The sequence below is a fragment of the Arachis hypogaea genome, chromosome 10, assembly GCF_003086295.3.
Source record: "Arachis hypogaea cultivar Tifrunner chromosome 10, arahy.Tifrunner.gnm2.J5K5, whole genome shotgun sequence".
NCBI lineage: Eukaryota > Viridiplantae > Streptophyta > Magnoliopsida > Fabales > Fabaceae > Arachis > Arachis hypogaea.
In genome coordinates, this window is record NC_092045.1 from 81,818,348 (window position 1) to 81,890,436 (window position 72,089).

Below are 72,089 nucleotides of genomic sequence, written 5' to 3' on the forward strand. Positions count from 1 at the left end.
AATGTGGGGGCTCTGTTTGACTCTGTATTGGGAGAAACTCTTCATGCTTACTCTCCATGTTTACAGATGGAGAACTTTGAGTCTTTACTACAAGGCATTCTTCATTCACATGAAGGATCAACTCTCCTCTGTCAACATCAATTACAGCTCTTGTTGTGGCTAGGAAAGGTCTTCCAAGGATGATGGATTCATCCTCATCCCTTCTAGTGTCTAGGATTATGAAATCAGCAGGGAAATAAAGGCCTTCCACCTTCACTAGCACGTCCTCTACTAGTCCATAAGCCTTTTTCATAGATTTATCTGCCATCTCTAATGAGAATTGGCAGCCTGTACCTCATAGATTCCCAGTCTCTCCATTACAGAGAGGGGCATCATGTTTATCCCTGACCCCAAGTCACACAGAGCTTTTTCAAAGGTCATGGTGCCTATGGTACATGGTATTAAGAATTTACCAGGATCCTATTCCTTTGAGGTAAATTTTGCTGAACCAATGTATTCAGTTCATTGGTGAGCAAGAGAGGCTCTTCCTCACAAGTCACATTACCAAATAGCTTGGCATTCAGCTTCATGATTGCTCCTAAATATTGGGCAACTTGCCCTTCAATAGTATCTTTATCCTCTTCAGAAGATGAATAGTCATCAGAGCTCATGAATGGTAAAAAAAGATCCAAGGGAATCTCTATGGTCTCTGTATGAGCTTCAGATTCCTTTGGTTCCTCATTAGGGGATTCCGTACTGACCATTGGATGTCCCCTGAGGTTTTCCTCATTGGGATTTACGTCCCCCTCCTCCTCTAAGGTTTCGGCCATGATGATTATATCAATGGCCTTGCACTCTCATTTGGGATTCTCTTATGTATTGCTTGGGAGAGTGCTAGGAGGAGTTTCAGTAACCATTTTACTCAGCTGGCCCACTTGTGCTTCCAAGTTTTTAATGGAGGATCTTGTTTCAGTCATGAAACTCAGAGTGGCCTTAGATAGATCAGAGACTATGTTTGCTAAGCTAGAAGGATTCTGCTCAGAATGGTCTATCTGTTGCTGAGATGATGATGGGAAAGGTTTGCTATTGCTAAACCTGTTTCTTCCACCATTGTTATTATTGAAGCCTTGCTTCTGTTGATCCTTCCATGAAAAATTTGGATGATTTTTTCATGAAGGGTTATAGGTTACCAAAGGCTTCACCCATGTAATTCACCTCTGCAATTGCAGGGTTCTCAGGATCATAAGCTTCTTCTTCAGAAGATGCTTCTTTAGTACTGTTGGATGCATTTTGCAATCCATTCAGACTTTGAGAGATCATATTGACTTATTGGGTCAATATTTTATTCTGAGCCAGTATGGCATTCAGAGCATCAATTTCAAGAACTCCTCTATTTTGAGGCGTCCCATTACTCACAGGATTCCTCTCAGAGGTATACATGAACTAGTTATTTACAACCATTTCAATAAGTTCCTGTGCTTCTGCAGGCGTTTTCTTTAGGTGAATAGATCCACCTGCAGAGTGGTCCAGTGACATCTTGGAAAATTCAGATAGACCATCATAGAATATATCTAATGTGGTCCATTCTAAAAGCATGTCAGAAGGACACTTTTTGGTCAATTGCTTGTATCTTTTCCAAGCTTCATAGAGGGACTCACCATCTTTTTGTCTAAAGGTCTGAACATCCACTCTAAGCTTACTCAGATTTTGAGGAGGAAAAAACTTGGCTAAGAAAGCCGTGACCAGCTTATCCCAAGAGTCCAGGCTATCTCTAGGTTGTGAGTCCAACCATGTTCTAGCTCTGTCCCTTACAGCAAAAGGGAAAAGCATAAGCTTGTAGACTTCAGGATCAACTCCATTGGTCTTAACAGTGTCACGGATTTGCAAGAACTCAGTTAAAAACTAATAAGGGTCATCTGATGGAAGCCCATAAAACTTGCAGTTCTGTTGCAATAGAGAAACTAATTGAGGCTTTAGCTCAAAATTTTTTGCTCCTATGGCAGGGATTGAGATGCTTCTTCCATAGAAGTTGGAAGTTAGTGTAGTAAAATCACTAAGCATCTTCCTTGCATTGTTGTTTGGTTCGGCCATAATTGTTTCTTTTGCTGCTTTCTTTTCGAAAATTTCAGTGAGGTCCTCTTCAGAGTTTTGTGCTTTAGCTGCTCTTAGCTTCCTCTTTAGAGTCTGATGAGCGGATATTTTATACGCTTTTTGGGGGTAATTTCATGTAGATTTTAGCATGTTTTAATTGTTTTTAGTAGAATAATATTAGTTTTTAGGCAAAAATCATATTTCTGGACTTTACTATGAGTTTGTGTGTTTTTCTGTGATTTCAGGTATTTTCTGGCTGAAATTGAGGGAGCTGAGCAAAAATCTGAGTTAGGCTGAAAAAGGACTGCTGATGCTGTTGGATCCTGACCTCCCTGCACTCGAAATGGATTTTCTGGAGCTACAGGAGTCCAATTGGCGCGCTTTCAACGGCGTTGGAAAGTAGACATCCAGGGCTTTCCAGCAATATATAATAGTCCATACTTTGCGCGAAGAAAGACGACGTAACTTGGCGTTGAACGCCAAGTACATGCTGCTGTCTGGAGTTAAACGCCAGAAACACGTCATGGTCCGGAGTTGAACGCCCAAAACACGTTATAACTTGGAGTTCAACTCCAAGAAAGGCCTTAATTCGTGGATAGCTCTAGTCCCAGCCCCAGCACACACCAAGTGGGCCCCAGAAGTGGATTTCTGCACCAATTATCTTAGTTTACTCATATTCTGTAAACCTAGGTTACTAGTTTACTATTTAAACAACTTTTAGAGATTTATCTTGTACCTCATGACATTTTCATATCTGAATTACATACTTTTTGACGGCATGAGTCTCTAAACTCCATTGTTGGGGGTGAGGAGCTCTGCAGCGTCTTGATGAATTAATACAATTCCTTTGTTTTCCATTCAAACACGCTTGTTCTTATCTAAGATGTTCATTCGCGCTTAATTATGGAGAAGGTGATGATCCGTGACAATCATCACCTTCCTCAATCCATGAACGTGTGCCTGACAACCACCTCCGTTCTACATCAGATTGAATGAGTATCTCTTAGATTCCTTAATCAGAATCTTCGTGGTATAAGCCGGATTGATGGCGGCATTCATGAGAATCCAGAAAGTCTAAACATTGTCTGTGGTATTCCGAGTAGGATTCTGGGATTGAATGACTGTGACGAGCTTCAAACTCCTGAAGGCTGGGCGTTAGTGACAGACGCAAAAGAATCAATGGATTCTATTCCAACCTGATTGAGAACCGACAGATGATTAGCCGTGCTGTGACAGAGCATAGGAACGTTTTCACTGAGAGGATGGGAAGTAGCCATTGACAACAGTGACACCCTACATAGAGCTTGCCATGGAAGGGACCTTGCGTGTGGAAAAAGGATTTCATGGAAAAGTTGAGATTCAGAGGACAAAGCATCTCCAAAACTCCAACATATTCTCCATTATTAAAGTAATAACTATTTATTTTATGCCCTTTTCTTTATTAAAATACGAGGCTAAAGAACCCTATTGGTATCCTGACTAAGATTAATAAAATAAACATAGCTTGCTTCAATCCAACAATCTCCGTGGGATTCGACCCTTACTCACGTAAGGTATTACTTGGACGACCCAGTGCACTTACTGGTTAGTTGTGCGAAGCTGTGTTAAATAGTCCATTAATATTGGCCACACAATTTCGTGCACCAGAGTCCTTTCAGGTTCAGGATAAGCTTCAACAAGTATGCCTTTATCTTTGTTCTTGCTCATATGAAAGAGAAGAAAATAAAGAAAATATGGAATTCTCTATGTCACAGTATAGAGATTCTCTGAGGTGTCAGAGGAAAACAAGAATGGAAGGATGAGGTAGGTAAGAAAGAATTCGAACACTCAAAGAGAGATGGAGTTCAAATTGACAATGGAAGAAGAATCTTTAGTGTTTAAAAAGATGAGGAGGGGAAGAATTTTCAAAAAATTTCATTAAAATTCAAAACAATTAGTTAAAAAAAAGAATTTTGAAAAAAATTAATGTTTTTTCGAAAATTAAAAGTGAAAAAGGTAGTTAAGTGGTTTTGAAAAAGATAAGAAATAAATTTGAAAAAGATAAGAAGTTAGAAAAAGATTTTTGAAAATTAGAATTTTAAAAAGATATGATTTGAAAAAGATATGATTGTGAAGATATGATTGGAAAGATAAAAATTAAAAAGATTTGATTTTTGAAAAAGATATGATTGAAAAGATATGATTTTGAAAAAGATATGATTGAAAATATTTGATTTGAAAAAGATTTGATTTTGAAAAAAATATGAAGATTTGAAAAAGATTTGATTTGAAAACAAAATTCCTCTCCTTGTGTCATCCTGGCGTTAACGCCCAATTGCTGCATGGTTTGGGCGTTTAAACGCCCAGCTAGGTACCCTGGTTGGCGTTTAAATGCCAGTTTTCCTTCTTCACTGGGCGTTTTGAACGCCCAGCTTTTTCTCTGTAATTCCTCTGCTTTATGTTCTTGGATCTTCATTTTGCTAAATCCTTTATTCAAGAAGATATATTTTCAATTTTGAAAAACAACAAAATGAGTCAAAACATATAATTCTTGGATCAAAACACAAGATATATGCAAGAACATTATTAACGTCAAGATGAACACCAATAACAATCTTGAAGATCAAGATGAACATCAAGAACTCAGTTTTCTTAATGAAAAAAAACATGGAGGATACCAAACTTAGAACTTTCTCATGTTTGGGCCATATGAATGCAAGAATGCATATGTAGAACATCATGCAGTGCAAATCAAGAAATCATGAAGATCAAACAAGGAAATTCATCAAGAACAACTTGAAGATCATCAAGAACATTAGGCATGTTTTTCGAAAATTGCAAGACAATTAAAATCATGCAATTAACACCAAACTTAAAATTTGGCACTGGATTCAAACAAGAATCATCAAATATTTTTGGGTTTTTATGATTTTATGATTTTTTTGTATTTTTTTTCGAAAATTAATTGTGGAAAAACAAAAAAGAAGAAAACTTTTTTTGAAATATTTTTTAAAACTTTTTGAAAGCAAAATAAAAATTACCTAATCTGAACAACAAGATGAACCGTCAGTTGTCCAAACTCGAACAATCCCCGACAACGGCGCCAAAAACTTGGTGCACGAAATTGTGATACACAATGGCACCAACAACTTGGTATGCACAATTGTAATCTCAACTCTTTTTCACAACTTCGCACAACTAATCTGCAAGTGCACTGGGTCGTCCAAGTAATAAACCTTACGTGAGTAAGGGTCGATCCCACGGAGATTGTCGGCTTGAAGCAAGCTATGGTCACCTTGTAAATCTCAGTCAGGCGGATTCAAATGGGTTATAGAGTTTTGATAATTAAAAGATAAATAAACAGAAAATAAAGATAGAGATACTTATGTAAATCATTGGTGGGAATTTCAGATAAACGTATGGAGATGCTTCATCCCTCTTGAATCTCTGCTTTTCCACTGCCTTTATCCAATCCTTCATACTCCTTTCCATGGCAATTTGTATGTTCGGGTTTCACTGGCGTCAATGGCTACCTCCCGTCCTCTCAGTGAAAATGGTCCAAAATGCGCTGTCACTGCACGGCTAATCATCTGTCGGTTCTCGATCATGTTGGAATAGAATCCAGTGATCCTTTTGCGTCTGTCACTACGCCCAACACTCGCGAGTTTGAAGCTCGTCATAGTCATCCCTTCCCAGATCCTACTCGAAATACCACAGACAAGGTTTAGACTTTCCAGATCTCAGGAATGGCCACCAATAATTCTAGCTTATACCACAAAGACTCCGATCTTTCAGAATGGAGGCTAAGAGATACACACTTAATCTTAAGTAGAACGGAAGTGGTTGTCAGTCACGCGTTCATAGGTGAGAATGATGATGAGTGTCACGGATCTTCACATTCATCAGGTTGAAGTGCGAGTAAATATCTTGGAACAAGAATAAGCATGAATTGAATAGAAGAACAATAGTACTTTGCATTAATACTCGAGGAACAACAGAGCTCCACACCTTAATCTATGGTGTGTAGAAACTCCACCGTTGAAAATACATAAGTGATGAAGGTAGGCATGGCCATGAGGCCAGCCCCCAATGTCGAAGGAAAATGTTCCAAAGATGTCAAATTCCCAAGATGAAAATACAATAGTAAAAGGTCCTATTTATAATGAAACTAGCTACTAGGGTTTACAGAAATAGGTGAATGATGCAGAAATCCACTTCTGGGCCCACTTGGTGTGTGCTTGGGCTGAGCATTGAGCTTTACCCATGTAGAGACCTCTCTTGGAGTTAAACACCAGCTTTGGTGCCAGTTTGGGTGTTTAACTCCAGCTTTTATGCCAGTTCTGGCATTTTGACTTTAGAATAGGGCAGAGAAGGGGTGTTTGAACTTCAGTTTGCATCATCAAAACTCGAGCAAAGTATGAACTATTATATATTGATGGAAAGCCATGGATGTCTACTTTCCAACGCAATTGAGTGCGTGCCATTTGGAGTTTGGTAGCTCCAGAAAATCTACTTTGAGTGCAGGGAGGTCAGAATCCAACCGCATCAGCAGTCATTTGTCAGCCTCTGAATCAGATTTTTGCTCAGGTCCCTCAATTTCAGCCAGAAAATACCTGAAATCACAAAAAAAAACACACAAACTCATAGTAAAGTCCAGAAACATGAATTTTGCATAAAAACTAATAAAAACATCCCAAAAAGTAGATAGATCCTACTAAAAACTACCTAAAAACAATGCCAAAAAGTGTATAAATTATCCGCTCATCACCCTCCCATTTATGATTTGAGTGACGGAGAAGAGCTAGATGAAATTGATGAACAAAGGATTGAATTTGAAAAATCTTATGAAGTGGTGGAAGTCCTTAGAAAAAGAAGGACGGGAGTTAAGTACGCTTTGTCAAGATCTTTGGAACCTTCTTTGCCTAGGTTGTCATATATTCCTTCACTTGAGTGGGTAAAACTCATTTCTATTAGCTTTATTGTCCCACTTGAGTATGGTTTGCTTGAAACGATGGTCAACTTAGGATGATTTGTGGGATAAAGTGTAAGAGAAGAATGTTTAGTGGTTGGTGTTGCAAATCAAGGATCATTTTAGTTGATACTTCAAGGCTTAGATGCAAGGGTTGGGATAGTGCTCAATTGAATGGGTCTAAAAAGAGAGTTTGGTATTACATTGAGAATTCCTCATGCTTGCCACTCGGATGGATTAATGGTGATCAACTTGAAGACGGGTGTAGAAATAAGATTTGGGATCCCAGCATAAATGAGGTTCAACTTTGGGAACCCATGGTTTGTGAAGAACTCCCTTAAAGCTTGGAGATATTTATTTTGAAGAATGGAGCTTATTGGAAGTCTAAGCAGTGGTGGATGTTCAAGGATGGATTCAAACATAAGCCACCTTGAGAGGAGCTCTCCATAAGTCCAACTTAAGGACAATAAACAAAAGTGCTAGGTGGGAGACACTCCACCATGGTAAAATCTTTTCATTTTCTCTTTTGTAAATATTGGTAGAAATTAATTTAATTTCATGTTTTGTTTAGTTTGTTGAGTTTAATTGGTATTTTAGCGTGGTAAATAACATTTTACGGAGTTTTGGTAGCTGTTTGGAGGTTTGGGATGCTTGGATTGGTGCAAAAACATAGAAAATTTTGAAAAAATAGGGCACCAACCCACGCGTATGCATACGCGTGACCTAAGCTTTTCGGCCAATCCACGTGCACGCGTCCGCTATGTGCACGCGTGGATGAAGAAGTTTCACTCCTCCATACACAAACCCGAGAGTTGCGTCTCCACTACGCGAACACTGTGCCTGAGGTACAACCTAACCCACGCATATGCGTGAAGGACGTATACGCGTCGACTCTCGGATTTGCCATTCACACATACACGTGACCCACGTGTACGCGTCGCTCCTATTTCACCTCATCTACGCTTACGTGTGCGCGTGGGTCGCCTTATTCCACCCACCTTCTTTTCTTCTCTCCTTTCCATTTCATCTCTTTTCCTTTCTTTTTCCTTTTTCCTACCCCTCATCCAACACTGCCAAACACCGTCTATAACCATTTTTTTAGTTAGTTAGTTAGTTGTTTAGTTAGTTTAATTCTCATTTCATTTTTCTCTTTTTCTTTGATAAGTGTTGGATTATTAATCTTGTTTACTATTTATTGCTGTTTAGTACTAAATAGGATGTGACTTTAACATCAATTTTGTTAATAAATCTTTCTTAATGTCACACAATTCACTCCCTCATTCTAGTGACTTACCTCATTCCAACAAGTTACGCTTCCTTGCTTTCGTATTATTCTTATCTTACGGTGTTATTTTCTATTTTTCATGTTTCATGATTGATGCACCACAAGCAATAATGGAAGCAGGAGAAAAAAGAACATGTAGCAACCAGTTGATCTATCAGCTGAAGGTAGCAACTCGGAGAGTTGCCGTACCCATTCGGTGTTTTTGGGTGACAAATTTCTAATCCCAACACTTTTGCATCTCATTTAAGGATTTTTAGTGCATTTTCATGTTTTGCATATATATATAATAAGCTTAGTTAAAATAATGATATTCTCCAAGAAAAACATTCTTAGGGCATTGACATATTCAATTGATTTGAGTGAAAACTTTTCATAGAACTTGCTTGAATTATATATATTGGGGATCATGTTTTTGAGATAAGAACACACAACCTTGTGAGATTTGAGCCTAATAGTGTGGTTACATCTTATAACCACTTATTTTTTTTCTTGTGTGCATTATTCTCTTTCTATGATTGTAATCTTTGATTTGTTTGATTCTTTATATCCATTATTTTGTGTATTCATGCATTTATATGATTGAGGCCATCATTTCATTAGCTCTACTTACCCAAATAGCCTACCTATTATCAACCTTTGTTAGCCGACTTTGAGCCTATGATTAACCCACTTTGTTCTTAATTTTAGCACATTACAAGCCTTAAAGCGAAAAACAATAAATGTCCTTATTTGGATCTTTCATTGGCTTAGGCTAGTGAGTGTGTGTCATTCAAGTGTGGGGAAACTTGGGACATTGGTTGAGGAAAAAGGTGTGTTTTGTATTTTTGGTGAAAATATTGGGAATTGGGTATATACTCATGTATTAAGTAAATGTAAAACCATGTGCATTGATACCTTTGTATACAAGCACATCAAAAAGAAAAAAAAAATAAAAAGGGGACAAAATGTCCCAAAGTGAAGTTCAATAAGAATCAATGCATATGTGTAGTAATCAAAAGAGAATGCATGAGTATGTGAAAAAGTGAAGAATGGGTAGTTAAGTTAGCTTAGAAATTGTATAGGTTGTCATAGGTTAGGTAGGGAGCTTAAGTTAATCAAAGATTCAAATTCAAGTCCACTTAACCATATGCATCCTACCTTGACCCTAGCCCCATTACAACCTATGAGAAAGACCTCATGATAATTGTATGCATGCATGAGATAAATGTTGATTGTTAGATGAAGAACAAATCTTGGAAATCATGATTAAGGGAGAATTGAGTGAATCGACCCTAAACACTTGAGCGACTAGAGTGCAAACGCATCCGGTGAGGGTTCAATTGCTCAATTACATGTTTTCACCTAGAATCATCACTTTTCTTGCAAGTTTGTAAAAATATCTAATAACTCAATTCAATTGTGGATTTGATTTGATGGCTATTACCTTAGCCCTTATGCTTATATTGGTTTTCTTGGGAATTAATTTATTTTGACCATGTAGTTGCATTCATTTAGGTAGTTGCATATAGATAGGTTGCACCTAATTAGTTTACATTGAATAAATGTCGATACCCTTTGTTTCCTTCTTGATTTTAGCATGAGGACATGCTATGGTTTAAGTGTGGGAAGGTTGATAAACCCCATTTTGAGGGTTTATCTTGTATTGATTTTAGGGGATTTTAATAACTTTTTACCCACATTTATTCAATGAATTGTCATGGTCCCATGATTGTCTCCTAATTTGTGCTTAAGTGTGAAAACATGCTTTTTGAGCCCTTAATTAGCTAAATCTAATTCACCTTTGATTCCACTAGATGCCTTGATATGTTTGTTAGTGAATTCAGGATGGAAAGGCTAGGAATGGATCAAAGGGATGGAGAGGAAAGTATGCAAAGTGGAGAAATCATGAAGAAACAAGGATTTGGGATGCTGAGATCGACGTGCATGTGCAGCAGACGTGCACGCGTGGATTTTGGAGTCGCATGGCGACGCGTACGCATACATGACGTGTACGCGTCGATGCTCGCACGTGACTCACTTAAAGGCAAAACGCTAGGGGCAAATTCTGGGCTTCCCAGGCCCAAATCAAACTCACCTCTGATGCTATTTAACCCAAGGATTGAAGGGGAATCAGATCTTTAGTCATCATTAGTTTTAGTTTAGTTTAGTTTTGGAGGGAAAGTTAGTTTCTAGAGAGAGAAGCTTTCTCTTCTCTCTAGAATTAGGTTAGAGGTATATAAGGAATTCTTAGATCTAGATTAATTTCATGCTTTGATTTACTTTTCCTTTCGCAATTCTTGCTCCTCTACTTCTCCTCTCTCTAGTTTAGCATTTAATTCTTGTAAATCTCTACTTTTATGTTGATGCACTTTTGTTTCTTCTATTTCTCTTTAATGCAATTCATGTTTTGATTTCTCTTATTGCTTTCTTTGATTGTTGTTGTTAATTTCCTTGCAAGTGAGTAGTGTAGCTTTACTTTTATTGCAATCTTATTATACTTTCCTTTTATGCCATCCAAGTGTTTGATAAAATGCTTGGAAGGATGTTAGAGTAAAATTTTATGTTCATGGCTTGGGAAGGTAACTTAGGAATTCTTGAGTCACTAATGTCCAAGTAATTGATGATTGGGAGCCATTAACTCTAGTTCTCACTAACTGAATTAGTGGAGAGCTAGGACTTATGGACTTGGATTGATATAGCTTATTTGACTTTCCTTTACTAAGTTAGAGGATGATTTAATGGGATTGATCCTTGCCAATTCTCATGTTGTGGTTAGTGATAAGGATAGAGATCTTTGACCACCAAACCTTGCCAAGACCGCTTTACCTTTTGAATTTCGTTGTCATTTACTTTTCTTGTTTCTTGTCCAAAACCCCAAAATATACAACCTGTAACCAATAACAATAATACTTTGTTGCAATTCCTAGGGAGAATGACCCGAGGTTTAAATACTTCGGTTATTAGATTTACTAGGGGTTTGTACTTGTGACAAACAAATTTTTGTATGAAAGGATTATCGTTGGTTTAGAAACTATACTTGCAACAAGATTTCATTTCTGAAATTCTATACCACACAAAAATCCGTTCATCAACTATGGAGGGCGGGGCACGCCAGGCTCATCAAGCAGCAAGGAAGTCTTGCCAAACACTAAAGGCGTGGCACACCTAGCAGTGGCGTGGCACGCTAAGAATCAAGCGTGGCACGCCAGGCTTAGCACACACAAAAGGCAAGATAATCAAGTACTATGGGCGTGGGCCACCAGTGTATACATGGCATGCCAATTCATCTCTCCAGAGACTGAAAGAGAAGTGTCATCAAAGGCGTGGAACGCGAGTCTTGGGCGTGGCACGCCAAGGAAGCTGAATAGGAAGCATTGATGGGGGCATGGCATGCCACTTGCCACGCCAGCAATCAAGAAAGGGGTTCAAATGGGTTCGTTAGGATATTTTATAAATTTTTATTTTTCTTTTGTAATTCTTTGAATTCCAAAGAAAGGAGTGCTATAAGTACCCTGATGAGTGGATATTTTATACACTTTTTGGGGGTAATTTCATGTAGATTTTAGTGTGTTTTAGTTAGTTTTTAATTTATTTTTATTAGTTTTTGAGCAAAATTTATATTTCTGGAGTTTACTATGAGTTTTTGTAATCTTCTATGATTTCAGGTATTTTCTAGCTGAAATTGAAGGAGCTGAGTTAAAATCTGATTCAGGCTGAAAAAGGACTGCTGATGTTGTTGGATTCTGACCTCTCTGCACTCGGAATGAATTTTTTGGAGCTACAGAAATCCAATTGACGCGCTCTCAATTGCGTTGGAAAGTAGACATCCAGGGCTTTCCAGCAATATAGAATAGTCTATACTTTGCACGAAGATAGATGACGCAAACTGGCGTTCAACGCCAGTTCCATGTTGCAGTCTGGCGTTCAGCGCCAGAAACAGGTTGCAAGTGGGAGTTCAACGCCAGAAACAGGTTACAACCTGGCGCTTGGTGCGCGAAATTGTGAACATTACTTTTCACAACTCTCATAATCCCCAGTAATGGCTCCAAACACGTGGTGGCTCAATACCATGGCATTACACAACTTCGCACAACTAACCAGCAAGTGCACTGGGTCGTCCAAGTAATAAACCTTACGCGAGTAAGGGTCGATCCCACGGAGATTGTTAGTATTGAAGCAAGCTATGATCATCTTGTAAATCTTAGTCAGGCAAACTCAAATGGATATAGTGATGAACGAAAATAACACAAAGGTAAAGATAGAGATACTTATGTAATTCATTGGTAGGAACTTCAGATAAGCGTATGAAGACGCCTTCCCTTCCGTCTCTCTGCTTTCCTACTGCCTTCATCCAATCCTTCTTACTCCTTTCCATGGCAAGCTCGTGTAGGGTTTCACTGTTGTCAGCAGCTACCTCCCATCCTCGCAGTGAAAACTAATGCTCATACACTCTGTCACAGTGCGGCTAATCACCGGTTTGGTTCCCTCCCCTACCGGAATAGAATCACTCTTTTGCGTCTGTCACTAACGCCCAGTAGGTTACAGGTTTGAAGCACGTCACAGTCATTCAATCATTGAATCCTACTCAGAATACCACAGACAAGGTTTAGACCTTCCGGATTCTCTTGAATGCCGCCATCAGGTCCTGCCTATACCACGAAGACTCTGATCTCAAAGAATGGTTGGCTCGTTTGTCAGGCGAGCACTCGGTTGTCAGGCGATCAACCATGCATCGTGCAATCAGGAATCCAAGAGATATTCACCAAGCCTCAAATGCTTGTAGAACAAGAGTGGTTGTCAGTCACTTTGTTCATGAGTGAGAATGGTGATGGGCGTCAATCATCACCTTCATCAAGTTGAAGAACAAGTGATATCTTGGAACAAGAACAAGCGGAATTGAATGGAAGAACAATAGTAATTGCATTAATACTCGAGGTACAGCAGAGCTCCACACCTTAATCTATGGTGTGTAGAAGCTCCACCGTTGAAAATACATAAGCATAAGGTCTAGGCATGGCCGAATGGCCAGCCTCCCAATGATCTAAGATAGCATAAAAATGAAGATAGCTACCAAAGTCTCTATCATGATCTAAGAACTAGATGTCCCAAGATGAAAATACAATAGTAAAAGGTCCTACTTATAAGAACTAGTAGCCTAAGGTGTACAGAAATGAGTAAATGACATAAAAATCCTCTTCCGGGCCCACTTGGTGTGTGCTTGGGCTGAGCAATGAAGCAAATTTCGTGCAGAGACTCTTCTTGGAGTTAAACGCCAGCTTTGGTGCCAGTTTGGGCGTTTAACTCCCATTTGGGTGCCAGTTCCAGCGTTTAACGCTGGGATTTCTTGAGGTGACTTTGAACGCCGGTTTGGGCCATCAAATCTTGGGCAAAGTATGGACTATCATATATTGCTGGAAAGCCCAGGATGTCTACTTTCCAACGCCGTTGAGAGCGCGCCAATTGGGCTTCTGTAGCTCCAGAAAATCCACTTCGAGTGCAGGGAGGTCAGAATCCAACAGCATCTGCAGTCCTTTTTGGTCTCTGAATCAGATTTTTGCTCAGGTCCCTCAATTTCAGCCAGAAAACACCTGAAATCACAGAAAAATACACAAACTCATAGTAAAGTCCAGAAAAGAGAATTTTAACTAAAAACTAATAAAAATATACTAAAACTAACTATATCATACCAAAAACATACTAAAAACAATGCCAAAAAGTATACAAATTATCCGCTCATCACAACACCAAACTTAAATTGTTGCTTGTCCCCAAGCAACTGAAAATCAAATAAGATAAAAAGAAGAGAATATGCAATGAATCCCAAAAACATCTATGAAGATCAGTATTAATTAGATGAGCGGGGCTTTTAACTTTTTGCTTCTGAATAGTTTTGGCATCTCACTCTATCCTTTGAAATTCAGAATGATTGGCTTCTTTAGGAACTCAGAGTCCAGATAGTGCTAATGATTCTCTTAGTGAAGTATGATGATTCTTGAACATAGCTATTTATTGAGTCTTGGCTGTGGCCCAAAGCACTCTGTCTTCCAGTATTACCACCGGATACATACATGCCACAGACACATAATTGGGTGAACCTTTTCAGATTGTGACTCAGCTTTGCTAAAGTCCCCAATTAGAGGTGTCCAGGGTTCTTAAGCACACTCCTATTTGCCTTGCATCACAACTCTTTATTCTCTATTTTTTTTTTCGTTTTTCTTTTTCTTTTTCTTTTTTTTTTCGATTTTTTTTTGAATAGCTTTTTCTTGCTTCAAGAATCATTTTTAATGATTTTTCAGATCCTCAGTAACATGTCTCTTTTTTCATCATTCTTTCAAGAGCCAACATTCATGAACCACAAATTCAAGATACATATGCACTGTTTAAGCATACATTCAGAGAACAAAAATATTACCACCACATCAAAATAATTAAACTATTATAAAATTCAAAATTCATGCAATTCTTCCTTTTTCAATTAAGCACATTTTTATTCAAGAAAGGTGATGGATTCATAGGACATTCATAACTTTAAGGCATAGACACTAAGACACTAATGATCACAAGACACAAACATGGATAAACATAAGCATAAATTTTCGAAAAACAGAAGAACAAATAACAAGGAAATCAAAGAACGGGTCCACCTTAGTGATGGCGGCTCTTTCTTGCTCTTGAAGATCCTATGGAGTGCTTGAGCTCCTCAATGTCTCTTCCTTGTCTTTGTTGCTCCTCCCTCATGATTCTTTGATCTTCTCTAATCTCATGAAGGATGATGGAGTGTTCTTGATGCTCCACCCTTAGTTGTCCCATGTTGGAACTCAACTCTCCTAGGGAGGTGTGTAGTTGCTCCCAATAGTTTTGTGGAGGAAAATTCATCCCTTGAGGAATTTCAGGGATTTCATGATGAGTGGGATCTCTTGTGTACTCCATCCTTTTCTTGGTGATGGGCTTGTCCTCATCAATGGGGATGTCTCCCTTTATGTCAACTCCAACTGAATAACAGAGGTGACAAATGAGATGAGGAAAGGCTAACCTTGCCAAGGTGGAGGTCTTGTCCGCCACTTTATAGAGTTCTTAGGCTATAACCCCATGAACTTCTATTTCTTCTCCAATCATGATGCTATGGATCATGATGGCCCGGTCTATGGTAACTTCGGACCGGTTGCTAGTGGGGATGATTGAGCGTTGTATGAACTCTAACCACCCTCTAGCCACGGGCTTGAGGTCATGCCTTCTCAATTGAACCGGCTTTCCTCTTGAATCTTGCTTCCATTGTGCGCCCTCTTCACATATGACTGTGAGGACTTGGTCCAACCTTTGATCAAAGTTGACCCTTCTAGTGTAAGGATGCTCATCTCCTTGCATCATAGGCAAGTTGAACGCCACCCTCACACTCTCCGGACTAAAATCCAAGTATTTCCCCCGAACCATAGTAAGATAATTCTTTGGATTCGGGTTCACACTTTGGTCATGGTTCTTGGTGATCCATGCATTGGCATAGAACTCTTGAACCATCAAGATTCCGACTTGTTGAATGGGGTTGGTAAGAACTTCCCAACCTCTTCTTCGGATCTCATGTCAGATCTCCGGATATTCACCCTTTTTGAGTGAAAAAGGGACCTCGGGGATCACCTTCTTCAAGGTCACAACTTCATAGAAGTGGACTTGATGCACCTTTGAGAGGAATCTATCCATCTCCCATGACTCGGAGGTGGAAGCCTTTGCCTTCCCTTTCCTCTTTCTAGAGGTTTCTCCGGCCTTGGATGCCATAATGGTTATGGAAAAACGAAAAAGCAACGCTTTTACCACACCAAACTTAAAATGTTTGCTCGTCCTCGAGCAAAAGAAGAAAGAAGAGAGTAGAAGAAGAAGAAATGAGGAATAGGGAGATGGTGGTGTGTTCGGCCAAAGAGGGGGAGAAGTGGTGTTTAGGTTGTGTGAAAATGAAGGGTTGAAGAAGGGTATATATAGGAGAGAGGGGGTAAAGGGTTCGGCCATGATGGGTGGGTTTGGGAGGGAAAGTGGTTTGAATTTGAAGGGTGAGGTTGGTGGGGGTTTATGAAGGATGGATGTGAGTGGTGAAGAGAAGGATGGGATTTGATAGGTGAGGGGTTTTTGGGGAAGAGGTGTTGAGGTGATTGGTGAATGGGGGAAGAAGAGAGAGAGTGATGGTAGGGTCCTGTGGGGTCCACAGATCCTGTGGTGTCAAGGAAAAGGCATCCTTGCACCAAATGGCATCAAAATCCACGTTTTGAGCCATTTCTGGCGTTAAACGCCGGGCTGGTGCCCATTCCTGGCGTTTAACGCCAGGTTCTTGCCCTTTACTGGCGTTTAACGCCAGTCTAGTGCCCCTTTCTGGCGTTAAACGCCTAGAAGGGTGCCAGACTGGGCGTTAAACGCCCAACTGCTAGGCTGACTGGCGTTTAAACGCCAGCAGCATCTTCCTCCAGGGTGTGCTGTTTTTCTTCCTGTTTTTCATTTTGTTTTTGCTTTTTTCATTGTTTTTGTGACTTCTTATGATCATCAACCTACAAAAAAGATAAAATAACAAAAGAAAATAATTAATTATAAAACATTGGGTTGCCTCCCAACAAGCGCTTCTTTATTGTCATTAGCTTGACAGAGGACTCTCATGGAGCCTCAGAAATGCTCAGAACCGTGTTGGAACCTCCCAACACCAAACGTAGAGTTTGAATGTGGGGGTTCAACACCAAACTTAGAGTTTGGTTGTGGCCTCCCAACACCAAACTTAGAGTTTGGTTGTGGGGGCTCTGTTTGGCTCTGTTTTGAGAGAAGCCCTTCATGCTTCCTCTCCATGATGACAGAGGTATATCCTTGGGCCTTAAACACCAAGGATTCTTCATTCACTTGAATGATCAACTATCCTCTATCAACATCAATCACAGCCTTTGCTGTGGCTAGGAAGGGTCTGCCAAGGATGATGGATTCATCCATGCATTTCCCAGTCTCTAGGACTATGAAATCAGTAGGGATGTAATGGTCTTCAATCTTCACCAAAACATCCTCTACAAGTCCATAAGCTTGTTTTCTTGAGTTGTCTGCCATCTCTAGTGAGATTTTTGCAGCTTGTACCTCATAGATCCCTAATTTCTCCATTACAGAGAGGGGCATGAGGTTTACGCTTGATCCTAAGTCACACAAGGCCTTCTTGAAGGTCATGGTGCCTATGGTACAAGGTATAGAAAACTTCCCAGGGTCCTGCCTCTTTTGAGGCAATTGCTGCCTAGACAAGTTATCCAGTTCTTTGGTGAGCAAAGGGGGTTCATCCTCCCAAGTCTCATTTCCAAATAACTTGTCATTTAGCTTCATGATTGCTCCAAGGTATTTAGCAACTTGCTCTTCAGTGACATGTTCATCCTCTTCAGAGGAAGAATACTCATCAGAGCTCATGAATGGCAGAAGTAAGTCCAATGGAATCTCTATGGTCTCATCTTGAGCCTCAGATTCCCAAGGTTCCTCATTGGGGAACTCATTGGAGGTCAGTGGACGTCCATTGAGGTCTTCCTCAGTGGCGTTCACTGCCTCTTCTTCCTCCCAGAATTCGGCCATGTTGATGGCCTTGCACTCTCCTTTTGGATTTTCTTCTGTGTTGCTTGGAAGAGTACTTGGAGGGAGTTCAGTAATTTTCTTGCTCAGCTGACCCACTTGTCCTTCCAGATTCCTAATGGAAGATCTAGTTTCAGTCATAAAACTTTGAGTGGTTTTGATTAGATCAGAGACCATGGTTGCCAAGTCAGAATTATTCTGCTTGGAACTCTCTGTCTGTTGCTGAGAAGATGATGGAAAAGGCTTGCTATTGCTAAACCTGTTTCTTCCACCATTATTGTTATTGAAACCTTGTTGGGGTCTCTGTTGATCCTTCCATGAAAGATTTGGATGATTCCTCCATGAAGGATTGTAGGTGTTTCCATAGGGTTCTCCCATGTAATTCACCTCTTCTATTGAAGGGTTCTCAGGATCATAAGCTTCTTCCTCAGATGAAGCTTCCTTAGTACTGCTTGGTGCATTTTGCATCCCAGACAGACTTTGAGAAATCATATTGACTTGTTGAGTCAATATTTTATTCTGAGCCAATATGGCATTCAGAGTGTCAATCTCAAGAACTCCTTTCTTCTGACTAGTCCCATTGTTCACAGGATTTCTTTCAGAAGTGTACATGAATTGGTTATTTGCAACCATTTCAATCAGTTCTTGAGCTTCAGTAGGCGTCTTCTTCAGATGAAGAGATCCTCCAGAATAGCTATCCAAGGACATCTTGGACAGTTCAGAGAGACCATCATAGAAAATACCTATGATGCTCCATTCAGAAAGCATATCAGTGGGACACTTTCTGATCAATTGTTTGTATCTTTCCCAAGCTTCATAGAGGGATTCTCCTTCCTTCTGTCTGAAGGTTTGGACTTCCACTCTAAGCTTACTCAATTTTTGAGGTGGAAAGAACTTTGCCAAGAAGGCATTGACTAGCTTTTCCCAAGAGTCCAGGCTTTCTTTAGGTTGAGAGTCCAACCATGTTCTAGCTCTGTCTCTTACAGCAAAAGGGAATAGCATCAGTCTGTAGACCTCAGGGTCAACCCCATTAGTCTTGACTGTGTCACAGATTTGCAAGAACTCAGCTAAAAACTGATGAGGATCTTCCAGTGGAAGTCCATGGAACTTGCAATTCTGTTGCATTAGAGAAACTAATTGAGGCTTAAGCTCAAAGTTGTTTGCTCCAATGGCAGGGATAGAGATGCTTCTCCCATAGAAGTCGGGAGTAGGTGCAGTAAAGTCACCAAGCACCTTCCTTGCATTGTTGGCATTGTTGTTGTTTTCGGCTGCCATTTGTTCTTCTTCCTTGAAGAGTTCGTTCAAGTGCTCTAAAGAGAGTTGTGCTTTGGCTTCTCTTAGCTTTCTCTTCAAGGTCCTTTCAGGTTCAGGATCAGCCTCAACAAGAATGCCTTTGTCTTTGCTCCTGCTCATAAGAAAGAGAAGGGAACAAGAAAATGTGGAATCCTCTATGTCACAGTATAGAGATTCCTTTAGGTGTCAGAGGAAAAGAAGAATAGAAGACAGAAGTGGAAAATTCGAACTTAACAAAGGAGATGGAGTTCGAATCTTGCATTAAGGGATAGTGTTAGTCCATAAATAGAAGGATGTGAGAAGGAGGGAAGTCATTTTCGAAAATTAAGTGGAAAATTTAAAAAAATATTTTTGAAAAACATTACTTAATTTTCGAAAATGAAAAGGGAAAAGAAATCAAATGATTTTTGAAAAAGATTTTGAAATTAGAAATCAGAAACATTTGATTGAAAACTATTTTGAAAAAGATGTGGTTAAGAAGATATGATTGGTTTTAAAAAGATGTGATTGAGAAGATATGATTTGAAAAACATTTTAAAAAGATTTGATTTGAAAATTAAAAACTTGACTTAACAAGAAAAGATATGATTCAAACATTAAACCTTTCTCAACAGAAAAGGCAACATACTTGAAATGTTGAATCAAATCATTAATTGATAGTAAGTTTCTTTGAAAAAGGAAAGAAGTTAATTTTGAAAAAGATTTGATTGAAAAATTGATTTGAAAAAGATTTGATTTGGAAGAAATTTTGAAAACTTAGAAAAAAATTGATTTGAAAACAAAATCTTCCCCCTTTAGCCATCCTGGCGTTAAACGCCCAGAATGGTATCCATTCTGGCGTTTAACGCCCAAAATGCTACCCTTTTGGGCGTTAAACGCCCAACCAGGTACCCTGGCTGGCGTTTAAACGCCAGTCTGTCCTTCTTCACTGGGCGTTTTGAACGCCCAGCTTTTTCTGTGCAATTCCTCTGCTGTATGTTCTGAATCTTCAATTCTCTGTATTATTGACTTGAAAAGACACAAATTAAAAATATTTTTGGATTTTTAATAATAAGGAAAAATCAAAATGCAACAAGAATCAAATAGCAATGCATGCAAGACACCAAACTTAGCAGTTTGTATACTACTGACACTAACAAAATGAAAATGCATATGAGACACACAAAACACTCAAGTCAATAGAATTCAAAGATCAGATCAAGCAAATCATCAAGAACATCTTGGAGATCAATAAGACATATGAATGCATGCAATTGACACCAAGCTTATGATGAGACTCTAGACTCAAACGAGAAATATTTTTGGATTTTATGATTTTGTAAATTTTTTTGTGTTTTTCGAAAATTAAGTGAAAAAAAAGATATCAAAATTCTTAATGAGAATTCCAGGAATCAGTGCAATGTTAGTCTAAGACTCCGGTCCAGGAATTAGACATGGCTTCACAGCCAGCCAAGCTTTCAAAGAAAGCTTCGGTCCAAAACACTAGACATGGCCAGAGGCTAGCCAAGCCTTAGCAAATCACTGCTCCAAAAGCAAGATTGATAAGAAATCAACAAGCTCTTGTGATGATGAGTTGAAACCTCGGTCCAATGAAATTAGACATGGCTTCTCAGCCAGCCAGATTTCAACAAATCACCATGAAACTCTAGAATTCATCTTCAAGAATTTCGAAAAAAATAAATACCTAATCTAAGCAACAAGATGAACCGTCAGTTGTCCAGCCTAAACAATCCCGGGCAATAACGCCAAAAAAAAATTTGGTGTTGTTGCCGGATCTTGGCACTGATGTTACCAAAAGCTTGCTCAAAACTTGAACAATCCCCGGCAACGGCGCCAAAAACTTGGTGCGCGAAATTGTGAACATTACTTTTCACAACTCTCATAATCCCCGGTAACGGCTCCAAACACGTGGTGGCTCAATACCATGGCATTACACAACTTCGCACAACTAACCAGCAAGTGCACTGGGTCGTCCAAGTAATAAACCTTACGCGAGTAAGGGTCGATCCCACGGAGATTGTTAGTATTGAAGCAAGCTATGATCATCTTGTAAATCTTAGTCAGGCAAACTCAAATGGATATAGTGATGAACGAAAATAACACAAAGGTAAAGATAGAGATACTTATGTAATTCATTAGTAGGAACTTCAGATAAGCGTATGAAGACGCCTTCCCTTCCGTCTCTCTGCTTTCCTACTGCCTTCATCCAATCCTTCTTACTCCTTTCCATGGCAAGCTCGTGTAGGGTTTCACTGTTGTCAGCAGCTACCTCCCATCCTCGCAGTGAAAACTAATGCTCATACACTCTGTCACAGTGCGGCTAATCACCGGTTTGGTTCCCTCCCCTACCGGAATAGAATCACTCTTTTGCGTCTGTCACTAACGCCCAGTAGGTTACAGGTTTGAAGCACGTCACAGTCATTCAATCATTGAATCCTACTCAGAATACCACAGACAAGGTTTAGACCTTCCGGATTCTCTTGAATGCCGCCATCAGGTCCTGCCTATACCACGAAGACTCTGATCTCAAAGAATGGTTGGCTCGTTTGTCAGGCGAGCACTCGGTTGTCAGGCGATCAACCATGCATCGTGCAATCAGGAATCCAAGAGATATTCACCAAGCCTCAAATGCTTGTAGAACAAGAGTGGTTGTCAGTCACTTTGTTCATGAGTGAGAATGGTGATGGGCGTCAATCATCACCTTCATCAAGTTGAAGAACAAGTGATATCTTGGAACAAGAACAAGCGGAATTGAATGGAAGAACAATAGTAATTGCATTAATACTCGAGGTACAGCAGAGCTCCACACCTTAATCTATGGTGTGTAGAAGCTCCACCGTTGAAAATACATAAGCATAAGGTCTAGGCATGGCCGAATGGCCAGCCTCCCAATGATCTAAGATAGCATAAAAATGAAGATAGCTACCAAAGTCTCTATCATGATCTAAGAACTAGATGTCCCAAGATGAAAATACAATAGTAAAAGGTCCTACTTATAAGAACTAGTAGCCTAAGGTGTACAGAAATGAGTAAATGACATAAAAATCCTCTTCCGGGCCCACTTGGTGTGTGCTTGGGCTGATCAATGAAGCAAATTTCGTGCAGAGACTCTTCTTGGAGTTAAACGCCAGCTTTGGTGCCAGTTTGGGCGTTTAACTCCCATTTGGGTGCCAGTTCCAGCGTTTAACGCTGGGATTTCTTGAGGTGACTTTGAACGCCGGTTTGAGCCATCAAATCTTGGGCAAAGTATGGACTATCTTATATTGCTGGAAAGCCCAGGATGTCTACTTTCCAACGCCGTTGAGAGCGCGCCAATTGGGCTTCTGTAGCTCCAGAAAATCCACTTCGAGTGTAGGGAGGTCAGAATCCAACAGCATCTGCAGTCCTTTTTGGTCTCTGAATCAGATTTTTGCTCAGGTCCCTCAATTTCAGCCAGAAAACACCTGAAATCACAGAAAAACACACAAACTCATAGTAAAGTCCAGAAAAGAGAATTTTAACTAAAAACTAATAAAAATATACTAAAAACTAACTATATCATACCAAAAACATACTAAAAACAATGCCAAAAAGTATACAAATTATCCGCTCATCAGCGCTCAACTCCAGAAACAGCCCAGGCATATGAGAAGCTTAAGTCTCAGCCCCAGCACACACCAAGTGGGCCCCATAAGTAGATTTTTGCACTATCCATCTTAGTTTACTCATTTTCTGTAAACCTAGGTTACTAGTTTAGTATTTAAACAACTTTTAGAGACTTATTTTGTATCTCATGACATTTTTAGATCTGAATTTTATACTCTTTGACGGCATGAGTCTCTAAACTCCACTGTTGGGGGTGAGGAGCACTGCAGCGTCTCGATGAATTAATGCAATTATTTCTGTTTTCCATTCAACATGCATGTTCCTATCTAAGATGTTCATTCGCGCTTAACTATAGAGAAGGTGGTGATCCGTGACACTCATCACCTTCCTCAATCCATGAACGTGTGTCTGACAACCACCTCCGTTCTACATCAGATTGAATGAGTATCTCTTTGATTCCTTAATCAGAATCTTCGTGGTATAAGCTAAAATTGATGGCGGCATTCATGAGAATCCGGAAAGTCTAAACCTTGTTTGTGGTATTTTGAGTAGGATTATGGGATTGGATGATTGTGACGAGCTTCAAACTCGCGATTGTTGGGCGTAGTGACAGACGCAAATGGATCAATGGATCCTATTCCGACATGATCGAGATCCAACAGATGATTAGATGTGCTGTGACAGAGCATTTGGACCATTTTCACTGAGAGGATGGGAAGTAGCCATTGACAACGGTGACACCCTACATATAGCTTGCCATGGAAGGAGCCTTGCATTTATGAAAGTAAGGAAGCATTATGTTACAGAAATTCAGAAGACAAATCATCTCCTAAACTCCAACATATTCTCCATTATTGAGTAACAATTACTTATTCCAAACATTTTCAATTTTTACAATTAAATTCAAGGAACCTTATTGGCATCACTGACTAAGATTAATAAGATAACCATAGCTTGCTTCATACCAACAATCTCTGTGGGATCGATCCTTCTTCACGTAAGGTATTACTTGGACGACCCAGTGCACTTGCTGGTTAGTTGTGCGGATTGCAAAAGTGTGATTGCAATTTCGTGCACCATACCCCTCAAAGGGTACTGAATAGGGAGCTTGGGGACTTGGATCTTACTTCATTTTTGTACTTTTGGGTTTGGAACTTTCCACTTCACTTTTCACTTCATTCCATCTCTTGAGCTGTGAGTAGCTAAACTCCTTCTCATTGGGGGAGGGAGCTCTGTTATAATTGATGGATCAATAGTGAATTGACTTCCTTCTTCTCTTTATCTCTCTTTGATTTACTAGAAAGAATTTCGTTCTTCATTCTAGCATTCAATCATCTTGGAAAAGAGATTGAATGTATTTGGGTTTTATGTGAACCTTGGAAGAGGAATCATAAAATCATGCTTGAAATCCTTTCTCACATTGAGTGAATCTGGATTTTGGGATTAGATCAATGTGATGCTAGGTCTACCCATTACTTGGATCCCTAAGGATGTGTGGTATAATCAGGGAACAAGCTTTATCTCTCTTCATGAGCAATTAGACCAAGAAATTGGCTTTTGATCAAGATTAGAGAGATTGAATTATCAAGAAATTAGGATTCAATCACTCATGATTGCCAAGAGGTCAATGAGTTACATGATTGAGGAAGAGATGATATGAAAATTGATCCGGAGAATATAACATCTCCTAACTCCAATGAATCCTCCCTATTCTTATCTTCCCCTTTCTTACAGCTTTTTTAATTTCTGATCATCAACCACTTCCCTTTACATTTCAGTTATTTAGATTTATGCTCTTTACATTTATGCCATTTAATTTCATGCACTTTACAGCTTTCATTTAATTTCAAGTTATTTACAATTTTGTCTTTTAATTTTCTTCACTCAATATTTGTCCATGATCAGCTTAACTAAATTACCCTGCTAACTAAAATTGTTCAAGCAATCAATCTCTGTGGGATTCGACCTCACTTTATTGTGAGTTTTTACTTGATGACAATTCGGTATACTTGCTGAAGGAGTTATTGTAATAATACAGTAATTTTTCGTCATCAAGTTTATGGCACCGTAGTCGGGGATCGATTCTGAATTGACAATGATTAAGTCAATGGGTACTTAGATTAAGCATTTTTTTATTTTGTTAATCAATTTAATTTTAGTTGTTCATTTTTATTTCTTTTAGTACTTGAATTTACAAATATTCATTGTATATACTGTCATCTTAACTGAAGCACACTAACTGTTTGATGCTTTGCATCACCCAAGTTTAACTCACTCACCCTTTTCACCAAGAGGGTGATCACCTTTACTTTGAATTGTGTGTCTGCGTTGTGCATGCCAGGAGGCAGAAGAAGGGCTACAACCTCTTACAATTCTAAACCGGAAAGGTCATTCCTAAGGTTAAAAAGAGAGGCAGTGGCAAGAGAAAAAACAGTAGTTAGAGAAGAAGAAGACTCAGACCAAACCATGGAAGAGGAAGTACATAATCACCATGGAGAGTATGTTGGTAATCATGCTCAACCAGCTAGAAGGGTGTTAGGGTGCTTTATCAATCCTAACCCTAGAAATTGTGGGAGTAGCATTCTCACACCTAATGTACACGCCAACAACCTCGAGCTGAAACCCCAGTTGATCACCCTTGTTCAGAACAACTGTCAGTTTGGAGGAGGAATTCAAGAAGACCCCAACTAACACTTGACAACCTTCTTGAGGATATGTGACACCATAAAAACAAATGGAGTCCATCCAGACACCTATAGACTGCTTGTATTCCCTTTTTCCTTGAGGGATAAAGCATCTAAGTAGTTGGAGTCATTCCCCAAGGAGAGCCTAATCACTTAGGATGATGTGGTGAATAAGTTCTTGACTAAATTTTATCCTCCTCAAAGGATCATCAAGTTAAGGACAAAGGTCCAAACCTTTAGGCAACTGGATGGAGAAACCTTCTATGAGGATTGGGAGAGGTATAAAGAGCTGACAAGGAGATGTTGATGAGCGGATATTTTATACGCTATTGGAGGGTATTTTCATATGGTTTTTAGTAGGATTTAGCCACTTTTTAGTATACATTTATTAGTTTTTATGTAAAAATAATATTTCTAGACTTTACTATGAGTTTTCATGTTTTTCTATGATTTCAGGTATTTTCTGGCTGAAATTGAGGGACCTAAGCAAAAATCTGATTCAGAGGTTGAAGAAGGACTGCAGATGCTGATGGATTCTGACCTCCCTGCACTCGAAGTGGATTTTCTGGAGCGACAGAACTCCAAATGGTGCGCTCTTAATTGCGTATGAAAGTAGACATCCAGGGCTTTCCAGCAATATATAAAGTCCATACTTTGAGTGAGTTTTGATGACATAAATTGGCATCAAAACGCCAGCTCTCTGCCCTTTTCTGGCATCAAAACGCTAGAGCTGGCATAAAAGTTGGAGTTAAACGCCCAAATTGGCACAAAAGCTGGCGTTTAACTCCAGGAACACCCTATGCACGTGAAGGCTTCAATGCTCAGCCCAAGCACACACCAAGTGGGCCCAAGAAGTAGATTTCTGCACTACCTATCTTAGTCTACTCATTTTCTGTAAACCTAGGTTACTAGTTGAGTATAAAAAAACTACATTTGAAGATTTATTATGGACCTCATGACATTTTCACGTTTTAAATTGTATCTCTATGGCATGAGTCTCTAAACTCCATTGTTGGGGGTGAGGAGCTCTGTTGTGTCTCGATAGATTAATGCAATTACCACTGTTTTCAATTCAATCACGCTTGCTTCCATTCTAAGATATTCATTTTCACTTAAACATGATGAATGTGATGATCCGTGATACTCATCACCATTCTCAACTTATGAACACGTGCCTGACAACCACTTCCGTTCTTTCTTATATTGAATGTGTATCTCTTTGTCTCTATTCCAAAAGATTGGAGTCTTCGTCGTATAAGCTAGGATTATTGGCGGCCATTCCTGGGATCCAAAAAGTCTAAACCTTGTCTGTGGTATTCCGAGTAGGATCCGGGAAGGGATGAATGTGACGAGTTTCAAACTCGCGAGTATTGGGTGTAGTGACAGACGCAAAAGGATCACTGGATTCTATTCCAACATGATCAAGAACCGACAGATGATTAGTCGTGCAGTGACAGCGCACATGGACCATTTTCACTGAGAGGATGGGAAGTAGCCATTGACAACGGTGACACCCTACTCACAGCTTGCCATGGAAGGAGCCTTACGTGCGTGAAGAAAAAGACAGTAGGAAAGCAGAGATTCAGATGACATAGCATCTCCAAAACTCCAACCTGTTCTCCATTATTGAATCACAAGTACCTTTTATTTCATGCTCTTTTATTTTATTGCAAACAAAACCTTTTTCATTGATAATCTCCTGACTAAGAGTTACAAGGTAACCATAGCTTGCTTCAGGCCGACAATCTCCGTGGGATCAACCCTTACTCACGTAAGGTATTACTTGGACGACCCAGTGCACTTGCTGGTTAGTTGTGCGGAATTACAAGTGTCTTTGCAATTTCTTGCACTAAGTTCTTGGCGCTGTTGCCGGGGATTGTTCTAGTTTGGACAACTGACGGTCCTTCTTGTTGCTTAGATTAGGAAAATTTTGTGTTTTGGGTCAGAGTCTCTTATTTTCTTTTCAAAAATTTTTCAAAAAAATTATTATTTTTCTTTTAGATTTTTCTATTTGAGTCTAGTTGCATGTTTTAAGTTTGGTGTTTTCTTGTTAGTTTTTATTTAAATTTTCGAAAATTTATTTTTAGTTTTCTAAAAATTTTAAGTTTGGTGTTCTTTTTATGTTCTTGAATCATTCTTGTATTTTGATCTTGAAATTTTTAAGTTTGGTGTTCCTTGGTGTTTTCCACAAATTTTCGAAAGTTTTGCATTAAATTATTCATCAATTTTCAAAATCAAATCTTTTTAAATTATTTTTCAATCATATCTTTTTTTTTACTTTCCAATTTTTATTTATTATTATTATTATTATTTCGAATATATATATATAATAAAATAAATAAAATAAATCCACATCATCTCCTTTTCTCCATCATGGAACTAAGTGGAAATGAACAGTCCAGAAGGACTCTGGGGTCATATGCTAACCCCGCTAATGCTTCATATGGGAGTAGTATCTATATACCCTCCATCGGAGTCAGTAGTTTTCACTTGAATCCTCAGCTCATTATCATGGTGCAGCAAAATTGCCAGTATTTCGGTCTTCCACAGGAAGAACCTACTGAGTTTCTGGCACAGTTCTTACAAATTACTAACACAGTACATGATAAGGAAGTAGACCAGGATGTCTACATATTATTACTATTTCCATTTGCTGTAAAAGACCAAGCTAAGAGGTGGTTAAATAATCAACCTAAGGCCAGCATAAGGACATGGAAACAGCTGTCAGAAAAATTTCTGAATCAATATTTCCCTCACAAGAGGATGACACAGCTAAGGCTAGACATCCAAGGCTTTAAACAAGAAGATAATGAATCCCTTTACAACGCTTGGGAGAGGTACAGAGAGATGCTGAGGAAATACCCCTCTGAAATATTTTTGGAGTGGGTGCAATTAGACATCTTCTACTATGGGCTTATAGAAAAAGCTCAGATATCTCTAGACCACTCAGCTGGTGGATCTATACACATGAGAAAGACAATTGAAGAGGCTCAAGAGCTTATAGATACTGTTGCTAGAAATCAGCATCTGTACTTGAGCAGTGAGTCCTCCATAAAGGAAGAGGCTAAAGCCGTATCAACTAACCTCAGTCCTCTAGAAAAGCTGCTGTACTCAACCAGCAATTACTTGCTCTGACAAAACAGTTAGCAGAATTTAAAGAAATGTTACAAGATACTCGGGATGCTAATAAGAATATGGAAGCACAACTTGACCAGATAAGACAACAGTTATCTTATCAAATAATAGAAGAATGTCAAGCTGTTCAATTAAGGAGTGGAAAAATATTAAATACATCAACTCAAAGCAGCAGAAAGCCAAGGAAAGAATAGCTAATAGAGGATGAATAGAATACTACCCAAAATCCCTCTGAGGACAGTAAGAGTCCAGAGAGGAATGATTCTGGTGTCCAAACGCCAGAAAAGGGTGACAATCTGGCGTTAAACGCCTAGTGGACGCCCAGTTCTGGCATTCAAACGCCAGATAAGGGTGAAAAATTGGCGTCAAGCGCCAATTCCATGTTCAACTCTGGTGTTCAAACGCCAAGACAGGGTAGGAATCTGGCGTTAAACACCAATCCAGCGCCCAATCTTGGCGTTCAAACGCCAGTAAGGGATCAGACACCCACAAGTGCTGATAATAACTCCCTCAAGAAGGCATCTCAGCCTGCTTCTGTAAGAAATAAACCTGCAGCAACCAAGGTTGAAGAATATAAAGCCAAAATACCTTATCCTCAGAAACTCCGCCAAGCGGAACAGGATAAGCAATTTGCTCGCTTTGCAGACTATCTCAAAACTCTTGAAATAAAGATTCTGTTTGCAGAAGCACTTGAGCAAATACCCTCTTATGCTAAGTTCGTGAAAGAAATCTTAAGCCATAAGAAGGATTGGAGAGAAACTAAAAAAGTTTTTCTCACTGAGGAATGCAATGTAGTCATTCTAAAAAAGCTTACCGGAGATGCTTAAAGATCCCGGAAGCTTTATGATACCATGCACATTGGAGGGAATTTGCACCAAGACAGCTCTATGTGATCTTGGGGCAAGTATCAACCTAATTCCTACATCCAATATCAGGAAGCTTGGTTTGACCGAAGAAATCAAACCAACCTGGATCTGTCTTCAACTTGCTGATGGCTCCATTAAATACCCATCAGGCATAATCGAGGACATGATTGTCAAGGTTGGGCCATTTGCCTTTCCCACTGACTTTGTAGTGCTGGAAATGGAGGAGCACAAAAGTGCAACTCTCATTTTAGGATGACCTTTCCTAGCAACTAGACGCACTCTCATTGATGTCCAAAAGGGGGAAGTGACCCTGAGAGTCAATGAGGATGAGTTTAAGTTGAATGCTGTCAAAGTTATGCAGTATCCAGACACACCAAAAGACTGCATGAAAGTGGATCTTATTGACACTCTGGTAGAAGAAGTCAATATGACTGAAAGTCTCGAATTAGAGCTAGAGGACATATTTAAAGATGTTCAGCCTGATCTGGAAGGGCCAGAGAAACAAGAAGAACCTCTGAAAACTCCTTAATTAGAGGAAACGTCCCCCAAACCAGAGCTCAAACCATTGCCACCATCCCTGAAATATGCATTTCTGGAGGAAGACAACACTTTTCCTGTGATCATAAGCTCTACCTTAAAGCCACAGGAAGAGGAAGCACTGATTCAAGTGATAAGGACACACAAGACAGCTCTTGGGTGGTCCATAAGTGATCTTAAGGGCATTAGCCTAGCCAGATGCATGCACAAGATACTCTTGGAGGATAATGCTAAGCCAGTGGTTCAACCACAAAGGCGGCTGAATCCAGCCATGAAAGAAGTGGTGTAGAAAGAGGTCACTAAATTACTAGAGGCTGGGATTATTTATCCAATTTCTGATAGCCCCTGGGTGAGCCCTGTCCAAGTTGTCCCCAAGAAGGGAGGCATGACAGTAGTTCATAATGAGAAAAATAAATTGGTTCCCACAAGAACAGTTACAGGGTGGCACATGTGTATTGACTACAAAAGACTCAATACAACCACCAGAAAATATCATTTTCCTTTACCATTCATAGACCAGATGCTAGAAAGACTAGCAGGTCATGATTATTACTGCTTTTTGGATGGCTATTTAGGCTACAACCAAATTGTAGTAGATCTTGAAGATCAAGAGAAAACAGTATTCACATGCCTATCTGGAGTATTTGCCTACAGAAGGATGCCATTTGGGCTGTGTAATGCACCTGCAACCTTTCAGAGATGCATGCTCTCTATTTTCTCTGATATGGTGGAGAAATTTCTAGAAGTCTTCATGGATGACTTCTCAGTATATGTAGACTCATTCAGCTCCTGTCTTGATCACCTGACACTTATTCTAAAAAGGTGCCAAGAGACTAACCTGGTTTTGAACTGAGTCACTTTACGGTGACTGAAGGGATCGTCCTTGGGCACAAGATCTCGAACAAAGGAATAGAGGTAGATCAAGCTAAGGTAGAGGTAATTGAAAAATTACCACCACTTGCCAATGTTAAGGCAATCAGAAGCTTTCTGGGTCATGCAAGATTCTATAGGAGGTTGATAAAGGATTTTTCAAAAATCGCAAAACCTCTAAGTAATCTGCTAGCTGCTAACACGCCATTTATATTTTCACAGAGTGTCTGCAGGCGATTGAGACCCTGAAAGCCAAGCTGGTTATAGCACCAGTCATTTCTACACCAAACTGGACATTACCATTCGAACTGATGTGTGATGCCAGTGACCATGCCATTGGTGTAGTATTGGGACAGAGGCATGACAAACTTCTGTTAGCTAAAAGATAGATTGATGCCCCTATCTAATATACTAAGCTCTCTGGACTAGTATATATATATACATTAGAGCTCTGATTCGATGGTCAGAAGTCTCAATTATTGGGAGAGGTAAGAAGAATTGGGTATAGGCTTCCGGAGGAGTTTTGAGCGTGAGCTACCACTCATGCAGCGGCAAGGACCCGCTACTCTCGAAGGGGCCACCAACCACCCTGTTAGGAATCAATTCAAAAGGAAATTAACAGATATTAAAATGGAAAGTCTTTCACGAGCCGGGCCTTGAACAAGAACGAGCCGTGGGAAAGTCCCCATTGACCTGCTTTATGCCAGACGTGTCCTAAATGATGCACAGAAGAATTACACAACCACAGAAAAGGAATTGCTTGTAGTAGTTTATGCCATTGACAAGTTCAGATCCTATTTGGTAGGATCAAAGGTGATTGTGTACACTGACCATGTTGATCTTAAATATCTACTCACAAAGCAGGATTCAAAACCCAGGCTCATAAGGTGGGTGCTGCTTCTGCAAGAGTTTGATATAGAAATAAGAGATAGAAAAGGGATAGAAAACCAAGTGGCAGATCACCTGTCCCGGATAGAACCAATAGAAGGGGCATCCTTTTCCATCACTGAGATCTCTGAAACTTTTCCGGATGAGCAACTCTTTTCCATTCAGGAAGTACCATGGTTTGCAGACATTGCAAACTATAAGGCTGCAAGGTTCATACCCAAGGAGTACAGCAGGCAGCAAACGAAAAAATTAATTTATGATGCAAAGTACTACTTGTGGGATGAACCATATCTCTTTAAGAGATGTGCAGACAGATTAATCCGTAGGTGCATACCTAGAGAAGAAGCGCAAAGGATCCTTTGGCACTGTCATGGATCACAATATGGAGGATATTTCGGAAGTGAGCGAACAGCCACAAAAGTCCTCCAATGCGGCTTTTACTGGCCGACTATCTATAAAGACTCCCGAGAGTTTGTACGGAACTGTGACAGTTGCCAGAGAGCTGGTAATCTACCTCATGGTTACGCCGTGCCTCAGCAAGGGATCTTAGAGATTGAATTGTTCGACGTATGGGGCATTGACTTCATGGGGCCTTTCCCACCTTCATACTCAAACACTTATATTCTGGTGGCAGTAGACTATGTATCTAATAGGTAGAGGCAATTGCAACACCCACTAGTGATACTAAAACAGTGATATAGTTCCTCCAAAAATACATCTTCAGTAGATTTGGTGTCCCCAGAGCAATAATCAGTGATGGAGGCACTCATTTCTACAATAAACAGCTTTACTCTGCTATGGTCCAGTATGGAATTAGCCACAAGGTAGCAACTTCATATCATCCACAGACAAATGGACAAGCTGAGGTCTTGAATAGAGAACTAAAAAGAATCCTAGAACGGGCTGTAATGGCCCGTAGAAAGGATTGGGCAAAAAGCTTGGATGATGCTCTGTGGGCATACAGAACAGCATTCAAGACTCCTATAGGAACTTTTCCATACCAACTTGTGTATGGCAAGGCCTATCATCTGCCCGTGGAACTGGAACACAAAGCCTACTGGGCAACCAGATTCCTAAACCTTGATGATACATTAGTTGGAGAGAAAAGATTGCTCCAGTTGAATGAGCTAGAGGAGTTCAGGCTCAATGCTTTCGAAAATGCAAAAATTTACAAGGAGAAAGAAAAAAGATGGCATGACAAGAAATTGTCATCCAGAGTCTTTGAACCAGGACAAAAGGTCCTACTATTCAACTCTAGACTCAAATTATTCCCTGGAAAATTAAAATCCCGGTAGAAGGGACCATATGTGATTACAAGTATGTCACCATATGGATATGTGGAGCTTCAAGATACTGACTCTGATAAAAGATTCATTGTTAATGGACAAAAAGTCAAACACTATCTTGAAAGCAATATTGAGCAAGAGTGCTCAAAACTAAGACTAGAATAACATTCAATGAGGTCTAACTAAAGAAAATAAAGAAGCGCTTGCTGGGAGGCAACCCAGCCATTGGTTAAGCATAGTTTTTTTTAGTAATTATAAGAGTTTGACACAATCTATCTTCCATTACAGGAGTTCATAGGGTTACAGAAGAGTTCAAAGCGGAAAATAGAAAAAAGATGCCCACTAGCAGAAAAATGCCAACAAGGAGCATTTTTGGGCGTTAAATGCCCAAATGGGTGCCATTCTGGGTGTTTAAGCCAGACTTGAAGCACCCTGGGCGTTTAGAAAAATGCCCAGTGACAAAGGAATTCTGGCGTTTAAACGCCAGCCAAGGTACCTGGTTGGGCGTTTAAACACCCAGTAAGGAAGGAAAACTGGCGTTTAAACGCCAGCCAGGATACTTGGCTGGGCGTTTAAACACCCAAATAAGGCAGTAATTGGGCGTTAAACGTCCAAGACATGCTACTCCTGGGCGTTTAACGCTAGGAACATAGGGGGAGGAGGTTCTAGTTCCCAACTCAGATTTTTTTCAAATTTCAATATTTCTTTCCACATTTCTTGCATGAACATGTTACAAATCCTCATCTTTCAATTTCAATTTCAAAAATTTCTTAATCCAAAAAAAATCTTTTTTTCTATTTCCTTCAGAAGCTTTGTAAAAACTCATATATCTTTTTAAATTCTTTTCAAATCTTTTTCAACCCATCACACTATCTTTTCAAAATTAGAATTATTTGTCCCAATCTTCCTCTTATCTTCTCAATTTTAAAAATACATCTTTTGCATATCATAATTTTCTTTTCACAAATCATATCTTCTATCATATCTTTTTCAAAATTTTCAAACCCACCCCCCTTCAAATTGCCATTTGGCCATCCCCTTTCCTCCACCATTCGAAATTGTCTCTCCCTCTCTTCCTCTCCTTTCCTTTCTTTTGCTTGACGACAAGCAAACCTCTAAGTTTGGTGTAGTTTTTGTGATCACTGAGCCAAGACTCACCAAGATCATGGGTCCTAAGGGAAAATAAACCACCTCAAGAGGCAAGAAAGAGAATATTCCAAAACCACTTTGGAATCAAGAGAAGTTCTTAACCAAAGAACATGCAGACCATTATTACAAAATAATGGGTCTGAGATCAGTGATCCCAGAAGTTAAATTTGATCTGAAAGAAGATGAATATCCAGAGATCCAAGAGCAAATTCAAAACAGAGGCTGGGAAATCCTAGCTAATCCTGAGACAAAGGTGGGGAGAAACATGGTTCAGGAATTCTACTCAAATCGGTGGCAAACAGATAAACAGGGAATGTCTGGAACCACCTTCTATACCTTCCGAACTATGGTCAGAGGAAGGATTATCTACTTTCACCTTAACAGCATAAGAGAGATCTTCAACCTGCCTCAACTATAAGATGACCCGGAATCCTTTAACAGGAGAATTATGAATCAAGATAAGTGCCTGGACCAAGTTCTAGAGGACATATGCATCCCTGGAGCCAAGTGGGTAACCAACTCAAAGAATGTCCCAATTCAACGCAAAATGGGGGGATCTCAAACCAGTTGCTAAAGGCTGGCTGAATTTTATTGGGCATTCTATACTACCCACCAGCAACCACTCTGAGGTCACTATTAAAAGAGCAGTGATGATCCATTGCATTATGATGGGAAACGAAGTGGAAGTTCATCATCTGATTGCTTGTGAGCTTTATATAATTGCAAACAAGAACTCCACTGAAGCCAAATTGGCCTACCCAAGCTTGATTTCTCTGCTATGTAAAGATGCTGGAGTAAAAATGGGAGTAGATGAGTATATCTCAGTTGATCTCTCAATCACAAAAAAATCAATGGAAGGGCAACAAGTGCAAGACATTCCCATCAAAAGGAAAGTGCAAGAGTTCCTCCTAGAAATCCCATAGATTGACTACTGGAACCGCTTAGAAGCATCTATTACCAAGCTACAAGAAGCTATGGATCAAATGAAAGAAGAACAGGAAAATCAAAATAGCATGCTCTGCAAACTGCTTAAGGAGCAGGAGAAGCAAGGGCGTGAGCTGCAGGAGCTGAAGCGCCAGAGGCTACCTCTTGAAGGGCCAGACACCCCACAGAATGAAGGAGCATCCACCTCCTAAAATAAAGGTTGTTGAGTCTTAATCTTAACTCTGTGATAACTCTGCTATTAGAAATATTTTTTTAGAGTCATAGGAATAGTAGTAATGAGTGTCCTTACTTTTCATTTTTGATTTTATCCCCAAGTAAGCTATAATTTATTTTTCTCATCATCATTAAACATGAATAAAATAGCAAATTTTTAGAGTAAGGAGGCAATTTTATCTTCAAGTTCTTAATAAGAAAAAAATTCAAATTATTTATATGTGGCGACAATACTCTTTGTTCTCTGAATGAATGCTTGAACAGTGCATAAATTTTGATAGTGAAGTTTATGAATGTTAAAATTATTGGCACTTGAAAAAATGATGAAAAAAAATGTTGTTGATGATCTGAAAAATCATAGAATTGATTTTTGAAGTAAGAGAAAACAATATATATATATATATATATATATATATATATATATGTGTGTGTGTGTGTGTGTGTGTGTGTGTGTGTGTGTGTGTGAAAAAAAAAGAGAAGGAAAGAAAAAGAAAAAGCAAGCAGAAAAAGCCAATAGCCCTTAAAACTAAAAGGCAAGGGTAAAAAAGATCCAAGGCTTTGAGCATCAATGGAAAGGAGGGCCTACAAGCATAAAACCCTGGCCTAAGCGGCTGAATCAAGCTGTCCCTAACCATGTGCTTGGGGCATGCAGGTCCAAGTGAAAAAAACTTGAGACTGAGTGGTTAAAGTCGTGATCCAACACAAAAAGAGTGTGCTTAAGAACTCTAGACACCTCTGACTGGGGACTTTAGCAAATCTAAGTCACAATCCGAAAAGGTTCACTTGGTCTTGTGTCTGTGGCATTTATGTATCCGGTGGTAATACTGGAAAACATAATGCTTAGGGCCACGACCAAGACTCATAAAGTAGCTGTGTTCAAGAATCAACATGCTAAACTAGGATAATTAATAACACTATTTGGATTATGAGTTCCGATAGATGCCAGTCATTCAGAACTTCAAAGGATAAATGGAGATGCCAAAACTATTCAGAAGCAAAAAGCTACTAGTCCCTCTCATCTAATTAGAATATGAGCTTCATGTACACTCTGAGATGCTATTGCCTCTTGATTTTCTTTGGCCTATTTCGTTCATCTAGTTGCTTGAGGACTAGCAATAATTTAAGTTTGGTATTGTGATGAGCGGATATTTTATACGCTTTTTGGGGGTATTTTCATATGATTTTTAGTAGGATTTAGCCACTTTTTAGTATTATTAGTTTTTATGCAAAAATAATATTTCTAGACTTTACTATGAGTTTGTGTGTTTTTCTATGATTTCAGGTATTTTCTGGCTATAATTGAGGGACCTGAGCAAAAATCTGATTCAGAGGCTGAAGAAGGACTGCAGATGCTGATGGATTCTGACCTCCCTGCACTCGAAGTAGCTTTTCTGGAGCTACAGAACTCCAAAAGTCCAAAAGGAAATAATATTAACTAAAAACTCTAGATCACCAACATAAATTGGGTGTTCATGACTCAAGATTGCCTAATTCCTATTTTCAAGCCAAGAATGCTCAATGATCTACTCTAACATCCTACCAAATATTTTGTAAAACACTTGGAAGGCATAAAAGGAAAGCACAATAAATTTCAAGGAAAGATAAAAATCTATCAACTACCAATTGCAAGGAAACAATAATAACTCAAATTAACAATAAGAGAACATCAAATATGAAATTACATTAAAGGAAAACCAATTACAACAATAGTTCATCAAGATAAAAGACAAATTAACAAGAAGAAATAAGAGAATTAAACTACTAGAGCATGAAATTGTAAAAGAAACAAGATAAAAATAAGAATTTGAACCTAGATCTAAGATGAAAATAAACTTAAGAATCCTAATTCTAGAGAGAAGAGGGAGCTTCTCTCTCTAGAAAACTTAACTACATGACCTTAAGCTAAAACTAATTGCTCCCCCTTTGTCCAAGCTTGAATTTTGCATGAAATACACTCAAAAACGAGTTGGATTTGGGCCTGAGCAGCTTAGAAATTGACCCTAGCGTTTTCACTTTAATGGTCACGTGACTACTGTGACGCGTGCGCGTGGGTCATGCGTATGCGTCGTCTAGTGTTTTCTTCTCATGCATACGCGTCATGTCACGCGTACGTGTCGCCTGGCACCTCATCTTCACACGTGCGTATCTGTCACGCATACGCGTTGATGTATGCACTCCAAATCCTTTTATTAACCTCATGAGTTCTCCATTTTGCATGTTTTTCTCCATGAGTTCTCCACTTTGCATGCTTTTCTCTTCACTTCTTCTATCTAAGACTTGCCTTATAAACATGAAATCACTCAACAAACATATCAAGGCATCAAATGGAATTAAAGTGAATTAAATTTAACTATTTTAAGGCCTAAAAAGAATATTTTTACACTTAAGCACAAATTTAGGGAGAATTACAAAACCATGCTATTTCATTGAATAAATGTGAGAATAGTTGATAAAATCCCCTAAATTAAGCACAAGATAAACCACAAAATTGGGATTTATCACCAATCCAAAAGGGGAATGCCAAGCCATCACACTAAAGAGTGGAAAAGTAGTAAAGGAAATTCTAACAGAAAAATAAGAAGAGGAAGTTGATGAAGACACAAGTCACAAAGAAGAAGCACTTGCCTCCAACCCTCCAAGGGAGAATGAGGCTCTGAAACCTTACATCCCAAAAGCACCTTACCCTCATTGATTGAGGAAGGATGGGAAGGACAGTCAGTTTTCCAGGTTTTTAGAAATTTTTAAGAGGCTCCAAATCAACATCCCTTTTGTTGAAGCATTAGAGCAAATTTCACTCTATGCTAAGTTCCTAAAAGAGCTCATGACCAAGAAAAGAAATTGGATAGAAAAGAAAACTGTGGTGTTAACAGAGGAGTGTAGTGCCATCATACAAAAGAAACTCCCTCAAAAGATTAAAGACCCTGGGAGCTTTCAAATCCATGTACAATAGGAGACATTAACATTGACAAGGCACTGTGTGACTTAGGCGCTAGCATTAACCTCATATCCCTCTCCATGATGAAGACAATGATAATTGAAGAAGCCAAACCAACAAGAATGGCTCTCCATCTAGCAGACAGAACATTCAAGTTCCCCTGTGGAGTAGTGGAGGACTTGTTAGTCAAGGTGGGTGACTTCATCTTCCCAGAAGAATTTGAACTTTTATAGTACTTGACATGGAAGAAGAAGCCAGTACATCACTCATACTAGGGAGACCATTTTTAGCAATAGCTGGAGCGATTATTGATGTACAGAAAGGAGAATTAGTCCTTAGGCTTCATGAGGAAAAGACGGTGTTCAATGTGTTCACTACTATGAGTTACCCAAAAGAGTCTATTGGAGAGTGTATGATAGTGGATGCAATGGAATCATTGGTCCAAGGAGTCTTAGAATAAGACAAGCTTGAAGATGCAATGGAGGAAGAGCAACAAACATGTAGTGAATTACCACAAGAAAGCATGGACAGCCCAATCATGTTAGACAAGGCAAAAAAGGAGAAAGTAGAAGCACCTAAGCTGGAATTAAAGACACTGCCTCATAGCTTGAAGTATGCTTACTTGGGGAGCAATGATATTTATCCAGTAATCATCAATTCAACCCTGAATAAGGAACAAGAAAATGAGCTAATTGAGGTGCTGAAATAACATAAGGGTGCCATTGGGTGGACTCTTTCTGATTTGAAAGGGATAAGCCCCTCAATCTGCATGCACAAAATTCTTCATGAGGAGGATGCCAAGCCCACAATCCAGCCACAAAGAAGATTGAATCCATCAATGAACGAAGTTGTGCAAAAGGAAGTGCTAAAGCTATAGCAAGCAAGAGTGATTTACCCCATCTTAGATAGTCCTTGGATGAGTCCTGTTCAAGTAGTTCCCAAGAAGAGAGGAATCACAGTTGTACCAAATGAAAGAAATGAGCTGATACCAACAAGAACAGTCACCAAATAGCGCATGTGTATAGATTACAGAAAACTCAATGAAGCCATAAGGAAGGATCACTTTCCTCTACCCTTCAAGGATCAAATGTTGGAGAGGCTTGCCGGGCATGAGTACTATTATTTCTTGGATGGATATTTAGGCTACAATTAGATTGTAGTGGATCCTAAGGACCGAGAAAAGACATCTTTCACTGCCCTTATGGTGTTTTTGCATACAAACATATGCCCTTTGGTTTGTGCAATGCACCTGCCACATTCCAAAGATGCATGATGTTTATTTTTTCTGATATGATTGAAAAGTTTATTGAGGTTTCCATGGATGATTTCTTAGTGTTTGGTGATTCCTTCCCTAATTGATTACACCATCTTGCCTTGGTGCTAAAGAAATGCCAGGAGACTAACCTCGTTTTGAACTGGGAAAAGTATCATTTCATGGTCACGAAAGGGATAGTCCTTGGCCACAAAATCTCTAAGAAAGGCATAGAAGTGGACAGAGCCAAGGTGGAGGTGATTGAAAAAATTACCCCCACCTTGCAATGTGAAAACATTTAAGAGCTTTTTGGACATGCTGGCTTCTATAGAAGGTTTATTAGAGACTTCTCAAAAATTGCCAAACCATTAAGTAACTTGCTGGTCTCTAATGCACCCTTCATATTCGATAGAGAATGCATGAAGGCTTTTGAGGAGCTTGAAAGTAAGCTCTCCTCTGCACCTATTATAGCACCACCAAGCTGGGAATTGTCCTTTGAATTGATGTGTGATGCATCATATTTTGCCATTGGTGCTGTATTGGGACAGAGGAGAGACAAGTTAGTGCATGTCATATATTATGCTAGCAAAGTCCTCAATGAAGCCCAAAAGAAGTACACTACCACAGAAAAAGAACTCCTTGCTATAGTCTTTGCTTTTGACAAATTCAGGTCTTACCTCATTGGTTCTAAAGTAGTTGTTTTTACTGACCATGCAGCACTCAAATACTTACTAACTAAGCAAGAGTCCAAGCCAAGATTGATCAGATGGATCCTATTACTCCAGAAGTTCAACATTGAAATCAATGATAGAAGTGGAGCAGAAAATAAGGTGGCAGACTAGCTCTCAAGGATTCCACATATGGACAATGAAGCTCACAGCCCTAGTGTAAATGAAAGCTTCCCAGATGAGCAATTGATGGTGCTTCAAGAAGCTCCATGGTTCGCAGACATAGCTAACTTCAAGGCCATTGGAGAGCTACCTTCCAACATCAACAAGCACTTAAGAAGGAAGCTCATCAATGATGCTAAGCACTTCATATAGGATCAACCATACTTCTTCAAAAGGTATACTGATGGAATATTAAGAAGATGCATTTCTTATGAGGAAGGACAAGAGGTCCTTTGGTAGTGCCATGGATCTACTTGTTCATACCCTGGGTCAAGCTGTCCGACCTGGGATGTTTAGCGACAAGCTGACCGACCTCTTCTCAAAGAGCTCGGCCAATGCCCGACCTCTTCACAAAGAGCTTGGCCAAATCGCCATAGGAGCCCAAAGTAGGCCCAAAACGAAGGAGCACAGCCCAAATCTAAAGGCGGTCAGAGCCCAGAAAGATGAGGCGGTTCCCTTGAAGATAAGTTGACCTCACCTAAAAGATAAGATAAGATAAGATAAGATAACTAACTTATCTTATCTAGAAAGGTCACTCCACACCATTATAAATACGCTAGAGCACCCAGGTATAACTCATACATTGATTCTACTCAATACCTGTTTAATACCCTTGCTAACTTAAGCATCGGAGTCCCTTACAGGTACCCCCACCCTTCGGTGACAAGGGATCAGCAGCATTCTCAATTCCACAAGTCGGACACACCAGCTCCAACCGCTATACACCTGCCGGACACGTCGGCTCCGACCGGCACAGAAGATCTCGTCCGAGATCGACCTACAGTTTCAGGTAACCCTCGGAACATTGGCGCCGTTGCCGGGGAACTTGGATGTCATCCCACCACCATGGCGGACAACCATGACAACGACCACGATTCAGATCTAGAGGGTAGCACGCCGCACAAAAATGCGGACACTACACCAAATGATACTCCTCAACTTAACAACGAAAAGGATTCTCCAAATGCGGGAGCCTTGGAGGCGCTTAAAGACCGTTTAAAATAATTGGAAGAAGAAGCCCTACATCAACGAAAGACTGAGAAAGACCTACAAAGGGAGATAAAGCGATGCTGAGAATTGGAGGACAAACTCCTAAAACTCGAAGCCGATCTCAAGGCAAAAGCTAATCAATCCTCTTATGAGGATAGCTCCTGCAAGGACCAAGATCCATTCACCAAAGAGATCATGAAAGCTAAAGGTCCCAAAGGACTTCAAAGCTCTAGACATGACCCTGTACGACGGCACATCAGATCCAAGCCATCATCTTAGCAATTTCAGAAGCAGGATGTATTTCACAGAGGCCTCAGATGCAATCCGTCATTCTCCATCCAGAAGGACAAAGCCAAACACGCACCGAGCCTATTAGGGATCAAGCAAGGAGATCGAGAGAGCCTTCGCAACAACATGGAAAGATTCAACAAAACATGTATGGGCATACAAAGTCTGCCAATAGAAGCAGCTATCAGGGGCCTCATCAATGGTCTACAAGAAAGACCTTTTAGCCACTCAATATCCAGGAAGCACCCAAACATCTCTAAATGAGGTACAAGAACGAGCAGAGAAGTACATCAACATAGACGAAAACTCTCGACTATGAGAGATCTCAAAAACCGAACATTTCTACTCCTCTCGGGATAAGGATAAAGAGTCCAAGAAAAAAGAAGATCAACATGGAGAGAAGCCTAGAAAATACCACAATTACACCCCCTTCGGGTGTCTGTTGTGGATGTCTACCGAGAAATATGCAACACTAAGAAGATCCCATCAACTCGCCCAATCAAAAACAAAAGAGGTCGGACGCGTTGAAGGTCCACCTCACACCAAAGAGGTCGGACGTATTGAAAGTCCACCTCACACCAAAGAGGTCGGACGAGTTGAAGGTCCACCTCACACCAAAGAGGTCGGACGCGTTGAAGGTCTACCTCACACCAAAGAGGTCGGACAAAGTTGAAGGTCCACCTCACACAAAAGAGGTCGGACAAAGTTGAAGGTCCACCTCACACCAAAGCGGTCGGACGAGTTGAAGGTCCACCTCACACCAAAGAGGTCAGACAAAGTTGAAGGTCCATCTCACACCAAAGTGATCAGACAAGTTGAAGGTCAACCTCACACCAAAGAGGTCAGACAAGTCAAACGTCTCACACCAAAGTGGTTGGACGAGTTGAACGTCCACCTCACACCCCTGAGAGACATGTTCATGGAGGATTCGCATGAGAAAGGATCTCTAAATCATCTCGCAAGGGACACCTCAAATAGGTATATTAAGGAAGGGAGAGAGGTTTGAATAGGACTACGGGGTGCAAACAAACCTTCCGAGATTTTGAAAATTCTTGGGGCAACCACCCATTCTTACCCAACCAAGGGAAAGTGAAAAGCTCATATTATACCTCGTAGTGGGAAGTCTGGCAATAGCCTCATCACTAGTTAAAGAAGACAAAAGTGGGCAACAACCCATCTACTTTATCATCAAGGCTCTACAAGGGGCCGAACTAAACTATCAAGAGATAGAGCAGTTCGCCTACGCTCTCATACTCACCTCTCGATGACTCCACCCATACTTTCAAGCTCACACTATCAGAGTTCGGACCAACCAGCCCATAGAAGGCATCCTACAGAAAACAGACTTAGCAGGAAAAATTCTACAGTGGGCAGTCAAGTTATCCAAAATCGATCTTCGACATAAAGCTCAGACAGCCATCAAATCACAATATCTGGCCGACTTTATTACAGAGTACACTGACACCCCAGGAAATCCTACAAAATGGAAACTCTACAAGGACGACTCTCCAAACAAAACCGGGAGTGGTGCAGGTGTAATTATAGAAAGCGATCAGGGAAGCCAAATCAAGCTAAATAACCAAGCTGAATACGAGGCACTACTGGCTGGTTTAAGGCTAGCTAAGAAGATAGGAGCTTATCGTGTCCAGTGATTCACAAGTAGTCACCTCAAAAATAGAAGGGAGCAACCAAGCTGAGGATCCCACCATGAAAAAATAGCCCGGACAATTCGGGGGACCCTGGACAACCAGAGAACATCCCGGACAATTCGGGGGACCCTGGACAAAAACAAAAAACAGCTCGGACAATTCGGGGAATATGAAGTCCGACACATACCTCGGTAGCAGAATGCCCGAGCTGATGCATTTTCAAAACTAGCCAACACCAAACCAGAGGGCAATAACAGAAGCCTTATCCATGTTATATTACAAGACCACAACAAGGAAGAAAACAAACCCTCTCCTCGCGGTCCAGCGACACCAAAGCATTCTACGGAACCTCCTAAGTCGCACACAGTACTCAGAGTCTGCCACAGTAACACGCATTAAAACTATGGAATCCAGTCAATCAGACATGCCGTCCGGGATCTTAGTAGACATCTCAACAATATTTTTTCAAGAAGACATAGGTCAACCGTGGGGTTATTACCAAACAACTCAGACAAATAAGAAAACAACTCGGACAATAACAACAAAACATCAAGTGTCAGATACAACAGTAAAAGGGAAACCCCAGGACTCACACGAAAGTCCAGAGGCACCCTTTGGAGGCAACAAGAGAGCAAAAACCCAAATACAAAGTCAAAGCTTTACATCAAAAGCATGTTAGCTTCTACATTGCCCCACCAAAGGAACTCATCAATGTAACATCACCTTGGCCGTTCGCAGAATGGGGACTCGACCTCCTCGGACCCCTTCCCCAAGGATCGGGACAAGTCATGTTCCTCATTGTAAGGGTGGATTACTTCACAAAATGGATTGAGGCAGAGCCCCTAGCTAATGCCACTACTCAAAGAAGTCAGAAATTCTTGTACAGAAACATTGTTACAAGGTGTGGGGTTCCTTACTCCATCACCACAGACAATGACACTCAATTCACAGACGCAGGCTTTAGAAAGTTGGTAGCCGACTTGAAAATAAATCACCAATTCACATCCGTAGAACACCCACAGGCTAATGGACAAGCAGAAGCTGCCAATAAGGTCATACTAGCTGGGTTAAAATGGAGGCTACAGGACGCAAAGGGAGCTTGGGCTAAAGAGCTCCCACAAGTCCTACGGGTATATCGGACAACTCCACATTTCACCACAAATGAATCACTTTTCCGATTGGATTATGGAATGGAGGCAATGATACCGGTAGAATTCGAAGAAGGATCTCCCAAAACGATCCTCTACAACGAAAAAGCTCATCCTAAATGACATCGGAACAAGTCGAACGGGAGAGGAAAAGCTAGCAGCTAATTGGAAAGGACCCTGCCAAGTCACAGAAGTACTGGGGAAAGGTCACCACAAAGTGTCCGACCTCGAGTGGCGAGAGCTACCAAGGTCATGGCATGCCTGCAAAAGGCGCCAGGCCGAGATCTAAAAGATTGCCTGACCTAGAAGGGTAAGCACTAACATGTACACACTCTTATTCATATCCTCATTTTATTGTTTAAAAGTTTGCAGATTCCCTAAAAAGTTTCCTACCAAGACGTCCGATTACGACAGGTCGGCAAGGTGAAAAACCAAATTCACCGCCCGATCACGACAAAGGTCGGCACAGTGAAAACCAAATTCACCGCTCGATCACGACAAAGTCGGCAAGATGAAAGCTAAATTCATTGTCCGATTACAAAGCAACAGGTCAGCAAGGTGAAAACCAACTTCACCGCCCGACCACGATGAAAACCGAATTCATCGTTTGATTTCGACAAAGGTCGACAAAGTGAAAACCAAATTCACTGCTCAATCAAGACGCATTAATCTGAAGCATTCATCGTCCGATTATAAAGCAACAGATCGACAGAAAGTGAAGAACAGATTCACTGTACGATCTCGATAGGAATGATCGTTCGACAAAGGTGAAAACGCGATTCACCTAAAGGACGATCAAACCGGGGCAGAAACCACCATCTACAAATCGGCAAAGATGAACACAGAATAATGCTAAAAGTTATCGAAAGTGATCCCAAAAAAGAACCTGACGAGGTCTTATGCATTGCTATATAATAACTTAAAAAGACTGGCCGACACTAAAAAGTCGGACCATGTCAACCCAAGTTATCAACAAATCCCTGGAAAGAGGTCTGGCCAACCCTATTAAAGAGGAATTGCTATAACTTAGAAGAGATCGACCTAACGAAGTCCGTTTCCTACAAAACAAGTTATAAAAGTAATCCCTGAAAAAGACCTAACAAAGGTCCAAGAAAGAGGATTACAAAAATAACTTAGAAGAGATCGACCTAACGAAGTCGGTTTCTTACAAAACAAGTTATAAAAGTAATCCCCAAAAGAGACATGAACAAGGTCCAAGAAAGAGGATTACAGAAATAACTAAGGAGAGCCCGACATGACAAAGTCGGCCCAAATGACAAAAGAGTTATAAAAGTAATCCCTGAAAGAGACATGAACAAGGTCCAAGAAAGAGGATTACAGAAATAACTTGGAAAGCTACAGATTAGACCGACAAAAGGAAGTTGGACCAATGAAAGCTACAGCTTAGACCGACAAGAAGAAGTTGGACCAACGAAAGCTACAGATTGGACCGACAAGAAGAAATCGGACCAACGAAAGCTAAGATTGGACCGACAAGAAGAAGTCGGACCAACAAAAGCTACAGCTTGGACCGACAAGGAGAAGTCGAACCAACAAAAGCTAAAGAAGGATTGACAAGAGAAGTCGGACAAACGAAAAACGTGCGCTAAAACGGACATAGCTCCGCCCAAAAAATCCACGGCTCCATAACAAGGCTATCAAAATTGTTCAGACTGACTAAAAAGAGTTCTACGAGAACAGTAAAAAGTCGTCAGACAAGTTAGCCCAAAGGACCACCTTGACCAGGCAGAAAGTGGACAAAACCAGGAGTAATTAAAAGAGGTCGGACAACAAAGTACCGACACTCTACAAAGATCCACAAAGGGGACATAGACATCTCGCAACGGCCAGAGGAAGGCCAGAAATGCTTTGCTAAAAAGTACGAAGTCTTGAAAAAAGACACTGCTTAAAAGGAAAAAGCACAAATCAAAATGGCGCTAAAAAGTCATCCAAATAGACTATAAAAAGGTTCTCCTATCGGAACACTACCTAAAAAGTTGTTGGATTATGACTAAAAAGCCCGAGGAGTGAAGACAAACAAAGTCGGAAGAAGGCTGAAAAGACCTCTCAATAAAATAAAAAGAACAATACCAGACTCGCACAAAGGAGAAACTACTCAAGATCGACCAAAGTCAAGATGCTTGAGCACGACTTCCTCAAAGAGATCGAAGCTCTGAAAGCACGATCTCACGAAAAGATCTGAACTCAAGCAGGGGCAAAGTCGTACAGGTCGACGTCAGCTAAGAAGAGGCACAAGTAAGATCTCAAAAAAGAATAATCCAAAAGGTTGGGAAACAACTTAAGGCTCAAATGTGCTTAGCCAAAAGGGATACAACTCCACTCAAAGAAGGCACAATCTCAAATAGGCTACGAATGTCATCCGAGACTAAACAAGGTTCTATATAAAGAACACTGACAAGTCACTAAAAGCCCGGATATCAAGCCGCAAGGATAACTTCACCAAAGCAGAGGGTTGTCAACACAAACTTAAAGCAAGGCGTGATCCAGAAGGCAAGGGTAGAAAACCCACACTATCGCTCAAAAGAGGTTGGACTGTGAAGTACCAAACCTCTAGAAAATCTGCAAAGATTGTAAAGCAATAAAGAAACAAGCCAGACAGATGCTTGAGCACGACTTCCAAAGAGATCGAAGCTCTGAAAAGCACGATCTCACGGAAAGATCGAACTCAAGCAGGGGCACTGTTCATACCCTGGGTCAAGTCGTCTGACCCGGGATGTTTAGCGACAAGCTGACCGACCTCTTCTCAAAGAGCTCGGCCAATGCCCGACCTTTTCACAAAGAGCTCGGCCAAATCGCCATAGGAGCCCAAAGTAGGCCCAAAACGAAGGAGCACAACCCAAATCTAAAGGCGGTCAGAGCCCAGAAAGATGAGGCGGTTCCCTTGAAGATAAGTTGATGATGAGCGGATAATTTGTATACTTTTTGGCATTGTTTTTAGTATGTTTTTGGTATGATATAGTTAGTTTTTAGTATATTTTTATTAGTTTTTAGTTAAAATTCTCTTTTCTGGACTTTCCTATGAGTTTGTGTGTTTTTCTGTGATTTCAGGTATTTTCTGGCTGAAATTGAGGGACCTGAGCAAAAATCTGATTTAGAGACCAAAAAGGACTGCAGATGCTGTTGGATTCTGACCTCCCTGCACTCGAAGTGGATTTTCTAGAGCTACAGAAGTCCAATTGGCGCGCTTTTAACGGCGTTGGAAAGTAGACATCCTGGGCTTTCCAGCAATATATGATAGTCCATACTTTGCCCAAGATTTGATGGCCCAAACCGGCGTTCAAAGTCACCTCAAGAAATCCCAGCGTTAAACGCTGGAACTGGCACCCAAATGGGAGTTAAACGCCCAAACTGGCACTAAAGCTGGCGTTTAACTCCAAGAGGAGTCTCTGCACGAAATTTGCTTCATTGCTCAGCCCAAGCACACACCAAGTGGGCCCGGAAGTGGATTTTTATGTCTTTTACTCATCTCTGTACACCCTAGGCTACTAGTTCTTATAAGTAGGACCTTTTACTATTGTATTTTCATCTTTGAATCTTTGGATTGATTTTAGATCCTTTGATCATCTTTTGATCACTTTAGATCTTAAGAGGACTTTGGTAGCTATCTTCATGCTATCTTAGATCATTGGGAGGCTGGCCATTCGGCCATGCCTAGACCTTATGCTTATGTATTTTCAACGGTGGAGCTTCTACACACCATAGATTAAGGTGTGGAGCTCTGCTGTACCTCGAGTATTAATGCAATTACTATTGTTCTTCAATTCAATTCCGCTTGTTCTTGTTCCAAGATATCACTTGTTCTTGAACTTGATGAAGGTGATGATTGACGCCCATCACCATTCTCACTCATGAACAAAGTGACTGACAACCACTCTTGTTCTACAAGCATTTGAGGCTTGGTGAATATCTCTTGGATTCCTGATTGCACGATGCATGGTTGATCGCCTGACAACCGAGCACTCGCCTGACAAACGAGCCAACCATTCCGTGAGATCAGAGTCTTCGTGGTATAGGCAGGACCTGATGGCGGCATTCAAGAGAATCCGGAAGGTCTAAACCTTGTCTGTGGTATTCTGAGTAGGATTCAATGATTGAATGACTGTGACGTGCTTCAAACCTGTAACCTACTGGGCGTTAGTGACAGACGCAAAAGAGTGATTCTATTCCGGCAGGGGAGGGAACCAAACCGGTGATTAGCCGCACTGTGACAGAGTGTATGAGCATTAGTTTTCACTGCGAGGATGGGAGGTAGCTGCTGACAACAGTGAAACCCTACACGAGCTTGCCATGGAAAGGAGTAAGAAGAATTGGATGAAGGCAGTAGGAAAGCAGAGAGACGGAAGGGAAGGCGTCTTCATACGCTTATCTGAAGTTCCTACCAATGAATTACATAAGTATCTCTATCTTTACCTTTGTGTTATTTTCGTTCATCACTATATCCATTTGAGTTTGCCTGACTAAGATTTACAAGATGATCATAGCTTGCTTCAATACTAACAATCTCCGTGGGATCGACCCTTACTCACGTAAGGTTTATTACTTGGACGACCCAGTGCACTTGCTGGTTAGTTGTGCGAAGTTGTGTAATGCCATGGTATTGAGCCACCACGTGTTTGGAGCCATTACCGGGGATTATGAGAGTTGTGAAAAAGTAATGTTCACAATTTCGCGCACCAAGTTTTTGGCGCCGTTGCCGGGATTGTTCAAGTTTTGAGCAAGCTTTTGGTAACATCAGTGCCAAGATCCGGCAACAACATCAAGTTTTTGGTGTTATTGCCCGGGATTGTTTAGGCTGGACAACTGACGGTTCATCTTGTTGCTTAGATTAGGTATTTATTTTTTTCGAAATTCTTGAAGATGAATTCTAGAGTTTCATGGTGATTTGTTGAAATCTGGCTGGCTGAGAAGCCATGTCTAATTTCATTGGACCGAGGTTTCAACTCATCATCACAAGAGCTTGTGATTTCTTATCAATCTTGCTTTTGGAGCAGTGATTTGCTAAGGCTTGGCTGGCTTCTGGCCATGTCTAGTGTTTTGGACCGAAGCTTTCTTTGAAAGCTTGGCTGGCTGTGAAGCCATGTCTAATTCCTGGACCGGAGTCTTAGACTAACATTGCACTGATTCTTGGAATTCTCATTAAGAATTTTGATATCTTTTTTTCACTTAATTTTCGAAAAACACAAAAAAAATTTACAAAATCATAAAATCCAAAAATATTTCTTGTTTGAGTCTAGAGTCTCATCATAAGCTTGGTGTCAATCGCATGCATTCATATGTCTTATTGATCTCCAAGATGTTCTTGATGATTTGCTTGATCTGATCTTTGAATTCTATTGACTTGAGTGTTTTGTGTGTCTCATATGCATTTTCATTTTGTTAGTGTCAGTAGTATACAAACTGCTAAGTTTGGTGTCTTGCATGCATTGTCATTTGATTCTTGTTGCATTTTGGTTTGTCCTTATTATTAAAAATCCAAAAATATTTTTAATTTGTGTCTTTTCAAGTCAATAATACAGAGAATTGAAGATTCAGAACGTACAGCAGAGGAATTGCACAGAAAAAGCTGGGCGTTCAAAACGCCCAGTGAAGAAGGACAGACTGGCGTTTAAACGCCAGCCAGGGTACCTGGTTGGGCGTTTAACGCCCAAAAGGGTAGCATTATCCATTCTGGCGTTTAACGCCAGGATGGCTAAAGGGGGAAGATTTTGTTTTCAAATCAATTTTTTTCTAAGTTTTCAAAATTTTTTCCAAATCAAATCTTTTTCAAATCAATTTTTCAATCAAATCTTTTTCAAAATTAACTTCTTTCCTTTTTCAAAGAAACTTACTATCAATTAATGATTTGATTCAACATTTCAAGTATGTTGCCTTTTCTGTTGAGAAAGGTTTAATGTTTGAATCATATCTTTTCTTGTTAAGTCAAGTTTATAATTTTCAAATCAAATCTTTTTAAAATGTTTTTCAAATCATATCTTCTCAATCACATCTTTTTAAAACCAATCATATCTTCTTAACCACATCTTTTTCAAAATAGTTTTCAATCAAATGTTTCTGATTTCTAATTTCAAAATCTTTTTCAAAAATCATTTGATTTCTTTTCCCTTTTCATTTTCGAAAATTAAGTAATGTTTTTCAAAAATATTTTTTTAAATTTTCCACTTAATTTTCGAAAATGACTTCCCTCCTTCTCACATCCTTCTATTTATGGACTAACACTATCCCTTAATGCAAAATTCGAACTCCATCTCCTTTGTTAAGTTCGAATTTTCCACTTCTGTCTTCTATTCTTCTTTTCCTCTGACACCTAAAGGAATCTCTATACTGTGACATAGAGGATTCCACATTTTCTTGTTCCCTTCTCTTTCTTATGAGCAGGAGCAAAGACAAAGGCATTCTTGTTGAGGCTGATCCTGAACCTGAAAGGACCTTGAAGAGAAAGCTAAGAGAAGCCAAAGCACAACTCTCTTTAGAGCACTTGAACGAACTCTTCAAGGAAGAAGAACAAATGGCAGCCGAAAACAACAACAATGCCAACAATGCAAGGAAGGTGCTTGGTGACTTTACTGCACCTACTCCCGACTTCTATGGGAGAAGCATCTCTATCCCTGCCATTGGAGCAAACAACTTTGAGCTTAAGCCTCAATTAGTTTCTCTAATGCAACAGAATTGCAAGTTCCATGGACTTCCACTGGAAGATCCTCATCAGTTTTTAGCTGAGTTCTTGCAAATCTGTGACACAGTCAAGACTAATGGGGTTGACCCTGAGGTCTACAGACTGATGCTATTCCCTTTTGCTGTAAGAGACAGAGCTAGAACATAGTTGGACTCTCAACCTAAAGAAAGCCTGGACTCTTGGGAAAAGCTAGTCAATGCCTTCTTGGCAAAGTTCTTTCCACCTCAAAAATTGAGTAAGCTTAGAGTGGAAGTCCAAACCTTCAGACAGAAGGAAGGAGAATCCCTCTATGAAGCTTGGGAAAGATACAAACAATTGATCAGAAAGTGTCCCACTGATATGCTTTCTGAATGGAGCATCATAGGTATTTTCTATGATGGTCTCTCTGAACTGTCCAAGATGTCCTTGGATAGCTCTTCTGGAGGATCTCTTCATCTGAAGAAGACGCCTACTGAAGCTCAAGAACTGATTGAAATGGTTGCAAATAACCAATTCATGTACACTTCTGAAAGAAATCCTGTGAACAATGGGACTAGTCAGAAGAAAGGAGTTCTTGAGATTGACACTCTGAATGCCATATTGGCTCAGAATAAAATATTGACTCAACAAGTCAATATGATTTCTCAAAGTCTGTCTGGGATGCAAAATGCACCAAGCAGTACTAAGGAAGCTTCATCTGAGGAAGAAGCTTATGATCCTGAGAACCCTTCAATAGAAGAGGTGAATTACATGGGAGAACCCTATGGAAACACCTACAATCCTTCATGGAGGAATCATCCAAATCTTTCATGGAAGGATCAACAGAGACCCCAACAAGGTTTCAATAACAATAATGGTGGAAGAAACAGGTTTAGCAATAGCAAGCCTTTTCCATCATCTTCTCAGCAACAGACAGAGAGTTCCAAGCAGAATAATTCTGACTTGGCAACCATGGTCTCTGATCTAATCAAAACCACTCAAAGTTTTATGACTGAAACTAGATCTTCCATTAGGAATCTGGAAGGACAAGTGGGTCAGCTGAGCAAGAAAATTACTGAACTCCCTCCAAGTACTCTTCCAAGCAACACAGAAGAAAATCCAAAAGGAGAGTGCAAGGCCATCAACATGGCCGAATTCTGGGAGTAAGAAGAGGCAGTGAACGCCACTGAGGAAGACCTCAATGGACGTCCACTGACCTCCAATGAGTTCCCCAATGAGGAACCTTGGGAATCTGAGGCTCAAGATGAGACCATAGAGATTCCATTGGACTTACTTCTGCCATTCATGAGCTCTGATGAGTATTCTTCCTCTGAAGAGGATGAGTATGTCACTGAAGAGCAAGTTGCTAAATACCTTGGAGCAATCATGAAGCTAAATGACAAGTTATTTGGAAATGAGACTTGGGAGGATGAACCCCCTTTGCTCACCAAAGAACTGGATAACTTGTCTAGGCAGCAATTGCCTCAAAAGAGGCAGGACCCTGGGAAGTTTTCTATACCTTGTACCATAGGCACCATGACCTTCAAGAAGGTCTTGTGTGACTTAGGATCAAGCGTAAACCTCATGCCCCTCTCTGTAATGGAGAAATTAGGGATCTATGAGGTACAAGCTGCAAAAATCTCACTAGAGATGGCAGACAACTCAAGAAAACAAGCTTATAGACTTGTAGAGGATGTTTTGGTGAAGATTGAAGACCATTACATCCCTACTGATTTCATAGTCCTAGAGACTGGGAAATGCAGGGATGAATCCATCATCCTTGGCAGACCCTTCCTAGCCACAGCAAAGGCTGTGATTGATGTTGATAGAGGAGAGTTGATCATTCAAGTGAATGAAGAATCCTTGGTGTTTAAGGCCCAAGGATATACCTCTATCATCATGGAGAGGAAGCATGAAGGGCTTCTCTCAAAACAGAGCCAAACAGAGCCCCCACAACCAAACTCTAAGTTTGGTGTTGGGAGGCCACAACCAAACTCTAAGTTTGGTGTTGAATCCCCACATTCAAACTCTAAGTTTGGTGTTGGGAGGTTCCAACACGGTTCTGAGCATTTCTGAGGCTCCATGAGAGTCCTCTGTCAAGCTAATGACAATAAAGAAGCGCTTGTTGGGAGGCAACCCAATGTTTTATAATTAATTATTTTCTTTTGTTATTTTATCTTTTTTGTAGGTTGATGATCATAAGAAGTCACAAAAACAATGAAAAAAGCAAAAACAGAATGAAAAACAGGAAGAAAAACAGCACACCCTGGAGGAAGATGCTGCTGGCGTTCAAACGCCAGTAAGCCTAGCAGTTGGGCGTTTAACGCCCAGTCTGGCACCATTCTGGGCGTTTAACGCCAGAAAGGGGCACCAGACTGGCGTTAAACGCCAGGAAAGGGCAAGAACCTGGCGTTAAACGCCAGGAATGGGCACCAGCCCGGCGTTTAACGCCAGAAATGGCTCAAAACGTGGATTTTGATGCCATTTGGTGCAAGGATGCCTTTTCCTTGACACCACAGGATCTGTGGACCCCACAGGACCCTACCATCACTCTCTCTCTTCTTCCCCCATTCACCAATCACCTCAACACCTCTTCCCCAAAAACCCCTCACCTATCAAATCCTATCAAATCCTATCCTTCATAAACCCCCACCAACCTCACCCTTCAAATTCAAACCACTTTCCCTCCCAAACCCACCCATCATGGCCGGACCCTTTACCCCCTCTCTCCTATATATACCCTTCTTCAACCCTTCATTTTCACACAACCTAAACACCACTTCTCCCCCTCTTTGGCCGAACACACCACCATCTCCCTCTTCCTCATTTCTTCTTCTTCTACTCTCTTCTTTCTTCTTTTGCTCGAGGACGAGCAAACATTTTAAGTTTGGTGTGGTAAAAGCGTTGCTTTTTCGTTTTTCCATAACCATTATGGCATCCAAGGCCGGAGAAACCTCTAAAAAGAGGAAAGGGAAGGCAAAGGCTTCCACCTCCGAGTCATGGGAGATGGATAGATTCCTCTCAAAGGTGCATCAAGTCCACTTCTATGAAGTTGTGGCCTTGAAGAAGGTGATCCCCGAGGTCCCTTTTTCACTCAAAAAGGGTGAATATCCGGAGATCCGACATGAGATCCGAAGAAGAGGTTGGGAAGTTCTTACCAACCCCATTCAACAAGTCGGAATCTTGATGGTTCAAGAGTTCTATGCCAATGCATGGATCACCAAGAACCATGACCAAAGTGTGAACCCGAATCCAAAGAATTATCTTACTATGGTTCGGGGGAAATACTTGGATTTTAGTCCGGAGAGTGTGAGGGTGGCGTTCAACTTGCCTATGATGCAAGGAGATGAACATCCTTACACTAGAAGGGTCAACTTTGATCAAAGGTTGGACCAAGTCCTCACAGTTATATGTGAAGAGGGCGCACAATGGAAGCAAGATTCAAGAGGAAAGCCGGTCCAATTGAGAAGGCATGACCTCAAGCCCGTGGCTAGAGGGTGGTTAGAGTTCATACAACGCTCAATCATCCCCACTAGCAACCGGTCCGAAGTTACCATAGACCGGGCCATCATGATCCATAGCATCATGATTGGAGAAGAAGTAGAAGTTCATGAGGTTATAGCCCAAGAACTCTATAAAGTGGCGGACAAGACCTCCACCTTGGCAAGGTTAGCCTTTCCTCATCTCATTTGTCACCTCTGTTATTCAGTTGGAGTTGACATAGAGGGAGACATCCCCATTGATGAGGACAAGCCCATCACCAAGAAAAGGATGGAGTACACAAGAGATTCCACTCATCATGAAATCCCTGAAATTCCTCAAGGGATGAATTTTCCTCCACAAAACTATTGGGAGCAACTACACACCTCCCTAGGAGAGTTGAGTTCCAACATGGGACAACTAAGGGTGGAGCATCAAGAACACTCCATCATCCTTCATGCGATTAGAGAAGATCAAAGAATCATGAGGGAGGAGCAACAAAGACAAGGAAGAGACATTGAGGAGCTCAAGCACTCCATAGGATCTTCAAGAGCAAGAAAGAGCCGCCATCACTAAGGTGGACCCGTTCTTTGATTTCCTTGTTATTTGTTCTTCTGTTTTTCGAAAATTTATGCTTATGTTTATCCATGTTTGTGTCTTGTGATCATTAGTGTCTTAGTGTCTATGCCTTAAAGTTATGAATGTCCTATGAGTCCATCACCTTTCTTGAATAAAAATGTGCTTAATTGAAAAAGGAAGAATTGCATGAATTTAGAATTTTATAATAGTTTAATTATTTTGATGTGGTGGTAATATTTTTGTTCTCTGAATGTATGCTTAAACAGTGCATATATATCTTGAATTTGTGGTTCATGAATGTTGGCTCTTGAAAGAATGATGAAAAAAGAGACATGTTACTGAGGATCTGAAAAATCATAAAAATGATTCTTGAAGCAAGAAAAAGCTATTCAAAAAAAAAAAGAAAAAAATCGAAAAAAAAGAGAGAAAAACGAAAAAAAATAGAAAGAAATAAAGAGTTGTGATCCAAGGCAATAAGAGTGTGCTTAAGAACCCTGGACACCTCTAATTGGGGACTTTAGCAAAGCTGAGTCACAATCTGAAAAGGTTCACCCAATTATGTGTCTGTGGCATGTATGTATCCGGTGGTAATACTGGAAGACAGAGTGCTTTGGGCCACAGCCAAGACTCAATAAATAGCTATGTTCAAGAATCATCATACTTCACTAAGAGAATCATTAGCACTATCTGGACTCTGAGTTCCTAAAGAAGCCAACCATTCTGAATTTCAAAGGATAGAGTGAGATGCCAAAACTATTCAGAAGCAAAAAGTTAAAAGCCCCGCTCATCTAATTAATACTGATCTTCACAGATGTTTTTGGAATTCATTGCATATTCTCTTCTTTTTATCTTATTTGATTTTCAGTTGCTTGGGGACAAGCAACAATTTAAGTTTGGTGTTGTGATGAGCGGATAATTTGTATACTTTTTGGCATTGTTTTTAGTATGTTTTTGGTATGATATAGTTAGTTTTTAGTATATTTTTATTAGTTTTTAGTTAAAATTCTCTTTTCTGGACTTTACTATGAGTTTGTGTGTTTTTCTGTGATTTCAGGTATTTTCTGGCTGAAATTGAGGGACCTGAGCAAAAATCTGATTTAGAGACCAAAAAGGACTGCAGATGCTGTTGGATTCTGACCTCCCTGCACTCGAAGTGGATTTTCTGGAGCTACAGAAGCCCAATTGGCGTGCTCTCAACGGCGTTGGAAATTATACATCCTGGGCTTTCCAGCAATATATAATAGTTCATACTTTGCCCAAGATTTGATGGCCCAAACCGGCGTTCAAAGTCACCTCAAGAAATCCCAGCGTTAAACGCTGGAACTGGCACCCAAATGGGAGTTAAACGCCCAAACTGGCACTAAAGCTGGCGTTTAACTCCAAGAGGAGTCTCTGCACGAAATTTGCTTCATTGCTCAGCCCAAGCACACACCAAGTGGGCCCGGAAGTGGATTTTTATGTCTTTTACTCATCTCTGTACACCCTAGGCTACTAGTTCTTATAAGTAGGACCTTTTACTATTGTATTTTCATCTTTGAATCTTTGGATTGATTTTAGATCCTTTGATCATCTTTTGATCACTTTAGATCTTAAGAGGACTTTGGTAGCTATCTTCATGCTATCTTAGATCATTGGGAGGCTGGCCATTCGGCCATGCCTAGACCTTATGCTTATGTATTTTCAACGGTGGAGCTTCTACACACCATAGATTAAGGTGTGGAGCTCTGCTGTACCTCGAGTATTAATGCAATTACTATTGTTCTTCAATTCAATTTCGCTTGTTCTTGTTCCAAGATATCACTTGTTCTTCAACTTGATGAAGGTGATGATTGACGCCCATCACCATTCTCACTCATGAACAAAGTGACTGACAACCACTCTTGTTCTACAAGCATTTGAGGCTTGGTGAATATCTCTTGGATTCCTGATTGCACGATGCATGGTTGATCGCCTGACAACCGAGCGCTCGCCTGACAAACGAGCCAACCATTCCGTGAGATCAGAGTCTTCGTGGTATAGGCAGGACCTGATGGCGGCATTCAAGAGAATCCGGAAGGTCTAAACCTTGTCTGTGGTATTCTGAGTAGGATTCAATGATTGAATGACTGTGACGTGCTTCAAACCTGTAACCTACTGGGCGTTAGTGACAGACGCAAAAGAGTGATTCTATTCCGGTAGGGGAGGGAACCAAACCGGTGATTAGCCGCACTGTGACAGAGTGTATGAGCATTAGTTTTCACTGCGAGGATGAGAGGTAGCTGCTGACAACAGTGAAACCCTACACGAGCTTGCCATGGAAAGGAGTAAGAAGAATTGGATGAAGGCAGTAGGAAAGCAGAGAGACGGAAGGGAAGGCGTCTTCATACGCTTATCTGAAGTTCCTACCAATGAATTACATAAGTATCTCTATCTTTACCTTTGTGTTATTTTCGTTCATCACTATATCCATTTGAGTTTGCCTGACTAAGATTTACAAGATGATCATAGCTTGCTTCAATACTAACAATCTCCGTGGGATCGACCCTTACTCGCGTAAGGTTTATTACTTGGACGACCCAATGCACTTGCTGGTTAGTTGTGCGAAGTTGTGTAATGCCATGGTATTGAGCCACCACGTGTTTGGAGCCATTACCGGGGATTATGAGAGTTGTGAAAAAGTAATGTTCACAATTTCGCGCACCAGTTGACCTCACCCAAAAGATAAGATAAGATAAGATAAGATAACTAACTTATCTTATCTAGAAAGGTCACTCTACACCATTATAAATCCGCTGGAGCACCCAGGTATAACTTATACGCTGATTCTACTCAATACCTGTTTAATACCCTTGCTAACTTAAGCATCGAAGTCCCTTGCAGGTACCCCCCACCCTTTGGTGACAAGGGATCAGTAGCATTCTCAATTCCACAAGTCGGACACACCAGCTCCAGCCGCTATACACCTGCCGGACACGTCGGCTCCGACCAGCACAGAAGATCTCGTCCGAGATCGACCTACAGTTTCAGGTAACCCTCGGAACACTACTTATGGAGGGCACTTTAGCGGAGAAAGGGCTACAGCCAAGGTTTTGCAATGTGGGTTTTTCTGGCCTACCATCTTCAAAGATGCAAAAGAGTTTGTGAAAAGATGCAATGAGTGTCAAAGAGCTAGTAATCTACCCAAGAAGAATGAAATGCCATAGAAGTTTATCATGGAATTAGAGCTATTTGATGTTTAGGGGATTGAATTTATGGGACCCTTCCCATCCTCTTACTCAAATAGTTACATATTGGTAGCTGTGGACTATGTATCCAAATGGGTAGAAGCTATTGCAACCTCAACTAATAACAACACAGTGGTGATTAACTTCTTGAGAAAAAACATATTCAGCAGGTTTAGGGTGCCAAGAGCTCTTATAAGTGATGGAGGTAGTCACTTTTGCAATAGACAACTAGAGACCCTCCTCCTCAAATATAGAGTAAAGCATAAAGTAACTACACCGTACCACCCACAAACCAATGGTCAAGCAGAAATTTCAAACAGGGAGCTCAAGAAGATTCCAGAGAAGACTACTGGAACCTCAAGAAAAGATTGGTCAAAGATGTTAGATGATGTTTTATGGGCTTATAGAATAGCTTTTAAGACACCAATTGGCATGTCTCCATACCAATTGGTGTATGGAAAAGCTTGTCATCTGCCTATGGAACTAGAGCATAAAGCATTTTGGGCTCTAAAGATGTTGAACTTTGACAATCAAGCTGCTGGTGAAAGGAGGTTGCTGCAATTAAATGAACTGGATGAATTCAGAACTCAAGCCTATGAAAATGCAAAGATCTATAAAGAGAATACAAAGAAATGGCATGATCAAAGGCTAGCACAAAGGGAATTTGTAAAAGGACAAAGAGTCCTCCTCTATAATTCAAGACTCAAATTCTTCCCAGGGAAGCTAAAATCAAGATGGTCAAGGCCTTTCACAATCATCAAGGTCTCTCCCAATGGTCATGTGTAACTCATGGATGAAAACTCACAAAGGACTTTCATTGTCAATGGTCACAGGCTAAAGCATTACTTAGGAGAATCACTGGAAGAGCATAGAGTAAACTACAACCTCAGCTGAGGAGGAAGAACCTTCAAGCTAGTGGCGTTAAAGAAGCGCTAGTTGGGAGGCACCCCAACATCCATATCGTTTCCTTTTATTGCTTTCTAGATTTTTGTGTTAAGTTCTTAGCTTTGGTTAGTTCTTGGTTATAGATTTTGGTGTTGATTGCTTAAGTTTTTAGTTTTTTTTAGTTCTTAATTTTTGAAAAACATTACTGAAAATATTTCATAGTGTGTGACCCTTCAATAAGTTTAATGACTTTCCAAAGAAGTAAGTTTGGTGTGGCCACTACTCCACTTAACTCTCAACCCTACCATCCAACATTAGACTATTTTATGAGTAGGTTGAAAATTAAGTTTGGTGTGGCCACCAACATGAAGAGCAGGCCTTTAAAATTGTGCAATTAAAAAAAAGATTAAATTGAGTTGAATTGGAGTTTTATTGCATCTAACATCTTGGTAAAATGAAGAAACAAAAACTTTATTATAAGCACATAGGGTGGACGAAGAATGGTAAGAAAAATCAAACACCCTTCACTTATGATGTATATAATAAAGTTCAATCATCAGTACTAAGCACAAGAGGCAATGAAATTAAGTTTGGTGTCCAAGAGACACACAAACTAATTACCAATCAATCACAATCATTTCCTAGTTAATAATGTGAAAGGTTGCAATTTCAGGTGAGCAAGTGGGCCCCACAAAAGCATTGATAAACCCCCTCTCACATAAAGTCATGGGAAGTGCAAGTACACATTGGAACTCACACTTTGAAGGCAAAAAGGCTGAGCACTTTTAAAAGAGGGGCGCTTCATTTCACGTTGGGCGCCAAGCCAATTTTAAATTCATTATTGGGAAACCCAAACTGCACAATCAAGAGATCCCCTTTCAAATTTAAAACAGGCACTTAACTGGGTGAACCCAATTGGATTGTGATTCATCTTTGCTAGAATCCCCAGACAGTGGTAGCCAGAGTTCTTAGGCACACTCTTTTGCTTTTAGGATTGATGAACGGAAATTGTGTGTCGGTAAAGAATTTCACAAATGAATTCTCATTAAAAGTATAGATTTAAACCAACAAACAACTCCTCAATAAAAAATTTAGTTGTCACAAGTAACAAACCCCTAATAAAAATAAACTGAAGTATTTAAACCTCGGGTCGTCTCTTAAAGGAATTGCAGGGTAGTGTTCTTGTTATTGGTTATGGATTGTATATTTTGGGGTTTTAGACTTAGGAAACAAGAAATGTAAATGGCAAAGAAAATAAACTAACAACTATAAAAGCTCTTGGCAAGGTATGAGAACTAGAAGTCCTATCCTCATTATCCTTATCAATTGTGATGAGAATTTTCCATTGCTCCACTTAGTTAAACTCTAACTATGAAGGGAAGTCAACTGGATATCAACTTGAGTCCGTAAGTCCTAGCCAAATCATAAATGAAAGACTAGCTTTAGTGGCATTCAAGTCAATTAGCAACTTCTAATTATCAATCAACAAAAGAGTTTGATAACTGGTGCACGAAATTGTGATCAATACTTTTCACAACTCAAATAATCCCCGGTGATGAACCCAAAAACTTGGTGTTCAATACCATGGCATAAACACAACTTCGCACAACTAACCAGCAAGTGTACTGGGTCGTCCAAGTAATAAACCTTACGCGAGTAAGGGTCGATCCCACAGAGATTGTTGGTATGAAGCAAGCTATGGTCACCTTGTAAATCTTAGTCAGGCAAACTCAAATGGTTATGAATGATGAATAAAACATAAAGATAAAGATAGAGATACTTATGCAATTCATTGGTGGGAATTTCAGATAAGCGTATGAAGATGCTTGATCCCTTCCATCTCTCTGCTTTCCTACTGTCTTCATCCAATCCTTCTTACTCCTTTTCATGGCAAGCTGTATGCAAGGGTTTCACCATTGTCAGTGGCTACCTCCCATCCTCTCAGTGGAAATGTTCAACGCACCCTGTCACGGCACGGCTATCCAGCTGTCGGTTCTCGATCATGTCGGAATAGAATCCAGTGATTCTTTTGCGTCTGTCACTAACGCCCCACAATTGCGAGTTTGAAGCTCATCACAGTCATTCAATCATTGAATCCTACTCAGAATACAACAGACAAGGTTAGACCTTCCGGATTCTCTTGAATGCCGCCATCAATTCTAGCTTATACCACGAAGTTTCCAATTAAGGGATCCAAGAGATAAACATTCAAGCCTTGTTTGCTTGTAGAACAGAAGTGGTTTTCAGGCACTCGTTCATAAGTGAGAATGATGATGAGTGTCACATAATCATCACATTCATCATGTTCTTGGGTGCAAATGAATATCTTAGAACAAGAATAGGCTGAATTGAATATAAGAACAATAGTAATTGCATTAATACTCGAGGTACAGCAGAGCTCCACACCTTAATCTATGGTGTGTAGAAACTCCACCGTTGAAAATACATAAGAACAAGGTCTAGGCATGGCCGTGAGGCCAACCTCTCAATGATCTAAGATAGCATAAGAACAAAGGTAGCTACCCAGATGAAAATACAATAGTAAAAGGTCCTACTTATAGAGAACTAGTAGCCTAGGGTTTACAGAGATGAGTAAATGACATAAAAATCCACTTCCGGACCCACTTGGTGTGTGCTTGGGCTGAGCATTGAAGCATTTTTCGTGTAGAGACTCTTCTTGGAGTTAAACGCCAGCTTTGGTGCCAGTTTGGGCGTTTAACTCCCATCCTTGTGCCAGTTCCGGCGTTTAACGCTGGGAATTCTGATGGTGACTTTGAACGCCGGTTTGGGCCATCAAATCTTGGGCAAAGTATGGACTATCATATATTGCTGGAAAGCCCAGGATGTCTACTTTCCAACGCCGTTAAGAGCGCGCCAATTGGGCTTCTGTAGCTCCAGAAAATCCACTTCGAGTACAGGGAGGTCAGAATCCAACAGCATCTGCAGTCCTTTTTAGTCTCTGATTCAGATTTTTGCTTAGGTCCCTAAATTTCAGCCAGAAAATACCTGAAATCACAGAAAAACACACAAACTCATAGTAAAGTCCAGAAAAGTGAATTTTAACCAAAAACTAATAAAAATATACTAAAAACTAACTAGAACATACTAAAAACATACTAAAAACAATGCCAAAAAGCGTATAAATTATTCGCTCATCACAACACCAAACTTAAATTGTTGCTTGTCCTCAAGCAACTGAAAATCAAATAAGATAAAAAGAAGAGAATATGCAATGAATTCCAAAAATATCTATGAAGATCAGTATTAATTAGATGAGCGGGGCTTTTAGCTTTTTGCCTCTGAATAGTTTTGGCATCTCACTCTATCCTTTGAAATTCAGAATGATTGGCTTCTTTAGGAACTCAGAATCCAGATAGTGTCATTGATTCTCCTAGTTAAGTATGATGATTCTTGAACACAGCTACTTTATGAGTCTTGGTCGTGGCCCAAAGCACTCTGTCTTCCAGTATTACCACCGGATACATACATGCCACAGACACATAATTGGGTGAACCCTTTCAGATTGTGACTCAGCTTTGCTAGAGTCCCCAATTAGAGGTGTCCAGGGTTCTTAAGCACACTCTTTTTGCCTTGGATCACCACTTTATTTCTTTCTTTCTCTCTCTCTCTTTTTTTTTTTCTTTCGTTTCCTTTTCTCTTTTTTTTTTCGTTTTTCTCCTTCTTTTTTTTTGTATTCACTGCTTTTTCTTACTTCAAGAATCATTTTTATGATTTTTCAGATCCTCAGTAACATTTCTCTTTTTTCATCATTCTTTCAAGAGCCAACATTCATGAACCACAAATTCAAAAGACATATGCACTGTTTAAGCATACATTCAGAAAACAAAAGTATTGCCACCACATCAAAATAATTAATCTGTTATAAAATTTAAAATTCATGCAATTCTTTTCTTTTTCAATTAAGAACATTTTTCATTCAAGAAAGGTGATGGATTCATAGGACATTCATAACTTTAAGGCATAGACACTAAGACACTAGTGATCACAAGACACAAACATAGATAAACATAAGCATAAAATTCGAAAAACAGGAAAATAAAGAACAAGGAAATTAAAGAACGGGTCCACCTTAGTGATGGCGGCTTGTTCTTCCTCTTGAAGATCCTATGGAGTGCTTGAGCTCCTCAATGTCTCTTCCTTGTCTTTGTTGCTCCTCTCTCATGATTCTTTGATCTTCTCTAATTTCATGGAGGAGGATGGAGTGTTCTTGGTGCTCCACCCTTAGTTGTCCCATGTTGGAACTCAATTCTCCTAGGGAGGTGTTTAGTTGCTCCCAATAGTTTTGTGGAGGAAAGTGCATCCCTTGAGGCATCTCAGGGATTTGATGATGAGAGGGGTCTCTTGTTTGCTCCATCCTCTTCTTAGTGATGGGCTTGTCCTCATCAATGGGGATGTCTCTCTCTATGTCAACTCCAACTGAATAACAGAGGTGACAAATGAGATGAGTAAAGGCTAACCTTGCCAAGGTAGAGGACTTGTCTGCCACCTTATAAAGTTCTTGGGATATCACCTCATGAACTTCTATTTCTTCTCCAATCATGATGCTATGAATCATGATAGCCCGGTCTATAGTAACTTCGGACCGGTTGCTAGTGGGAATGATTGAGCGTTGGATAAACTCCAACCATCCCCTAGCCACGGGCTTGAGGTCATGCCTTCTCAGTTGAACCGGCTTTCCTCTTGAATCTCTCTTTCATTGGGTGCCCTCTTCACAAATGATTGTGAGGACTTGGTCCAACCTTTGATCAAAGTTGACCCTTCTAGTGTAAGGATGTTCATCTCCTTGCATCATGGGCAAGTTGAATGCCAACCTTACATTTTCCGGACTAAAATCCAAGTATTTCCCCCAAACCATAGTGAGCCAATTCTTTGGGTCCGGGTTCACACTTTGATCATGATTCTTGGTGATCCATGCATTGGCATAGAACTCTTGAGCCATTAAGATCCCGACTTGTTGAATGGGGTTGATAAGAACTTCCCAACCTCTCCTTCGGATCTCGTGTCGGATCTCCGGATATTCACTCTTTTTGAGTTTGAAAGGGACCTCGGGGATCACCTTCTTCAAGGCCACAACTTCATAGAAGTGGTCTTGATGCACCCTTGAGATGAATCTCTCCATCTCCCATGACTCGAAGGTGGAAGCTTTTGCCTTCCCTTTCCTCTTTCTAGAGGTTTCTCCGGCCTTGGATGCCATAAATGGTTATGGAAAAACAAAAAGCAATGCTTTTACCACACCAAACTTAAAAGGTTTGCTCGTCCTCGAGCAAAAGAAGAAAGAAGAGAGTAGAAGAAGAAGAAATGAAGGAGAAGGAAATGGCTTTGTGGTTCGGCCAAAGGGGGAGAAGGAGTGTTTAGGTTGTGTGAAAATGAAGGAGTGAAGAGGGGTTTATATAGGGGTGGGGAGAGGGTTAAGGTTCGGTTATGGGAGGGTGGGTTTGGGAGGGAAAGTGGTTTGAATTTGAATGGTGAGGTAGGTGGGGTTTTATGAAGGATCGATGTGAGTGGTGAAGAGAAAGATGTGATTTGATAGGTGAAGGATTTTTGGGGAAGAGGTGTTGAGGTGATTGGTGAGTGGGTGAAGAAGAAGAGAGAGAGTGGTGGGGTAGGTGGGGATCCTGTGGGGTCCACAGATCCTAAGGTGTCAAGGAAAAGTCATCCCTGCACCAAGTGGCGAGCGAAATTGCTCCCTGTGCCAATTCTGGCGTTACACGCCGGGTTGGTGCCCATTTCTGGCGTTCAACGCCAAGTTCTTGCCCTTTACTGGCATTTAACGCCAGTCTGGTGCCCCTTTCAGGCGTTAAACGCCCAGAATGGTGCCAGACTGGGCGTTAAACGCCCATCTGCTAGCCTTACTGGTGTTTAAACGCCAGCAAGTTCTCCTCCGGGGTGTGCTATTTTTCTTTCTGTTTTTCTTCCTGTTTTAGCTTTTTCCATTGATTTTGTGACTTCTCATTATCATCAACCTACAAAAAACATAAAATAACAAAGAAAAATAGATAAAATATAACATTGGGTTGCCTCCCAACAAGCGCTTCTTTAATGTCAGTAGCTTGACAGAGGGCTCTCATGGAGCCTCACAGATGCTCAGAGCAATGTTGGAACCTCCCAACACCAAACTTAAAGTTTGAATGTGGGGGTTCAACACCAAACTTAGAAGTTGGTTGTGGCCTCCCAACACCAAACTTAGAGTTTGACTGCAGGGGCTCTGTTTGGCTCTGTTTTGAGAGAATCTCTTCATGCCTCCTCTCCATGATGATAGAGGGATATCCTTGAGCCTTAAACACCAAGGATTCTTCATTCACTTGAATGATCAATTCTCCTCTATCAACATCAATCACAGCCTTTGCTGTGGCTAGGAAGGGTCTGCCAAGGATGATGGATTCATCCATGCACTTCCCAGTCTCTAGGATTATGAAATCAGCAGGGATGTAATGGTCTTCAACTTTTACCAGAACATCCTCTACAAGTCCATAAGCTTGTTTTCTTGAATTGTCTGCCATCTCTAGTGAGATTTTTGTAGCTTGCACCTCAAAGATCCCTAGCTTCTCCATTACAGAGAGAGGCATGAGGTTTACACTTGACCCTAAGTCACACAAGGCCTTCTTGAAGGTCATGGTGCCTATGGTACAAGGTATTGAAAACTTCCCAGGATCCTGTCTCTTTTGAGGTAATTTCTGCCTAGACAAGTCATCCAGTTCTTTGGTGAGCAAAGGGAGTTCATCCTCCCAAGTCTCATTTCCAAATAACTTGTCATTTAGCTTCACGATTGCTCCAAGGTATTTAGCAACTTGCTCTTCAGTGACATACTCATCCTCTTCAGAGGAAGAATACTCATCAGAGCTCATGAATGGCAGAAGTAAGTCCAATGCAATCTCTGTGGTCTCATTTTGAGCCTCAGATTCCCATGGTTCCTCATCGGGGGACTCATTGGAGGCCAGTGGACGTCCATTGAGGTCTTCCTCAGTGGCGTTCACTGCCTCTTCCTCCTCTCCTAATTCGGCCATATTGATGGCTTTGCACTCTCCTTTTGGATTTTCTTCTGTATTGCTTGGAAGAGTACTAGGAGGGAGTTCAGTAATTTTCTTGCTCAGCTGACCCACTTGTCCCTCCAAGTTTCTAATGGAGGACCTTGTTTCAGTCATGAAACTTTGAGTGGTTTTGATTAGATCAGAGACCATGGTTGCTAAGTCAGAGTTGTTCTGCTTATAACTCTCTGTCTGTTGCTGAGAAGATGATGGAAAAGGCTTGCCATTGCTAAACCTATTTCTTCCACCATTATTGTTGTTAAAACCTTGTTGAGGTCTCTGTTGATCCTTCCATGAGAGATTTGGATGATTTCTCCATGAAGGATTATAGGTGTTTCCATAGGGTTCTCCCATGTAATTTACCTCTTCCATTGAAGGGTTCTCAGGATCATAAGCTTCTTCTTCAGATGAAGCTTCCTTAGTACTGCCTGGTGCATTCTTCATTCCAGACAGACTTTGAGAAATTATATTGACTTGCTGAGTCAATATTTTGTTCTGAGCCAATATGGCATTCAGAGTATCAATCTCAAGAACTCCTTTCTTCTGATTTGTCCCATTGTTCACAGGATTTCTTTCAGAAGTGTACATGAATTGGTTATTTGTAACCATTTCAATTAGTTCTTGAGCTTCTGTAGGCGTCTTCTTCAGATGAAGAGATCCTCCAGCAGAGCTATCCAAAGATATCTTGGATAGTTCAGAGAGATCATCATAGAAAATACCTATGATGCTCCATTCAGAAAGCATGTCAGAGGGACACTTTCTGATTAATTGTTTGTATCTTTCCCAAGCTTCATAGAGGGATTCTCCTTCCTTCTATTTGAAGGTTTGGACTTCCACTCTAAGCTTACTCAATTTTTAAGGTGGAAAGAACTTTGCCAAGAAGGCATTGACTAGCTTTTCCCAAAAGTTCAGGATTTCTTTAGGTTGTGAGTCCAACCATATTCTAGCTCTGTCTCTTACAGCAAAAGGGAATAGCATAAGTCTGTAGACCTCAGGGTCAACCCAATTAGTCTTGACAGTGTCACAGATTTGCAAGAATTCAGCTAAAAACTGATGAGGATCTTCCAATGGACGTCGATAGAACTTGCAATTCTGTTGCATTAGAGAAACTAATTGAGGCTTAAGCTCAAAGTTGTTTGCTCCAATGGCAGGGATAGAGATGCTTCTCCCATAGAAGTCGGGAGTAGGTGCAGCAAAGTCACCCAGCACCTTCCTTGCATTGTTGGCATTGTTGTTGTTTTCGGATGCCATGGGTTCTTCTTCTTTGAAGATTTCTATTAGGTCCTCTACAGAGAATTGTGCCTTAGCTTCTCTTAGCTTTCGCTTTAAGGTCCTTTCAGGTTCAGGGTCAGCCTCAACAAGAATGCTTTTGTCTTTGCTCCTGCTCATATGAAAGAGAAGAGAACAAGAAAATATGGAATCCTCTATGTCACAGTATAGAGATTCCTTGAGGTGTCAGAGGAAAAGAAAAATAGAAGGCAGAAGTAGAAAATTCGAACTTATCAAAGAAGATGGAGTTCGAATTGTGCATTAAGGAATAGTGTTAGTCCATAAATAGAAGGATGTGAGAAGAGGAAAAGTAATTTTCAAAAATTAAGTAAAAGATTTTGAAAACATTTTGAAAAACACTAATTGATTTTCGAAAACCAAGAGCGGAAAAGAAATCAAGTGATTTGAAAAAGATTTTGAAATTAGAAATCAAAAAGAAAAGATATCAAGAAAAGATATAATTCAAACATTAAACCTTTCTCAACAGAAAAGGCAACATACTTGAAATGTTGAATCAAATCATTAATTGATAGCAAGTATCCTTGAAAATAGAAAGAAATTGATTTTGAAAAAGATTTGATTGAAAAAATTTGATTTGAAAAAGATTTGATTTTGAAAAGATTTTGAAAACTAAAAAAAATTTGATTTGAAAACAAAATCTTCCCTCTTGTGCCATCCTGGCGTTAAACGCCTAGAATGGTGCACATTCTGGCGTTTAACGCCCAAAACTCTACCCTTTTGGGCGTTAAATGCCCAGCCAGGCACCCTGGCTGGCGTTTAAACGCCAGTTTGCCTTCCTCACTGGGCGTTTTGAATGCCCAGCTTTTTCTGTGCAATTCCTCTGCTGAATGTTCTGAATCTTCAATCCTCTGTATTATTGACTTGAAAAGACACAAATTAAAAATATTTTTGGATTTTTAATAATAAGGAATAATCAAAATGCAACTAAAATCAAATAACAATGCATGCAAGACACCAAACTTAGCAGTTTGTATACTGCTGACACTGACAAAATGAGAATACATATGAGACACATAAACACTCAAGTCAAGAGAATTTAAAAATCAAAGCAATGTAACCATCAAGAACAACTTGAAGATTAATGAAGACACATGCATGAATGCAAAAAGAACAGAAACATGCAATTGACACCAAACTTAACATGAAATACTAGAAACGTAGAATATTTTTTGTTTTTATGATTTTGTAAATTTTTTTGTGCTTTTTCGAAAATTAAGTGCAAAAGAAAATAAAGATATCAAAATTCTTAATGAGAATTCCAGGAATCATTGCAATGCTAGTCTAAGACTCCGGTCCAGGAATTAGACATGGCTTCATAGCCAGCCAAGCTTTCAAAGAAAGCTCCGGTCCAAAACACTAGACATGGCCAATGGCCAGCCAAGCCTTAGCAGATCATTGCTCCAACAACAAGATTGATAGAAATCAACAAGCTCTTGTGATGATAAGTTGAAACCTCGGTCCAATAAAATTAGACATGGCTTCACAGCCAGCCAGACTTCAACAGATCATCATGAAACACTAGAATTCATTCTTAAGAACTCTGAAGAAAAATACCTAATCTAAGCAACAAGATGAGCCGTCAGTTGTCCAAACTTAACAATCCCCGGCAACAGCGCCAAAAACATAGTGCACGAAATTGTGATCAATACTTTTCACAACTTAAATAATCCCCGTGATGAACCCAAAAACTTGGTGTTCAATACCATGGCATAAACACAACTTCGCACAACTAACCAGCAAGTGTACTGGGTCGTCCAAGTAATAAACCTTACGCGAGTAAGGGTCGATCCCACAGAGATTGTTGGTATGAAGCAAGCTATGGTCACCTTGTAAATCTTAGTCAGGCAAACTCAAATGGTTATGAATGATGAATAAAACATAAAGATAAAGATAGAGATACCTATGCAATTCATTGGTGGGAATTTCAGATAAGCGTATGAAGATGCTTGATCCCTTCCGTCTCTCTGCTTTCCTACTGTCTTCATCCAATCCTTCTTACTCCTTTCCATGGCAAGCTGTATGCAAGGGTTTCACCGTTGTCAGTGGCTATCTCCCATCCTCTCAGTGGAAATGTTCAACGCACCCTGTCACGGCACGGCTATCCAGCTGTCGGTTCTCGATCATGTCGGAATAGAATCCAGTGATTCTTTTGCGTCTGTCACTAACGCCCCACAATCGCGAGTTTGAAGCTCGTCACAGTCATTCGATCATTGAATCCTACTCAGAATACCATAGACAAGGTTTAGACCTTCCGGATTCTCTTGAATGCCGCCATCAATTCTAGCTTATACCACGAAGATTCCAATTAAGGGATCCAAGAGATAAACGTTCAAGCCTTGTTTGCTTGTAGAACAGAAGTGGTTGTCAGGCACTCATTCATAAGTGAGAATGATGATGAGTGTCACATAATCATCACATTCATCATGTTCTTGGGTGCAAATGAATATCTTAGAACAAGAATAGGCTGAATTGAATAGAAAAACAATAGTAATTGCATTAATACTCGAGGTACAGCAGAGCTCCACACCTTAATCTATGGTGTGTAGAAACTCCACCGTTGAAAATACATAAGAACAAGGTCTAGGCATGGCCGTGAGGCCAGCCTCCCAATAATCTAAGATAGCATAAGAACAAAGGTAGCTACCCAGATGAAAATACAATAGTAAAAGGTCCTACTTATAGAGAACTAGTAGCCTAGGGTTTACAGAGATGAGTAAATGACATAAAAATCCACTTCCGGGCCCACTTGGTGTGTGCTTGGGCTGAGCATTGAAGCATTTTTCGTGTAGAGACTCTTCTTGGAGTTAAACGCCAGCTTTGGTGCCAGTTTGGGCGTTTAACTCCCATCCTTGTGCCAGTTCCGGCGTTTAACGCTAGGAATTCTGATGGTGACTTTGAACGCCGATTTGGGCCATCAAATCTTGGGCAAAGTATGGACTATTATATATTGCTGGAAAGCGCAGGATGTTTAATTTCCAACGCCGTTGAGAGCGCGTCAATTGAGCTTCTGTAGCTCCAGAAAATCCACTTCGAGTGCAGGGAGGTCAGAATCCAACAGCATCTGCAGTCCTTTTTAGTCTCTGAATCAGATTTTTGCTCAGGTCCCTCAATTTCAGCCAGAAAATACCTGAAATCACAGAAAAATACACAAACTCATAGTAAAGTCCAGAAAAGTGAATTTTAACTAAAAACTAATAAAAATATACTAAAAACTAACTAGAACATACTAAAAACATACTAAAAATAATGCCAAAAAGCGTATAAATTATCCGCTCATCAATAACTCAAGAGTCACTAATTACTCAACCTAGGCCAAGAGGAACAAAATCTACCTCGTAACTAGAAGAAGCATTTCATCAAACACATAAAAGGCAATAGAAGTAAACATCACTAATTACAAGAATTAAAGGAAACTATAACTACAAAGGCAAGAAATCAACAATAGAAAACTAAAGCAAAGATAAGAAGACATGGAAATCATAAACTGCATTGAAAGGAAAAGGAGATCTACAAAAGAATCCATAAACTACAGCTAATAATACAAAAAAATAACAAGAGAAGTAGAATGCGACAAATACAAGAGAACAATTAAGGAAGAAAAAGAAGAATTAAAGCAAGAGAGAAGAAGTAGATATAGATCTAAACCTAATTCTAATTCTAGAGAGAAGATAGAGCTTTTCTCTCTAGAAACTAACTAAAGCATTGACTAAACTAAGCTATGTGAAAAAGGTATCATGTATGTTGATCCCCCTTCAATCCTTGGGTTAAATAGCATTAGAAGTGAGTTGGGTTTGGGCTTGGGAAGCCCAGAAATCGCCCCAGCGGATTCACTTTGAGTGGGTCACGTGCAAGCACCGACGCGTACGTGTATGTCACACATACACGTTGCCATGCGATGTCACTTTCCACGCGTGCGCGTCTGCTGTGCATGCGCATTGATCTCAGCATCCCAAATCCTTGTTTCTCCATGAGTTCTCTACTTGCATGCTTTTTCTCTTCATCCCTTTGATCCATTCCTAGCCTTTCCAATTTGAATTCACTAACAAACATATCAAGGCATCTAGTGGAATCAAAGGTGAATTAAATCTAGCTAATTAAAGGTCTAAAAAGCATGTTTTTACTCTTAAGCACAAATAAAGGAGAATTTATGAAACCATGCTATTTCATTAGATAAATGTGAGAAAAGGTGAAAAAATCCCCTAAATTAAGCACAAGATAAACCCTAAAAATAGGGTTTATCAACCTCCCCACACTTAAATCATAGCATGTCCTCATGCTAGAATCAAGAAGGAAACAAAGGGTATCAACATTTATTCAATGTAATAACTACCTACATGCAATCTATCTAAATGTAACTATCTATATGAATGCAATTACTTGGTCAAAATAAATCGATTCCCAAGAAAACATGTATGAGCATAAGGGCTACCGCAATAGCAATCAAAGCAAATCCACAATTGAATTAAGTTATTAAATATTTTTACAAACTTGCATGATAAGTA

At 40.2% G+C, this 72,089-nt stretch overlaps 3 non-coding genes across 3 annotated transcripts; 2 read left to right on the forward strand and 1 right to left on the reverse strand.

The window, feature by feature from the left end:
* The first annotated feature begins 1,569 nt into the window (after positions 1-1,569).
* LOC112718561 (small nucleolar RNA R71) lies at positions 1,570-1,677 on the forward strand. The gene has a single exon (XR_003160895.1). It is a non-coding gene; the product is annotated as a small nucleolar RNA R71 (small nucleolar RNA).
* A 16,934-nt stretch (positions 1,678-18,611) lies between these two features.
* Positions 18,612-18,719, forward strand: LOC112719008 (small nucleolar RNA R71). The gene has a single exon (XR_003161332.1). It is a non-coding gene; the product is annotated as a small nucleolar RNA R71 (small nucleolar RNA).
* A 32,664-nt stretch (positions 18,720-51,383) lies between these two features.
* LOC112719009 (small nucleolar RNA R71) lies at positions 51,384-51,491 on the reverse strand. Its single transcript, XR_003161333.1, has one exon. It is a non-coding gene; the product is annotated as a small nucleolar RNA R71 (small nucleolar RNA).
* Between the last annotated feature and the right edge of the window lie 20,598 nt (positions 51,492-72,089).